Source organism: Ceratotherium simum, chromosome 2 (genome assembly GCF_057802395.1).
Source record: "Ceratotherium simum simum isolate JZ-2026a chromosome 2, ASM5780239v1, whole genome shotgun sequence".
Classification (NCBI taxonomy): Eukaryota; Metazoa; Chordata; class Mammalia; order Perissodactyla; family Rhinocerotidae; genus Ceratotherium; species Ceratotherium simum.
In genome coordinates this window covers 37,150,100-37,219,138 of record NC_141901.1, presented here as the reverse complement: position 1 = coordinate 37,219,138, position 69,039 = coordinate 37,150,100, and the positions used below count along the sequence as shown (strand labels likewise).

The following is a 69,039-nucleotide window of genomic DNA, read 5'->3' as shown; positions in this document are numbered from 1 at the left end:
TATAATTAGAAGTAACTGCAATAAAACTAAATTTGCACCAATAGAGATTAAATAAATAACATAAGGTACAACCATAATACAGAATATTATGCTGCAGTTCTTTTATATGGAAATAATAGATGTCTATGCTGTGACTTGGAAAGACATAAACAAACGTATTGTTAATTCAAAATTTTAGAACACCAATTACACATGTTCTTTTATTGTAAAAAATAAATATGTTTACATCTAAATTTATATTGAAATTTATTTTTTACGTATTTTCCTTTATTTTCTTTCCCATTACTTTTTTTCCATATACTATTTTATTTGACAGATATTTTCTGCTTATATGTATTCTTCTAAAACATGCATCTGTTTTTTGTATACACGTACTTTTATTTTACGTAAATTCTATTGAATTGATTTCCTTGTTTTGCTGATATTTTTCACTCAGCATTATTTTTTAGCAGTTATATGTTTTTTGTGTTCATTAGGTTCATAGTATCATTATCCTCTGAAATATTCACTCATCATAATTTAAGTACCTACTTTCCTCATAATAGGCCACAGATTGCTTCCAACTACCCAACACCCAAACAACATCTTCATGCATGACAATTTATAAATACACGTGAAAATGTCTTTCAGAAATATTCCTGGGATTACTAAGACAGAGGATACACTTGAATTCAATTTAATTTCTACCAGATTTTTCACTAGAATGGCTACACCAGTTTAGATTCCCATCTTGGGCATGCGTGTTTCTTTGTCTCTATATCCCCTCTAATGCTGAGCCTTAATAAAGAGTTTAAGCATCTCTTTATGTAATTGTTAGCTGCTTATCTCCTTTTAAATTGCTTATCTATGTCATTTGCAAATTTTCTTCTGTTTTCTTGATTTTCTTGTTTCTTTGAAGGAGTCCTTTTCTTTAAGTATAATGACTTTTCTGACCCAAAATAAATGAAACAAATATTCAATAAGAAGTGGTATTATGGGTTCAAAGATGTACTCACTAATTTACCTAACACAGCAATTTCTACTTAGAGAATATCACATAGAATTCCTGTGAATTTTGTGCTATGTTTGGACTAACCCAAAATATTTTGCTTATGTACATATGTCAAGCAACAAGGTCAAAAAAGGAGATTCTTCTACAATTCTTCAATCTGTTGTGGATATTTCTTATTTTCACATGGTTTGAAGAGCTTTTGTATTCAGCATTTGTTTTACCTTAAAATATTTTTAATACCATAACTTTATTTTCAAGCACAGATCAAGTTCAAGATGACTATAAGCCACAAAAATGATGAAGACAGTGGTGTAGAAAGGAGAACGTAACTTCCAAAGAATGACTTGCTTGCATTTCTTCCCCTCCCACTACCCAATTTCAGAGCTTCAGTACCTGCTCTATTTCTAAATGATCTCAGAACCCTTTAATGTGTAAAAGTTCCTTAAAACTCAAAACAGGCAGCATGGTTAAATAACAGACAATTGATAGGTAATCTTTCTGAAAATGATAGAATTATTTTAAAAAAAAAATTAACAATACAGTTATAAAACACAACCCAAAAGAATATCTTAAAATTCAATAATAAGTACTACTTATCAAATTTTTGCAATCTCAGGATGGTACAATGTTAGACAAAGTCCACACACAGTAGAGTACGGTAATTTATCAAGTGTTTCACACAAGGATATTAAAACAATAATCATTTAGCCTCATATTCATGAGTCTGTTAGCTGCAACAGAATGAGTTAGGCTGGACTTCAGACTCGGTTTTGGATTCCAGGCATCAGGCTTCAAGCAGGTTGGGTTCAGGTCAGCTCCACAAGTCTCTCATTCTCTGAACCAGTGACTCTCAGTGACATAGCCTCATATGGGTCCAATGCTGAAAGGGAAGCAGCTACCTGGGACAAACCCATCTACAAAGGTGCATGTTCAATTTCAATAACGTCCATCAATATCCCAATAGTGGAAGAAAGAAAAGGGCCCATCTAAGTTGTGGGGCAGGAAAGTATATACCATCCACTTGAATCCATTGATTGCAAGGTTGTGGATTTATAATTCTGTTACAGGGATGTGAAAAACCAGGGCTAACAACTCATTTTACCCCAGTTCCTTATACTAGTGTTGCAATTTCAACTTGCCAGTAATAGAACTGATATGCTCCACAGAATAATTAGACTTTTTATTTAATGTATATATCAGTTGTCACGCTATTGAAGTTGTATTGAAAGTGTTACATTAATGCATTATTTGTGCAACCATTTGCAAAAGCAATTATTTATACCAAGAGCTATGAACATATTTGCACATTTTCTTTTGTCTACTCCTTGAAATTTATCTTGAAACACAATTTTTTAAAAATGGAAAGAACTTTATGCAAGCAAATGATAATTGCCATAGCTATAAGAATGGTGGTAGTCAGAAAACAATATAAGGGTTCAAAATAAAGAAATAATTGGAATATACAATCCGTGAAATATTTTATCATAATTAAACTGATGGTTATAAATACCATGTGGAAACATGAATTCTGAGTTTTAAAATATTGATTATCAAATCACAAGTGTTATATTAAAACTACTATAAAAATTATGTATTTTAGCACTAATATGAAAGGAAAACGATAATTTTTTAGACATGGATTAAATCATTAATAGATTTAATGGACTATAGATGTAAACATATGTGTTTATTATGTCTTAACACGCTCTTACATTGATTCCACATGAGATAGTAAGTTCCCACAGGTAGGGATCTGATCTACTCAAGCGCTCTTTATAGTAGTTAACTCAGTACCAAATGCAGTCCATGAAGCCCTTGTTCATGACAGTGTCACATGCAGATCACACCAGTACATGTATCTTAAATTATTAGCAAGGCTGAATGGAAAGAAAAGAAAGATAGTGGGATAAAGTATATAGTCTGGGTACCAGGAATTCTTGCTTCCTCTTCACGTCCAGTAACTCACTGAAAGGCCTTAGACAAATCACCTAAGTATCGTGGAGAGTTAGCATATCCTCTCATTGCACTGCATGGGCTATGTAAGGAGACTAAGAGTATGGTAAAGACACATTAGATATCAAAAAAAGACATTGAGTAGTAAAAGTAATACCTATTAGTATTATTAATATTTATATAATTAACCATTTGAAGTAAAAGAGTAAATTGAAAACAAACAAAATCAGAGATACAGAAAAAAAAATATTCCACTGACCCCAGAAAGTAAGGAGTGGAATTATTTTTGTCATCTCTTAAATCCTCAGAGCACTTTCTTTAGTATTTATTCACCAGCTCATGGGAAAGGAAGTTGGACTAATTGTATAATTCTTTTAAATTCTAGCCTCTTTGGGGTCAATATTTTGTGAATAAGTTCCATTTGTATAGAGAACTACAGCCTAAATTAACTACCAGATACGTTAAACACTTTTTGAGGGCAAAGGAGCTTCTTAATGGCGTGTTTCATATCCTTATTTCTCAGGCTATATATAATGGGATTGAAAAAGGGAGCAAATACAGAGAATGTCAGAGCAATGGTGGTGTCCCAGAATGGTGTATAAGTAGCAGAGAATCTAAGATACATGAGGGCCACACTGCCGAAAAACAGCAGGAAGATGGCGATATGAGCAGTACAGGTGGAAAAGGCCTTTTTATGGCCCTCAACTGAAGGGATACCCAGGATAACAATGATAATTCTGATATAAGAAAAAGAAATAATCAGACCTGTTACTAGAATGGCGACTGCATGAATCACATCTTGCACCAGGATCACAGAGGCATCCGTACAGGCTAAATTTAATAAAGGGGTGAAATCACAGAAGATCTGAGGGATTTGGTTGGGGCCACAGAAAGGTAGGGTTGAAATCCATACAATCTCAGGTAGAAGGATGAGGAAACCAAAGATACAAGAACCTGCAGAGAGCTGAGTACATAGTTGCGGGGTTACTACGGTTGGGTAGTGGAGGGGGTTGCAGATGGCAACATACCTGTCAATAGCCATGACAGTCAGCAATACTCCTTCAGTGTTTCCAAGTGAATGGAAGAAGTACATCTGCAAGAGGCAGCCAGTGAAAGAGATGGTCTTTTGCTTGCTAATCAGATTTGAGAGCATCTTAGGAATGGTGGCTGTGGTGTACCACATCTCAAGAAATGAGAAGATACTGATGAAATTATACATGGGATTGTGAAGTTGGGCGTCCAACCTTACAGCAAAGAAGATCATTAGGTTCCCAATCACAATAAAGGTGTAGATGAAAAGTAAAGGAAAAAAGTACAAGAGGCCACCATCCTGGAGCTGGGGAAATCCAGTGAAGATAAATTCAGTCACTGCTGATAGATTTCTACGCTCCATAGCCCCAGAAGAGCTACCTGTGAATGAGGGAGAGGGTATACCCAATGACAGAGAAGGAAATCAATGCAATGTAAACATAAATATTATTTTGGTTACCTGGTATTTTTGTGTTTTAACATTTCTCAGATTCAAAATAACAACTTGCCTATGTCTCTAATCTTCTTTTTATTTGGGAGACAGTATAGCATAACGATTCATACCATGGGTTCAATTCAAACATACTGAACCTGAATTCTCATTCTGCCACTTATTAGTTGGGCGATAATGGACAAGTTACATAATCTCTCTGAGCCTCAGCATCTTCTTTTGTAGTTGAAAAATATTAGTGCAATCAGAGTTGTGAGTATTAAATAAGTTAATGTATCAAAGTGCCTAGTATCGATGCTCAATATCTTTTAGTTGTCATTTCCTTCCTTGAGCAGCTTTCTGAAAGAATAATATTAGCAATATCTCCTTTAGATCTTGTTCGTTCCTCAACCACTTTCTGTGTGACTTCTTTCTCTACTACTATACGGAAACTATTCTGTCCTATGTATCAAAGACATAATAATTGCAAAACAATGGAAAAGTTGCAGTGTTCATATTATGACTACACTTTTGCATCAGAAACTACTGATTTCTACTCCTTGAAGATTCTCTCCCTTGGCGCTCATGAAACCATTCTTTCCAGGTTTGCCTTCTTCCTATATGGAAGCTTCCTCTCAGGTGTTTCGTTATATCATTGTTTTGTTATTTTATGTGTCATGGACTCATCTCCTTTACCCACATATTCTATAAATGGCAGTGTACTCTGTGTTCCTGCTGTGGTCCCTAAAATCATGTCCTTCCACGTTGTTGATGAACACGTAGTCTCCAGAGTTTTCAGTTCTTTCAAATTTCTGTCTCCAGCACGGTTATGTTTCCTAAACTTTAGACCCACATGTCCAATATTGCCCACGTGCCACTCTCTCATGCTGCACTATGGCAGTTTTCAGAGTTCACTGTGATTTCTCCTAGATCATTGCTTTTGTGAAAGTTACCCCTCTTCTTGGAAGGCCTTCTTGCTCACTCCTCTTCATTTGAATAACTCCTTGGCTTTCTTCAAGTTTCAGCTCAGCCACTGCCTCCTATCAGAATCCTTATGACTGCTGCTGTGGTCTCATCCTCTCCCCTATATTCATATACACACAGACACACATACACACGTACACACACAAATCTGGGATTATTCTCATCTGTGTGTCTTCCAAAGGGCCTCTACCATAAATCTTAGTATGTTTTATCGTAACTCTTTTTATTTGTTTAACTTTACTAGACTGTAAGCTTCTATTGGGGCAACTTTCACAACCCCTAGCTTGTATTAAGCCCTTGAAAGAAACTTCTTTTTTAATGAGTAGGTTTGGATCAGACTTATAAAAATAATTAAAGCCAGAAGAATCCAGACTTAAGACAAACAGGAAGGAAACGTATAAGCATTCATGTCTTAGACCATCATAAGTTCTGAATAACTGGATGTTATTTCTGATTGTAAATATACAGAGCCTGGAACTCCGAAGATGGAACTATCTCATAAGACTTAGTCCAATGCCAAAATTCAAGCCTCTCCAAATCTTCACGAATTGAATCTTTAGCGTACATCTCATCCATCCTAAGCATAGGAAATGAATACTTTCTCCTCAGATCTCAGTGACCCTAAACTCACCTCTGCCAAATACAGTAGTGTTCTTCTCTTTCCTTGGGTCTCTGCATTCCTAAATGTTCTTTCAACAATATTTTATTATTGTTATAGCATCTTAAGGAAAACACTAAAAGGGAAATGAGCTCCACTGAGGCTTTTTCCCTTGGTAACGAGTAGAAAGCTATCTTTTCTCTCATGGGGTCAATTATCAGAGCACCTTTGCACTTTCTTCTCATTACATCTCCAAGTCAACAGGGAATCAGTGCTCCAAGGAAGACTTACAGATTCTGATGATAGTTGTTACCCCTTTTCTTGTCAATATTATGATTTAACCAGCTAGTCTCCATCTTGATGTGGAATTGGGTGGGTGCCAGACAAAGAATAGCTTTGATAGGACCCCATTCTTACAAAAATACAAGAGATAGGACAGGACTGAAGGTGATAACTGGCATGTTAAGTATTATAAATAAGTTAACAAATAGAAAATAGAACAATTTCCATCAAAATATGTCATTTTGGGGCCTAGCCCCGTGGCATAGCAGTTAAGTGCGCACGCTCTGCTGCTGGCGGCCTGGGTTCGGATCCCAGGCACGCACCAATGCACCGCTTGGCAAGCCATGCTGTGGTGGCCTCTCGTATAAAATGGAGGAGGATAGGCACAGGTGTTAGCCCAGGGCCAGTCTTCCTCAGCAAAAGGAGGAAGATTGGCATGGATGTTAGCTCAGGGCTGATCTTCCTCACAAATAAAAACAATTTTTAAAAAAGTGAAAAAAAAAAAAAAACAATGCCATTTGGAAAAGTGTGCCAGTACTGAAGAAGAAGATGGAAGAGTGCTGAATTTTTTCTTCCACCAACATACACAGTGTTCTCCTTCAAATTATTCCTATAGATTCTGCTGAACTTTCACCACAATATATATTGAAGATTGGTATGTGCTTCTTGTATACCACTTCCTTCCACTCATTCTTTCTTAACTTTCTATAATTTTCTTCTCACTTCTTGGCCATGAAGAAACAGCTCCAGAAACTTTATGACCATATAAATTTGTGTCAAAAATGGAATTCTTCTGTGTATGGGAAAACTTATTATCATAAAACAGTATTTGTTCCAACGTAATATAAATATTTTGCCATTGAAAAGCAAACTCAATGAAGTTTGTTTGTTTGTGGTAGGATGAGTAACTATGAAAAATAATTTAAAAGTTTACGTGACAGAGTAAATATCTGAATATAGCCATAAAAATGTGGAAAATGAAGACTACTGAGAGAAATTTTTAACTGCTAGATATTGAAACTTATCATAAAACTACAATCATCCATTCAATATAGTGTAAGGACATACATTGGTCAATAAATTAGAGGATCAGATAGCTAGTCCAGAGACAAATAGGGGAAAAAAATGAAAGATTTCTCATATGAAAAAGATGGTATTTTGTCACTGGGGAAGATCATTTAATTTGAGATCTGGGCATAAGCATATCCATCAAAAATGAAATAATGTTAAATCCTTACTTCAGACCATATCCAAAAATTCCTTCCAAAAGATTAAAGAACAAAGAGAAGAAACAAAAAATTTAAGGATATACATATGGGATATTATATATATATAATGGGGAAGAATATCTAAATCAATACAAAGATATAAAACTATAAAGAAAAAGATGGAGATAGCTGGCTAACTAAAATTTAGAAGATAGCATCCCTCTCCAATGGAAATATAATTGTGCTCTTTTGAAAAAAATATTTAATTATACATAATTCATGTACAAAATGTGTACAAATTATAAATATATATCTCAGGGACTTTTTACTCTGTGGACATACCTGTTTAAGAGCTAAACAAATCAGGTATCTTATTTTGTCACTTATATACAGTTTGTTAACTATCTTTCAAACCTTCACTATGAGGGAGGATTTCTTTGTTGCTCAATTTAATTCTACCAATTTTTATCTTACAAATCTTAAGCCTATATCGTTTGAAACATACAAAGTTAAAATTTGTTATGTCTTCTTTGTGAATTGATATTTTGTTTGTCTCCAATAATGTTTGCTTTAAGTATACTTTGTTTTGATATTAGTATAGTTATATCACATTATTTAATATTTACATGACATAACTTTTTTCATCTTTTACTTTCAACATTTTTGTATCTATATATTCAAAGTATGTATCTTATGAGTAGCACATAGATATTTTTTAATCAAGCCTAACAATCTATCTTTTAATTAGACTAGTTAGTTCAGTTACTTTAAATGAATATATATCTGTACATGTACATTATATTTAAATTAAATATTTATTTATTTTAAAGTATATATGTAATAATTTAAAAATATATAATACATATAAATGTTATATATAACACACACACATACTTATCTACTGTATGTACTTTTTGTGTCTTCTATTTTCCTAAACATAATAATCCCAAGTTAAAGTCCATGCCTGATAACTCAACATCTGAATCTCATAATTCTCTTTCTCCTGTTCACTTACAGTTTTTTGGTCTTGTCTCCAGGTTTTCCAGGTAATTTTTAAAAAGAACGCCATAAATTGTTTATGGAAAATTATAGAAATAACTGAGGCTATGGATCTTGTTATTTTGCTCAATGAGGATTGACTTTTGATTCTGGCAAGCAGTCACGCATGTTAACTTAACCACCATGGATTTAGCTGATTGAGAGATAAGCTTCAATATTTTTAAAGGCTAGTCCGTTTCTATGTAGTCTTTCAGCAAGAAAGGAGCCTTTACAGAGTCCCTACTGATAGTCTGGTGACTTATAAAGTCTTTGCCCTTTTTTATGGTTACTACTCCTCTACGCAGTACTCTATGCCTTGCTGCACTTGTTTAGACCCTCAGCCTCCTGAACCTCAACTTTAGTGGAGTTTCTCCACTGATCAACTGCCTTCATCTAAATTTTCACTTAATGTTTGGAAAACATCTGAATAAAAATGTATTTGCTGAATATCAAATTCTACTGTGTTTCTCTTCTTTCAAGGATCTTGGCCCTGAAGTACCTCAGTGTTGATATCTGTCCAATACCTCTAAGTAGTTTTTCTGTTTGTTTTATCCAGCTTCCTTGTTATTTCTAGTGAAAGGTTAGGTCTAATACAAGCTATTCCATTTTAGTTAGAAACAGAAATGATTTTTTGTCTGGCTGTGTTTTAAGATATTTCTTCTATTATAATCCGTAGAATTTTTAGAGTCTGCCCAGTCTATGATACTCTCTCTTTCTGGAATTTCAATTTCATTAACATTGCATTTCTAGGATTTCTCCGTGTCATCAATCTTGCAGGACACTTTATCTTTTTCTCCTTTGAATTTTATGATATTTTCTCAATTCAAAATTTTAAATCCCTAGTTTAGTTTTCTAGAGTGTTCAATTTTCTCTTTACTTCTTCCATTGCATTTTTATATTTTATAATTATTTTTTATTTATCACTAACCTTACTGCCACAAAATACATTTCATCCATTAAAAGTCCTCTATAACTTCATTATAGATTTAAATTTAGAATATTTAAAATTATTTTTTGTGATTCTTTCTTAGGTAAAATATTTGCTGTTATTAACAGAATATGCTCACTTTTCAACTGCATTAACCTCTATCCAACTGTTGCAACATATACCTGAAAATGCAGACATCAATGTAGAGTTGTCTTTTATACACACACGTGCACACACAAATCTCAAAATGGCACACGCTAAATATACACAGAAATACATACACAGTGTTGGGGGGTGGGATAAGGGACATGTGTACCTTCAAAACAAGCAAACAAAATATATAGTCATTAAAAACTGATAGGTGACATTTCGAAAATCATTTTTTTCCCAATTAGTCAAGAAACAGACTGAGTTGCACATTTCAGTCTCCTGCTGAAATGTTTATGTTATGTTTATGTTTATGTTTATGTTATGTAGAATGTATCATATTTTATGAATTTTCAATCTGAAGTTTTCTCATTAGAAGTATAGTATATTTTGGAGGCTGGTGCACCAAGACGGGGCATGGAAGATCCACAGCCCACCCCACCTCCATACCTTGCTCTATGCGTCTTTTCCATTGGGTTATTATTACTTTGTATTCTTTCTAATAAATTTGTAGATGAAGAAATGCAAAAGTGTCCCAAGGCTTGTGACCAGTGAAAAAATATTTGAAAAGGGCAGCCAAGTGCATATTTTCTCCTGATCAAGAAAATCATCCATCTAAATTATCAGTAAAATATAGTGAACTAACTGCCTTAGAATATAATGAGTCTCTCCCAAATGGTGATAAAGGAAGGAAGAAAAGTAGATTTGCTTTGTTTTAAAGATCTAAAACAAATGGGGCGAAGCCCAGCACTGTTCTCCTTTGGCTGCAAAGGCAATAAGCAACAAAGACTAGCATAACATAGCATATACCTTATCTAGGGCTCAGACAGTGGTAATTGAATATACTCGTGACAACAACACTGATATTTCCTCCGTCTAACTACAGAATTTGGTAAATTAGAATACTTTGTAAAACCAAATTCATATTAACTGCCATTATGTGAGACATGTTTATTTTTAACCATTGAAAATAATCAGGAAAGATTTTTTTCCTTAAAGTTTCTCTTGAGCGTAGTACTGTAACAGAAATTTAATGCTAAGAAACATTTCATATGTTCCTTTGAATATGCGATTTAATCTAGATTATCTATGTTTCTCCCATGATAACTAAACTATTTTTAGTATCAGCAGCATTTGGCAAGTTTATTTTTCAGATATAATCTGTGGTTCATCTGTTCACTGTTTCTAGAAATAAAATAATTTCTAGGAGAAAAAGCATAAATTAACAAGAAAGGAGAGTAAATTAATTTGCTTTTAGAAAAAGAAATGCTTAATTAATTTGTCTGTATTTGTCCTTATCCAGAGGTTAGGAAATCTAGAGACATAAAGTGTTGAATGGCAACAGTGCCCCCTTTTTGTAACCTAGTAGACTAGCCTTAATTGTGGGCTTGAATCCTAAAGAGAGTTGCCACAATGTAACTCAAGTACATGCTTGGTTGGCAGATGGGCACCAATGACAGTGGTGTGGGGGGACATATTTGCACAGTCTGTTTATTCTTTAATTCCAATAAATTCATTGCTTTCAGAAGGAAGAAAAAGTTTCTGCTCCCCATCCCATTACAGCATAGCTTGATGAGCAATGCGTAGGTCCTCACCCGGGATCTGAACTCCAGGCCACCGAAGCAGAGTGCCCAAACTTAACCACTACACCACTAGGCAAGCCCCTCAATCAGATGTTTTTTAAAACTGCCATTCAACAGATGCAAACACTTTTGACTATAAGTGCTAAAGAAAATGACGATGCTTAGTCCTTAAAAGGCAAGCAATAACTAAAATTCTTATCTGTGCATATCTATGTGTACCGAATTGTATTACTGTAAGTAGTTTTCTACATTGTAGTTTTCCTATGAACATGTCTGGCAATATTAATAACTTAGTCTTACTAAATATATATGCTTAATATTCTAATGAAGAGTTAATTATATAACTAAAAATAAAAGTATAATTTACTTAAGTATTATTTTGATTTTTTCTTAGATATCTGCTTCTGGACAAACCTAATCAAGTAATCTATGATCGGTAATTAAATAGAAAATTTTCCCAAGATCTATAACCTGAATGGAGACATAATACCTTGAAGCACATGGCCAGCTTCTGAAGTGCAATTCTAACCTTCTAAAGTGGTAAGCAATTTTTCTTTAATTACAACTTTTCAGAAGAGAGAAAGCAAAATGTTGAACCTTGTAATTAGAGTTCTTGATTATATACACCTCAAGTTTCATAACGATGACACAGAGTATAGATATGTTTTCCTAGATACAGGGAAAATAATCAGGGTAACAGACAGAAGGTTCAGTGTGACAAAGAACTAGGTATAGAGTGATTTCATGTTTTAATCTGTTAGAGAAACATTAAAGCAAGGGAAGGGAACCTGTGTCTCAGAATTAACCTCCAGACACGTTCAACTCTTTTTGAAGACAGAAGAGTTTCCTAATCGCATTCTTCATGTCCTTGTTTCTCAGACTATAAATGATGGGATTGAAGAACAGGGCAAGGACAGCAAACATCAGTGCAAAGGCTGAGTCCAAAACCGTGGGTAAGTGGCATTGAAACACAAGTACATGAGATACACACTGCCAAAGAATATCAGGAAGACTGTGAAATGGCCTGCACAGGTAGAAAAAGCCTTTTGCCAACCCTCTACAGAGGGAATCCTCAGGATTACAGTGACGATTTTTATATAGGACAAAGCAATGATTAGGACTGTAATGATGATGGCCACAGCATGGATCACATCCTCAATCAGGATCATGGATGTGTCCTTACAGGCCAGGCTCAGCACAGGGACCAAGTCACAGAAGATCTGATGGATTTGGTTGGGCCCACAGAAAGGCAGTGTGGAAATCATTACAATCTCAGGAAGCAGGATGAGGAAGCCAAAGATGCAAGAGCCTGCAGAAAGCTGAACGCACAGCCATGGGGTCATGATCATTTGACAGCGAAGAGAATTGCAGATGGCAACATATCTTCAATAGCCATGGTGATCAGCAAGATCCCCTCTGAATTCCCAAGTGGATGGAAGAAATACATCTGCCAGAGGCAGCCAGTCATGGAGATCATCTTCTTTTCACTGATGAGGTTGGAGAGCATCTTGGGAATGGTGGCTGTGGTGTATCAAATCTCCACAAAAGAAAAGATACTGATGAACTTATACATGGGATTGTGGAGATGGGAGTCCGGCCTTACAGCAAAGAAGATCAATAGATTCCCAATGACAATAAAAGTATAGATGAAAAGTAAAGGAAAGTACAGGAGACTACCATCCTGGATCTGGGGAAAGCCAGTGAAGATAAATTCAGTCACTGCTGATAGGTTTCCACTCTCCATATCCCCAGCAGAGCTACCTGTGAACGAAGGAAAGGACACACACTGGCTCACAAGGAGATGGAGAAGAAAAGAAGATGTGCAGCTAAATAACTTGAATGAATAACAAGGAATAACTTCAAAGTTTTATTTTTTTCCTAATTTCACACTATTGTCCATGTTGACCAATATTTGATATTTTTTTCTCTCCTACTCCTCCAGAGGCACAATCTCAGAAATAGGTGTCTCCAAATGCTTTTAATGGTACATAAATTAATTGAAATTATTTTTAGCTTAACCTCTAATGTATTTGCATTTATAAGTTATACACATTATATTGTGACATAATAATTCAAAATATATTATATAATAAATTTTAAAAGTAAGAAGCATGAATAAAAATAAATATAATAGAATTTATATTATTTTCCCTTCCCACCTAATTGGACCATCTTGCACATTCCTCTTTGGAGATCTCTGTTCTAGGGGATTAGAATGTAGACCTGGAGTCTACATTGAAATCCCAATTAAGCGTATTATTACCTGTGTGTATTTTGGCAAATTACTTAATCTTTCAGTTTCAGTACTCATTTGCAAAATGAGATTAAAAATAGTACCTATCTAATACGGATGCTGTAGGATTAAGTGAATACCTGCAAAGGATTTAAACATTGCCTAACTGGCAACTTCTTGAAAGGACAATCAAGTCTAATTCAGCACACCTTTCATTCTCCTGTAACATTTGCTGTGTGCTTCTTATCCTGCTGTTCCACGGAAGCTCTCCTGACCAAGTTAAGCAATGCCCTGCCTCCTGATTACTGATGGAAACTGTTCAGTCCTCTCTGGCACTAATCACAGTTATTACCCCTACTTGAGGCTTTCCTCCTCTGTTCTTTGATTCCATTCTCAATAGGTGTGACTCCCAGTGGCACTCAGAGGTAGTTCTGGCTTTGGCTTTTTATTTCACTTATTTTTATTCATACTCTGATCCTTACTCTTATTTTCCCTCTTCTGTCTTGTATTATCTTGACTGCTTTTCTTAAACTCTTCCCCAAGTGTTTATGACCCCCAGGTTCCCATCATCCACTCCAACCTCTATAATTCCATATGCTCCCTTGGTGACCTCATCCACTTACAAGATTTCAACTATCACTACTTCCAAATATTTTTCTCCAGCCAAATTCTCTTTCATAAGCTCCAAACCAACATATCTGACTCTGAACTCTCTCTAGCTTCACCTCCTGGCATTCCCCAACTCCACTTTGCTTGCAATCCCGATGTTCACGCTGCTTTGTGAAATCAGGATAGCCTTCTGTGTGTGTCACTTCCTCTGACTGGAAGGTACCATACCTCCCCCTCCTCTTCTCACACAAAAACAATATATAATACTGGTTAAAAGTCTGGATGCCAGAACCAAATTGACAGCATTTAAATGTTCTTCGTCACTTACAAACCCTGTAATTTACCTCAAGTTGCTTAGCATTTCTATGGCTTTAATTTCTCATTTGTAAGATGGGGAAAATATTAATACTAGCTCATAAAGTTCTGAGAATGGATAAATACTTTATTATAACAATAATAGCATATTATAGTATGGTACTGTATTGAATCAGTTACTGTGGCAAGCACTGTCCCACGCCCAGGCATATATTTCTCATCTAATGCTCACAATGTTCTAATGAGATAAAATTATTATCTCCAGTTTATATATGAGAAAACTTAGGCACAGACAGATTAAATACTTTGCCCAGGAATTCTCAGCTGACAAAGGACAAAATCAGAATTTAAATTCATGCACTGTATCTCTAATGATGTGCTTTAACCCACAGACACTTGACTGCCTCTACCAATATGTGTAAATATATTTTAAATGCTTAGAGTAGTGTCAGCAATAAAGTAAACACCATAAAATATTGGGCATTATTACTTTGGAGTTTCTGTATTGTATTTATCATGTTGCATAATAATCATCAACCTACTTGTTTTACCTTCTCCAGACTGAGTTCCTCTTTTAGGGTAGTAAATGTCTTTTATCTCCCAAAGCAACTAGAATGGGGTTGGCATATAAAACATGGTTGGTGTCAAGTAAATTAACTTGGAATCAAGCCACCAGGTGCAATTATAATTAAACCCACAAGATAGCCATGGATAAGCAAGGAAAGAAAACTGGGGACTGTTTGGAAAGGGAAGTATCACAATGCAGTTTTGATGAGAGTTCTAATCATGTCTGGACAAAATGATCTCTCGAAAGATGGCATCATAAATGGGGTATCTTGTTTCATATAAACCTATGCCCAGCACCCTAGTAGGTAGAATTTCTTCCTAAACTTGCCATTACTTCCCACCAACATTTGAAGCTTCTACACTCATTCATAAAGCAGTCTTCAAGTTATGAGATTATTACTCCTACGCATGGTGAATGAATTTCTTCTCTTCAAGCCTTAGTCCTCTGCACTCACCTCTACCAAAGACCACAGGGACTCCTCTGTCTGTCTGGGTCTCTGCATCCTTGATATCCCTTCAGCCCCTCCAAAAGGGTATTTATAGTTATCTTCACAGGCATCCCAGGGAATAGCAGGAAGGGGAAGTAGGCTCCATAGGGCATTCCTCCCCTGCACAATAGTGGACAGCATCACTTTTTGTTATGGCATTAATTAGCAGAAAGATCCCCACTGTACTCTCTTCTCATTAGATTTCCGGATCAAAGTTGTCAGTAAATATTTTTTCCTGGTTGTACTCATCTTCATAAACATTGTAAGCTACTTTCTCCAACACTATGATCATTGCCTCAGCTGTGCGTGAGTCTACCAGGGCACCATACAAAGAACAGTTTTGTCATGGTCCTGCTCTTCGTACGTGAATATACAGATGGGAAAAGTCTTGAAAGAAATATAGTGACACCAGAAAAGCATCTTGAAAAAATATTTAATAGAAAATAACACCATTTCATAATAAATATGTCATTGAGATTTTGTGCCAATATTGAAATTAGGTAACAATGCCATTTTTTTTTCCTCATGCAATAAATTCATGTGGATCTCTCCTACCCTAAACAATTCACATTGGTCCTGTTGACTTCTCTATTGACAGTCAATATCTCACCTTTTATCACAGGATTATTCTGTACTCCATGTGCTCAACCCACTGCTCTGTTGAAAATTCAAAGTTTTTATTTTTTCCCCAAACCTAGTTGATTTTATCATATAATCTGCTTGGAAATATGTATCAAATTTTGGGATGGAAAGACATACCATACTTTCCTTCTCTCTGAGTTTTGTCTAACATTTCTTCCTATGACTTGGGGCCTATTTTCCTTGTCTGACTTCTTATAATATTTTTTTCTTGAAATTCAAAAATTTCAAATGGCAAAATTGTATTTCTAATAATTTAACACAGCATCAAACAGTCTCTCTCTCTCTTCTTTTAACAGTTTTATTGAGGTATAATGTGTATACAAAGAACTGCACATATTTAACATGTACAATTTGATGTTTTTCAACATACGCAAACATCCATGATACCATCACCACAAACAAGGTAATAGACGTACGCAACACCTCCCAGAGTTTCCTTGCATCCTGTTTTTGTGTGTGTGTGTGGCTTGTTTGTTTTTTGTTTTTTGTGTATGTTAAGAACACTTAACATGAGATCTACACTCAACAAATTTTGAAACGACAATGCCATATTCTTAACTATAAGTGCTATGTTGTACAGCAGATCTCTAGAACTTATTTATCTATCATGACTGAAACTTTATACTCATTGAACAACAACTCCCCATTTCCCCCATCCCTCAGCCCCTGGCAACCATAATTGTGTTCTCTGTCTTTATTATTTTGACTATTTCAGATAGCTCATATAAGTGGAATCATGCAATATTTGTCCTTCTGTGACTGGCTTGTTTCACTTAGCATATTGTCTTCCAAGCTCATCTATGTTGTTGCAAATGGCAGAACTTCCTTCTTTTCAAAGGCTGAATAATATCCCACTGTATGAGTATACCACATTTTCTTTACAAACTCATCTCACAATGGACATTTGGGTTGTTTACATATGTTGGCTATTGTGAATAGTGCCACAGTGAACACAAGAATGCAGATATCTCTTTGAGATCCTGACTCCAATTCATTCAGATATATACTCCGAATTGGGATTGCTGGATCATATTGGTAGTTCTCTATTTTTTGAGGAATTTCCATACTGTTTCCATAACTGCTGCACCATTTTGCATTCCCACCAAAAGTGTACAAGGGTTGCAATTTCTCCACAACCTCACTAACACATCTTAACTTTTGTTTTTTGGTAATAGCCATCATAATAGGTGTGAGATGATATCTCATTGTAGTTTTGATTTGCATTTCCACGATGATTAGTGATTTTGAGCTTCTTTTTGTACATCTGTTGGCTCATTGCGTGCTTTCTTTGGAAAAATGTTCAAATCCTTTGTCCATTTTTTAATCGGGTTATTTTTTTTTTCTGCTATGGAATTGTAGGAGTTCCTTGCATGTTTTGGAAATGAACCCTTTATCAGATATAGAGTTTGCAAATATTTTCTCCCATTCTGTAGGTTACCCTTTCATTCTGTTGACTGTTTCCTTTGCTGTGCAGAAGCTTTTCGTTTGATGTAGTCCCATTTGTCTATTCCTGTTTTTATTGCCCGTGCTTTTTGTGTCACATTCAAGATGTCATTGCCAAGACCAAAGTTAAGAAGGAAGCTTTTCCTCTTTGTTTTCTTCTAGAAATTTTACAGTTTCAGATCTTAAGTTCTTCAATCTTTTTGATCTGATGATTCAAGTATTTTTAAACTCAGGAATATTTTCCTTCAATTTCAATTATTATTTTTCCTCTGTCTGCTTTGTTTCTTTCTTTCTGGAATTCCTATAATCACATATATGGTCTGTAGAACATATGAATATATTCCCTATATACTTCTTTCTTTCTTTATATTTAATCTTGAGCTCTTCCTGTGGTTCCCTTAAGTTTTGGTATATTTTCTCCAGGCAGTCTTCTAAGTCATTATTTTCATTTTCTGCAATATTCAATTATTCTTCAATGTTTCCTTTATATTTTTGCCAGTACTTTTTACTAATAGATACTATCTTCACAATCTCATTGAAAGTTTAAATAAGAAATATTTTAACTCTTTTTTGTGTGTGTGAGGAAGATCAGCCTTGTGCTAACATCTGCCAATCCTGCTCATTGTTTGCTGAGGAAGACTGGCCCTCGGCTAACATCTGTGCCTATCCTCCTCCACTCCATGAGAGAGGCCACCACAGCATGGCCTGACAAAGCGGCGTGTCAGTGTGCACCCAGGAACCGAACTAGCGAACCCCGGGCCGCCGCAGCGGAGCACGTGCACTTAACCGCTTGCACCACCAGGCAGTCCCCTTAATTCTTTTTTTAAGTTAGATTTAGTTTGCTTCATGAAAGAGCATTTGCTTTCAATCCCCAAATCTCTCTATCTCTATCTCTGTCTATAGTAATCCTTCGAGTAATTATTGGGCTATGCATGTAACACAGTTAATGGTCTTAAAATATACAGTGTAGGGGAAGACTAAAGTGATTTTTTTGAAAAGGCAATCTGCCCGCGTGTGTGTGTGTATATGTGTGTGTGTGTGTGTGACTACATATAGGGACGTAAAAACTTACTAGAGAAGAATGAGTCAAAGATCTAATTGCACATAGCAAATATGGAAGCACCTGCCATGAAGTCTAATATCAGCTATGGATGATTGCTGTTGTGCCAAGAAGTGACACTTTTCTGTTTTTGTTTTAGCATCTTCAGTTTAACTGGGTATTTCATCACTTCTCTAGCTCGCGTATTTCAGATTTACTTTTCACGCATTTCTCTGAACACAGCTCGAGGGACAGTTCAGCTGTGATTCTAGTTGATTCCATTCCCTCTACCCTGAGTTCCCAAGTGGACTATGGTTCTTCTCAGCATCTGCTTTTCAAGCTTGGATCATTTTTTCCATAGGTTATGTATAGAATCCCATCCATTTAATTCCCAGGTTCTTTCCTACTATTTCCTTGTCCAATAGCTAGCAGATAAGCGTTGTCTTCAATTGGATATCATACGCACTCATACTTGAAGAAACAATTTGAGTTTGGCAATCAACTGAGGGCACTCTTTTTTCTTCCCAGTACTTATAATATTTTGGTTTTATTTTATTTTGTTTTTTCTTTGTTCTGATGTTACTGCTAGGTTTTAAATATACATCTTGGATTGTTGCTGGACTACCCATTGGACAGACTTAACCGGTGTTTTAGATATTTTAGCTGATCAGATGCATTATTATTTATTTTTTCTTGAAAGGAATGTGATATATGGTATTTCAGGGTGTTAAAATAGCCATCATGAATGTCCTTGGGTAACCTTATGTATATTTTAACCTTTATTATTATATCCTAACACTTTTCAGTGCCTAGGACATGTAACAGTTTATCTAGTCCGGACTTTACTTCTACAGAATTTTTGGTGGAAGAAAATCTAAAAATGTAGGTTTAAACTGTTATCTTAGTAGAGAAATCTAAACTTGCATTTTAGAAAATTAATTTCTGGTGGCAATGCAGAGAACATATTTCAAAAAGAACAAAAACGAAAGCAAGAGTAATAGCTCAGAAATGTATATATCTACATCTATCTCTATCAGCTACCTATCATCTATCCACCCATCTAAATATCACTTCAGAATGTGTTTGAAATGACTTTCAACCAAATAGTTTAATTCAATCAAATTGAACAAATTCCACCAAAACAGTCCAAGTGAAATGAAGGTTGAACTATACTTGGCCCCAGAAATAACAGTAACAAAAACATTACAAATAGTAATCATAACTAAGTATTCCTAAGTATGAGTTTTTATTTTTAATATATCACTCTTTATTGTAGCCTTCTTTAAACCATCTGTAACAAATGCTAGCAATTAGTGACAAAGAAATTTAACAGCTAACACTTATTTTTGCACTACCTTTACGTTAGACACTAATTTAAGTACTTATATAGAGTAACTCACTTAATTTTCATAAAAACCATATGAAGTTCTGCTTTTAAAATATATAACTCTTACACCCCTTTCATGGATGATAAAACTAAGATGCAGAGAGATTAATTAATAACTCCTTCAAGGTCACAAAGCTAGTGTACCAGTGAAATATAAACCTTAACCTGTTCAACAGATGTTATGCTCCTAACCACTATATTTTACAATCCATTGTTGTTACTAATGCTGATAGAAAAATAATAATAATTATATAATGACAATAAAACTAATGTTCATAAAGTATATTTTAACGGCTTAAACATTATATTTCCTTTCCATTACTTATCTATCTGTGCAAGTCTAAACAGGTAGTCCATGATATCTTAAATGAGCTTGTATAAATAGAATAAACATGTGCATGGGAAGAAGAACTGAAAAACTAAACAGAAAATATCAGTGTGGCAATGAAAGAGTTATATGTTAATTTTATGGTTGAGCATGTTAGATTAACATCCAAAGTGAGAGGTGCCTATGAGTTAGCATTAACTTGCAAATGCATTAAACACCTTCTGAAGGCAGAGAAGCTTCTTAATTGCGATCCTCATATCTTTATTTCTCAAGCTATAGATGATAGGATTGAAAAAGGGAGCAAGAACTGCAAACACCAGTGCAATGACTGTATCCAAAATCAGCGGGAAAGTGGCAGAGAAACGCAGGTACATGAGGGATACGCTGCCATAGAACATCAGAAAGACACCAAGATGAGATGCACAGGTGGAAAAGGCCTTCTGGCGGCCTTCAACAGAGGGAATCCTCAGGATCACAGTGATGATTCTGATATAAGAGATGGCAATAATCAGGACAGAGAAGATGATGGCAATTGCATGGATCACATCCTCAATCAGAATCATGGATGTGTCTGTACAGGCCAAGCGCAGCACAGGTTCAAAGTCACAGAAGATCTGATGGATTTGGTTGGGGCCACAGAAGGGCAGTGTGGAAATCCATGCAATCTCTGGGAGCAACACAAGAAAGCCAAAGATGCAGGAGCCTGCAGAGAGCTGAGCACACAGCTGGGGGGTCATAATAGTTGGATAGCGAAGAGGGTTACAGATGGCAACATACCTGTCAACGGCCATGGTGGTCAACAAAATCCCCTCCGAATTTCCCAGTGAATGAAAGAAGTACATCTGCAAGAGGCAGCCGATTACGGAGATGGTCCTTTTTTTACTGATGAGATTGGAGAGCATCTTGGGAATTGTGGCTGTGGTGTACCAGACCTCCAAAAATGAGAAAATGCTAATGAAATTATACATGGGATTGTGGAGATGAGTATTCATCCTGACGGCAAAAAATACAATGAGATTCCCAATAACAATGAATATGTAGATGATGAACAAGGGAATGAAGAAAAGGAAGCTACCATCTTCAAACTGGGGGAATCCAGAGAAGAGAAACTCTGTCACCGTAGAAGTTTGATTACTTTTCGCCGTGATCTCAGCGGCCTTAATTGTCATGGGTAAAAAGACACAGCTCAATCCCTAGATGAAAGGTAAAGAGTCAGATCGATTGGTTCATATAAGAGTCAAAGGAAGAAATGCTTTAGGTAGATGATTTACCTCTATCATTCTTGAATTCATTAAACAGTCATTTACTACCTACTAAGTGCCAAGGACAACTGTAGGTTTGTTGAATTCAGTAGTGAGGAAAACATCTCTACTTTCATGAAGCTTATATGCTAATGAAGGAGACAAACAATAAGCAAATAAGATATTAATAATGTCATGTTTATAAGCTATATTAGCTAAAATAAACTAGGATATTAGAGGTCTAATAATAATCACCTTTTATAAGAATTCACAAAATCATTTTGAATTACACAACAGATAAATTTTCAAACGGTTCTTGGCTATAGATTAGACAATCAAAACTTTTAGTTTTTTTCCTCTCTATATAGTTATTGTAAAGTTGTATTCTGCATTTTCTGGAACATCCCCAGTTTCAAGTACTCTGTGGTTAGAGAAGAGGGTAAAGTTTTCAGGCACAAATATCAAGATGAAGTCTTGATAGGAAACTCCATCCCCAGCAGCAGAAAAAATAAAGCTAGCAGAAATTGGCCAGCACAGAAAGAAGGAACCTGTAAGAAACTGAGCAGTAGAAGATTTTAGAAGTAGGTGAGCCCAGAGTGTGAGCTATGAGTTCTCTAATTAGAATCTGGCTCTTGAAATCTTTTTAACCAGGATCCTAAAGTGTCAGTCCATCAGAGATATTGAAAATAAGAAGAGATTATTAACAAATACCTAAGTCTCTCTTACACATTGTTTATATTTTGGCAAAGACCATCCAGGAATGAGAAGGTAAGAGACAAAATGTGCAATTCCAGCACAATTTAGGGCTCTTGCTACTACATCCCTTGAAAATAGCACGAAGTATGAAGATGTCTCTAGAAGTAGTGCAAGGAATCTCATCAGGTGTACTCAGGGATTATCCTTAGGCAATTCAGAAACCTTGCCTAACAGAGAGATAGAAAATCAGTCAAGGAGAAATATTTAGAACACAAAGGAAGTTTGAAAGATAAGTTCTCTTTTGGGATAATGTGGAGCCACTTAAAAATGAACTCCTTATACAATTAAATTGGAACATTTTATTATGATGTGTGTCAGTATTCCCAAATTAAGACAGCAAAATATTTCCCCTGAGCTAATACTATTTTAAAAATTACTTATAAGCAAAATTAATGTAAAACTTCTTATAGTTTTATTGAAGAATGGCATTTGAAATTCCAAATTAAAACGAGACATTTGAAACATAGGTGGAGCAAATGAAAAATATTTGGCTCACTTGGATATTTTTCAGAGATCTCATTACAGAACAAAATCTATATATTGAAAAAATTCTATTAAGAACTGATTTATATAGACTAAATTTGACAAATATCACGTTGGCAAGTTCTAGAAAATCAATTTCCCCAGAGAATTAGGACATGTTGATTGTTCTTGTACATGCAAATTCTTCAGATTTTCATAGAATAAGATTACTGTAAATGTTATTGTGCTACAGATATCAACTATTATTGATTTTTCTGCTCCTTATAGAACATTTTATACATGAATATGCATATATATGAACATATATATTATATAGTATGTATAATTATATAGTATATAATCTATAGATTCATTCAATGCAATGTCAACCAAAATTTCAGTAAGGTTATTGTTTTTTTTGAGATATCAACAAGCTAATTCTAAAATATATATGAAAAGGCAAACGAAACAGATCAGGCAAAACATTTTGAAAAAGGAGAACAAAGCTGGAAGATATGCAATTGCTGAAATGCATTTCCAGACTCATTATAAAGCTAAAGAAATCGAGACAGTGTAGTATCGTCAAAAGAATAGACACATAGATCAACGGAACCAAATAAAGAGTATAGAAATAGACACATATATGTGGTCAAGCAATTCAATAGAGAAAGAAAAGTCTTTTTAGCATGTGATACTAGAAGAATTGGACTTAAATATGCTAAAATAAAATCTTGCATCATATACAAGAATTAACACAAAATGGATCATAGACCTAAATGTAAAACCAAAACCTATAAAATATATACAAGAAAACAAGAGAATATCTTTACAACCTTTGGTTTGACAAAAATGTATATGCTATAACACCAAAAGCACGATACATAAAAGAAAAGAAAATTAATAAATTGAACTTCATCAAAATTGAAAACTTTTGTTCTGCAAACTAAAATGTTAAGAGAATAAAAAAAAGCCATACTGAGAAAAAACATTTGCAAAACACATATCTGACAAAAGACATATCCAGAATATATGAAAACGCAAAACTCACTACTAACAACACTTCTAAAAAAAATTAACAAAGGATCTGAACAGATATTTTACCAAAGAAGATATCTATATGGCAAATTAGACCATGAAAAATATGTTTAGCATCAACATCATTGGTCATTAAGGAAGCTCAAGTTAAAACCACAAGCGATACATTACCATTACACATCTATAAGAATGATTGCAGTTTTTTAAAAAAAGAAACAAAACTCCTGAGAATACCAAGTGCTGGGAAGAATGCAGGGCAACTGGATCTGTCATATACTGTTAGTGAGAATACAAAATATTACAGCCAGTGTGGAAAAATTTCTCAATTAAATTTCAGTTGAGGTAATTTTCTGAGAATAAGAATTTTAAGGATTGAAGATTTGGGGAAAATGGCTGAAATGATTCAAGGAAAAAAAATAAGCAAATTAATATATTCAGTGCTTTCCGTGATATATTCATGGCCTACCTGAGGTTGGAGATCATGCTCTTGTTTTTCCCTTCAGTACCTTTCAGGAACCTAGATGTAGTGTCTAAAATGTCAAATGGTGACATCGACTCAAGGCATTTGATAGAGTAAGTTAGACTTTTGTCCAAGAGAGAAAAAATCCAAAGGTAATGGCAGAAAGTGTTTGGATTTATGGATCCTGATGTTTAAGATGAATGGATAAGAATGGAAAGACAATAAGGCACTGATAATTGTGCAAAAATAGAGGTCTAGAGACTAAATATTTCAATGAAATTAAGGAGTAATTATAATAGAAATAATCTAATTAATGAGATAAAAGGAAAAGACTATATTCTTAGAGAACAATATGTTAGAGTTTAAAATATTTAAAGTGGGGGCTGGCCCCGTGGCGCAAGCAGTTAAGTGCGTGTGCTCCGCTGCGGCAGCCTGGGGTTCGCCGGTTCAGATCCCGGGCGCGCACCGATGCACTGCTTGTTGAACTATGCTGTGGCGGCGTCCCATATAAAGTAGAGGAAGATGGGCATGGATGTTAGCTCAGGGCCAGTCTTCCTCAGAAAAAAGAGGAGGATTGGAATCAGATGTTAGTTCAGGGCTGATCTTCCTCACACACACACAAAAATACTTAAAGTGGAATACTTACTATATGTCTAAAGTCTAGACATGGGAGAAAATTGATGATATGAATTTAATATCATTTAGTAAAAGATTTAACAAAAGTTGTTAAATGAGTCATTCCTGTGGACTTGAATGCCTCCTGATGACCCAACTAGGGCTGACAGGGGAATTCATCAAGCTAGATACCAAAGGAACAGTTTTTAGGTAACAGCAATGTAAAGAAAAAGAGAAGACTAATACAACATTTCCCCTGGAATTTTTCTCAGTCTAGAGGTACACAAGAAGTGGAAGAACAGGTAACTTTCATCAGGACAAGGTAGTGTCCTCAGAAGAGAGATCAATTTCAGTTAAGGAAGGGTGTAAATATACATCATAGGCATAGAGAAAGTTGTTTGCTTGGGGAAAAAGTGCTGCTGGGGATTCACAGGAAAGGATAGGAAGGAATAATATTAGTTGGGAGTAGTAAGAACAGAGCTATATTGGACTGAGACGCCTGGACAAACGATAAAAGGCTATTATATTAGATAATGGCCAAATACATCAGGATTGAGAAAGATGTCCAAGCATGATCTGGAACACTTGTTTAAACGTAGTTCCATATTGGTTCAGAGACTAGCTTCCCAGGCTAAATGGTGTTTTTATTAGTAGCTTAATTAATAAGTCTTTGCTCAAACTTCCAAGTACAACATCTAAGTGAAAGTATTTTGTGCCTAAGAACAACTCAGCTCTAGGTAAATGAAATGTTGTAGTGATCCACATCCTTAGGGAAATTATCACTAGTAACTTTGACTCATCACTCTTTCAAAACCCCATACCAAGTGCAGAAAGAGAGTAGTGCAGGCCTGGGGAAGTCACTGGAATAGACTTGCCCTTCCTGGTCTTCTGAACTCTGCAATGCTTAGAAGAGGTGAATGGAGGGACTTGGAGAAACTCAAGAAAGACTGTTAGAACCAGGGCTGCCTTGAAATTCACAGAAAGATTTAGACTGGCCCAAGACCCAAAGAGAAAGAATCAGATTGTGGTTGACATTTGACTGAAAGAGAAAGAGAAGTGATTTAAGATACATCAAAGTTTTGAATAAAGGAAATGGAACGTAAGTTCAGTACATAGGAATAGAAGAATAAGGGAATACAAGATCCCTCCTACTCTACCTTCCACCTCAAAAACACATACACACTGAGGAGTCTGGCTCCTGGCTGAAAACCTGTCTGATTTTTCAGGCCTGATCATAGGCAGTTACAAAGTCTTTCCCAGGAAGGCCTCCCAGGGGAAAGCTAGCCTCCCCACACCAGACATGGTATACAGCCAGTGCATTGCAGTCAAGGACTCAGGCTCCCCTGGCCAGTCATGCTCTTTGCATGCTTACATTCACTCCAGAGTCTTCATCCTAGCTGTCTTTATGTGAAGCCGGGGTCAGGCATCTCTGCTGAGGCTCCTTTTGGGGAGAAGAAGGGAAAACCTTGAAGACAATTGTCCCCACTCCAACTTAGTCTACTCCATGTCTTCCCCTCAATATCAGGGTCCATAAAACTGCTGGACCCTTTGGTTCAGGGCTTCTTCAACAGTGAAATGACCCCCATGTCTGCACTGGTCCACCTGTCCCTTGATCGGTGCTCAGTTTCATGGGGGACGTGTAACGAGGATGGGGAGAGTCAACACTTTCTCTAGCTTTAGACTTTTGCTTATATTATCACAGTAAGTGATTAAAAGCTTCATCGTTACTTTCATTTGGGCTCACTATTGTTTTAATCTGCTACTGACACCTGACAGTTCAATTCTTTCTTAACAATAAAAATGAACCCCTAACACACACACATGAAGACATTAAAGGAGGGGCAAAGAAGATTTATACTATCTCCATTTGCAAATCAGTATAGAGATGACTACTACTAATTCCTTGGAACTGAGACATTTTGGACCTCTAATGCAGTCACAGTTATTGTCTTAATTTGTTTCTGACATCTCTATTTATATCTCCTAAGTGACTGAGGTTAATCCTTTTAATAGATTCTGGGTGATTACATTTTAGCAAAATCAATGTTCTACTTACAGAAATAAAAGCATATCTGTTGGAGACTGGAAGATGAGAAATGAGCTGACCCAACCCCACTTGGAGAAAGGAAGATGAGCATAAACAATTGATCTGAGAGTAGAGATTCTGTTCAATTTGAGTCAATATCCTGGAGTAAGATTTTCAGTAATAGGCTCCTCTGATATATCTGACCTCTCTTTATTCATGATCTTATTTGGTTTATATTCATTTGACTGAGAACAGAGACCAGTATGTAAAATGGTGTCCTCCTGAATCAGAATTAATTTAGAAAATCTTTGAAGGTGTGAAAGCAGAGGTTCAATATTTTACTAGGGGAAAAGTCTTAATTATTCAGTCCATCACATCCCAGACAAAACATCACAGTATCACAGATTTTTAACCCTATAAATGTATCTCCTCCCTCTGAGCCTAATTCCATTCAGCCATTCATGCAATTTCAAATATGACCCCAAATATTGTTATTTAAGTCAACAGAAGGAGCACTAGCTAACTGTCCTTTCCTTCTACCCAGTAGGCCATTTACTTTCCCTTTGACACAGGACAAACCTGCATCTTGGACCCATGTGCATTCTCCTCTTACCTCTGGCAGAGACAATAAGGTCCCTTCCCTTTCTTGGATTTATTCAGTTTAAGTCCCTTTGATTCATCACGAAAGACGGTTACATCTGTTTCTAAAGCCTTCTTGGGGAGATTTCTCTACCAGAGTATTTCCTTTGATGACTAGAGATAAACAGCAATTCTATTTCCCCATGGATTAATTAGTGGAAACCTCCTCCTTTGATCTTTTCTCATTAGTTCTCCTTAGTGTTAGGAACTCCAAAAGTCTTCATAAATTATGGGCCTCCTTTGATAGATTTACTCAAAATCAATACACACGAATACAGATTCATACGAAATATTGCTTTCAACAGGATTAGGGATTCCTTTTTTTTTTTTTTACTCCCCTACCTCTGAAAGGATGATGGCATTTTTTAAGACCTGTTGAGTTTCCCTGAGGAAGACACAGTAACATTGTTGACTATGTTAGAAGCAGTGCTATGAGAAGTTAATTTTGCTGAAGATACTCCTTTACCACAAATTCTAAGTGTAGACCACTACCTCACTCGTTGAGCCCACACAAACATGAATAGTTCCAGTGGTTCCAATGAAGACTTTAGCATGATGTGAGAATACCAATAATCTCTATATTGCAAAGAAAATGGCAGAATCTTAACTCTCCCCTGTATCCATGTCCCCTTGCAAGGTGATTTGGCAGCAATTCCCATCAAGAGGTGGAATCTCTTTTCATCCCCTGAGTCCCCCCTGGTACTTGATTTGGCCATAGAATGCAACAGAAAAAATTGTGTGCCAGTTCTGAGTCTAGTCCTCAAGAAGCTCTGTGCACTTGGGCTCTGTCTCAACACCCTAACCAGCCATCATGTGAACAACACAGACCAGCATGCTGGAAGGTGAAAGATCACGTGGAAGAGAGTATAATTGTCTTAGCTAATGTTGTCCTAGTTCATCCAGCTGTAGCCAGCCGGCTGCTTACCCTAGATACATGAGTGAACCAAGACTAGAAGAACCACCTATTTGATTCCAGCCTAAATTGCCAACCCATAAATTATGAGATAAACAAAATTTCTGTTTTAAGCCACTAGTTTTTGGGGTCGTTTGTTTTGTAGCAAAAGATCAATGATATGGTCACTTAAATCATCTTTTCCACCTCCACTTTTGCTCCATTCCAATCTGCTATTCATACAACAATAGGAATGTTATTCTAATATAATTCCTTACTTTAAATCTCTTCATTGTTTTTACTTGGCAGTTGGAATAAATTCCAACATCTCATAACATGACCTATAAGGTTCTGCATATTGGCTGAATCCAACTGATTCCTTCTCAGTCTTCAAGTGTCAGCTTAAATGCTGCTTCATCAAAGAAGCATTCTCTGCTCCTACTTCTAAATGGGTATACATGTCTATTAATTCTTTTGACTTTTATTGATAAATTGCTCAAGAAAGGATTATACCATTTTGACATCCCATCTGTACTGTCAGAGTGCATATTTTTTATCATTTAAATTGTCATTATTTTTAAAAATAAAACTTGTTTTTTAATAAAGTGCAATAATTTGTTATAAGTAAATTAGAAACTATAGATAAATGCAAAATTAAAAATAAAACCCATCTGTTAAATGTATATTCAAAGGTAATCAGAATTGAAGATCTAAGTTCATTTTGTTTTCAAATTGAGGGTCACAACTCATAAATGAGTGGGAAAATTAGTTCCAAAAATGTTTTTAATGAAATAGAACATGAAAAAAAGAAAAGAAAAATTGAAAAGACAAGAAGCACCACACGGATTAAGTGTAATATTATTTTGTAAAAATGTTTTTTGTTATAAATGTGGATATGAAGATGTAAATGTATACATGTGTGTCCAATATTATGATTTAAAATACACTCCTCATTATAAATCACAGTTAACAAAGTACTTTAGTGATCCCACTTGCTCCTTATTACCCTATCTCTCTGCTTTCATTGTTAGTAAAACTCCTTGAAAGAGTTGTCTGTACTCGAAATTTCCAATTTTTCTTTGATTCTTTTCTATTAAACCACTCAAGTCAGGCTAATATTGTCCTAGTCCAGCCCTCACCACAGTGTAAGATACATAAGGGCAGGGAATTCTTTTTCAATTGTATCATAAACACCTAAAACTGTGCTCAGTATAGTAGCCTCAGTAAATACTTGTTGCGTGAATAAAGAAATGGGTCACATCATTATTTCCTTAGTGGGTTAGCATCTTTCAAACTCAGCAAGATTTTAGAGCTAACTATAGAAATATTTAATAGAATTGAAACTTATTATTCATACTTTGCACTAAGGAAATTGTACATATTTAGTATTTCATGTATTTGCATTATTAAAGGTTATTTGACCTATTAGAATACAAGATCTACCTTGTAATTCTGATTTTAAATTTGTAATTGGGCAATTAATTTATACTTGTTATTTTAACCAACTTTATTGAGCTAAAATTTACAGTTAATAAAATTCACACATTTAATCAAGATAGTCTTATTCAAAATAGAAATCTTACCATGTTTGTCACAGTATTGAAACATTTAAAAGGATTTAGGTTTAGTCATATTAAAAAGTTTTTTGTTTTTGTGGTTTTTTTTTAAAGGTTTTTAAAGGTTATTTTTAAAACCTGTGGAGGCTTTGTTTATTGACTCGTAAAATTGAGGTACTTCAAAACAAAACAGTGCATATTATATTTAATTATAGTTTAAAAGGATTTAATTGCCAAGTTTATAAATCAGACCAAAAATTTGTCAAACACATTTAAAACTGAATGGTAAAATCTATTGGATTTATAAATGGAATACCAAGATTTTTAAGCAGAAATTCAAAGATCAAAGAACTAGGTTTCTGAATGTTTACCTCAAATAATTTTAATTTTAATTTTATAACCAAAGAATCTTCTATATAATTTTCTTTATGAAAAAATTTTCCTCTTGGGTGTCAAAAAGTTCAATTAATGTAGGAGAGGATTTGAATTTACAAGAGTGAGAGAGAATAAAGGATAGAACTGCATCCCTGAGGCATGGGAGGGAATGGGGTCTAGAGCTGACCCAAAGTTGAAAGCTAGCTCTTTCTTCCACTTTAGCACTCCCAAATGGGTACACAGATTGATCTAGCTGCCTGAACGAAGTCTATTGAGGCTTTTTTCTTGTGTCCTATGCTACTGATATTTCCATTCTTGACACCTCTCTCTTCTTTTCTCATCTTTTGGCTGACTTCCTGCTCTTTATGATGCCACAGGCAATTGTCCTGTGTCCTTGGTGTTCCTTCTGCAGGAATTGGGCAAAAACTTCTTTTTCTAGAGACAATTTACTCAGCCCCTGGAACTATTAGTGTAGTTTTGTGGGAGGAAGATGGAGACATTTGTCCCAGAGGATAAAATGTGTCTGAACTTTTTAATGGTGAGTATAAGTTACAAGGCAGAGCAGAAGGAAGGGAGGAACATTCCAGAGCACAAAAGCAATAAGAACAAAGACAGTGAGGTATGAGACTGGCATGGCGTTTTAACGTAACATAACATAGAACATTTTTAATAGTAGTGATAGTAATTAAAAAAAATTAACACATCAAGGTATAACTATACATCTTTACATAATTTATGTATTTATTTTTTTGGTCCCAAGCCTATATATTTTATCTATTTAATCTTTAAATTTCCAAAAGTGTTTGTTCTGGAATTTTCAAAACAATATGAAATAAACCCCACAAAGCAGTTGATAATAAGAGCATGACACAAACATTACAAAATCAGTGACTATATGTGCCATACAATCATTGTAATATATCAGAAGAAAATTTATGGCAGGATAAAGGTCTCTGAGCTGAATGTTAGGACGCCAGGCTTCTCGTTCAGGCTAAAACCACCTCACTGCTACATACCAAGTTAATCTCTTTGAAATAAAAAATATATATATATAATACCTGATTTAATGGTATTGTGCATATAGAGTGAAAGGGTAGGTAAGGGAAATCTTTAGATGTGCAAGAAATAAATATGATTATATTTTAGCCGAGTATCCTTTATTGATTCAGAGAAGATAATACCACACTATATGGGGTTACAAAGTGGAGAAAATATTCCATTATATTCTGCAAATGAAATAAAGATAGATAAATCACAGAAGATGTCCTCTATCAGATCAAATAATAGTTCTTAGTTTAGAAAATTGGAAAGAATACCCAATCAGCAGTATGAAAACAAAACATGCACAATAATTTTAGAAACTGATTTTTTTAGCACTTTAAACTTATGGACATGGTATTTCTTTGGACAGATGTATGTGAATTCTCAGTGGCTTCCAAAGGCGTTGAATATCTTTGGAGAACACAGAACTTTCTTGATGGCATCTTTCATGTCTTTGTTCCTCAGACTGTAGATTATTGGATTGAAAAGTGGGGCAAGGACAGCAAACATCAGTGCAATGGTCTCATCCAGTAGTGGTGGGAATGTGACAGAGAAGCGCAGGTACATAAGTGTCACACTGCCAAAAAATAGCAAGAAAATAGTAATGTGGGCTGCACAAGTGGAGAATGCCTTCTGACGGCTTTCACCTGAGGGAATCCTCCGTATCACGGGGATGATTCGTATGTAGGAAAGGGTGATGACAGAGACAGAAGTCAGAATGGAAACAGCATGAATCACATCTTCAACCAGAATCATGGATGTGTCTGTGCAGGCCAAGCACAGCACAGGTTCAAAGTCACAGAAGAGTTGGTGGATTTGGTTGGGACCACAGAAGGGAAGAGTAGAAATCCAAACAATCTCTGGCAGCAGCACAAGGAAGCCAAAGATGCAAGAGCCAGTGGAAAGCTGGATGCATAGTTGGGGGGTCATAATGATTGCATAGCGGAGGGGGTTGCAGATGGCAACATACCTGTCGACGGCCATAATTGTGAGGACCAGGCCTTCTGTGACCCCAAGTGAGTGGAAAAAGTACATCTGCAGAAGGCAGCCAATGAAAGAAATGGTCTTCTGTTCACTGACCAGGTTAGAGAGCATCTTGGGGATGGTCACTGTAGTGTACCAAATCTCCAGGAAGGAGAAGAGGCTGATGAAATTGTACATGGGATTATGGAGACGTGTATCCAGCTGGACAGCAAAGAAAATCATGAAATTTCCAACAATAATGAACACATAAATAAAGAGCAAAGGAATGAAGAATAAAAGGCTGCCATTCTCAAACCGAGGGAAATCGGAGAAATAAAACTCAGTCACCATCGTCAGATTCTCGTGACCCATGTTTTCAGCTGTTTCCCTTGTTGGCTGATGGAATCAAATACAACAGTTAGAATTCTCTGTGTGTTCAAATAACAAATAGAAACTTTCTTTTCAAGTGGCTTAACAGCTTTAACATGAGGTTGATTAAATAAAATACACTATGTGAGTTGCTTTGCAAATTGTAAAGTGAACCTGCCTAATTTGCAAATACTTTTTAGTAATTATTATACCTATGTTATCGACTGTTCTGTGAGGCAAGCAATTTTGCTATTTGGACATATAAATTGGCACAAATTCTCCTGAATGTATGGCAATTTTATTAAGATCTATGACACTATTCAAACTCTGCCTTTCACCATATAACCTAATAAAAATAGTTTAAATATTAAAAATTGTGTACAAAAGTATTCACTGAAGTATTTGTTATAATAGCAAATTAGAAACAATTTACATAGGTAGGCTTTTTTTAAGATGAAATCTTGGAGAAACAAAGTGAATTATGACAAAATGATCTCATCTGTGGATAAGAATAGGATCATTTTAAAGTGGGCATCTTAAAAACTAAAGTGCAGATACCAGCTTTGTTTGGTCGGCCTCATTATTAACAATCGAGTAAAAAGAAATTGCCAAATATCATGTTGAATTTAATTTACTTTAAAATACAACAGCTTAGACCCATGTGATACATCTGTGTGTGTAAATTAATCTTAATCTGTACTCTGACGAGGGTTAGTTAATAGTTGAAGTCCACTAATCTAGAAATCACACTTTGGAAGTGATTTGGTAACATTTGAAAGACTTTGATCAGCAGTCAACATTCAGAGGCAGGTTTGGCAAGAGCTTCAAATATCCATATCTGTATCCACACCACAGAGCTTATTAATTAGCCTAGAGCAAGTTTTATCAGCTTTAGTGCTATTGACATTGATAATTCTGTGCACTATGGACCAGATCATTCTTTGCTTGGGGTGGGGAATAGGTAGCTTTCGTGTGTTTTGTACGATGTTTAGCAGCTAACTCGGCCTCTACCTACTAGATGTCAGTAACACAGACCCTTCCCCAGTCATGATAACCAAAATGTCTCTAGAAATTGCCAAATGCCCCTGCAAGGGAGGGGTGGGAGCAAAATCGCCCCAGTTGACAACCAGTGGCATACAGAACCTTAGAATTTTTTTCAGGTGGTGGGCGTGAAAAACCAGATGACCAAAATTTGTGGATTGGTCTAGAAATATACCTAAACCCTTGCTTGAAGGGACATAAGAATATGATGAGCCAAGCAGCCTATAAAGCTTGGAAGGGCCCATGGTTTGTTCATTTCTACGTTCCTCCCTTCACAGAGGATCCATTACTTGATCCTACAAGAAGGTTGGCTTTTCTATCAGTGAGAATTTTCTTATATTTTTCTTTGACAGAATCTTTCATTCATTCTACTAATCAGAGATCCTAGAGGGGGATTTCCATGAGCTTCTAAGAACAGGTTTGATAATGGCTTTTGTGCCTGCTTGCTAATAAATGTTTGCATGCATGGCAGAATTCTGAGACTTGCCTTCATTGTATTCATCTACCTAGTAGTGATATTATTGGAGATGGACCTCTATAATTATGGGACATGCTAAAGGTGTTAACTAATGCTACAATGGTAATCATAATACAATACACAAATGCATCAGATCAACATATTGTACACCTTAAACTTACTCAATGTTATATGTGAATTATATCTCAATTTTAAAAATTAAAATAAATGAATAAACAGAGAAAGCTACTGATACTTACCAGAAAGGGTCAATTGTGAACTGGCCATAGATACAATAAATAGATAAAATTATTTTGAAACCAGAATACCAGAGGCTGTGAACAAACAGAAAATCAGTTTGGATTATGGCAACTAAATATGTTTATGGTATTTTTTTTTTTGCTCTTGCTTTTTATAGACACAACAGAATATTAAATCAGTATTGAAACAAGAGAAATATGATGGGCAAAATTTCCCTTTGTTTTTATTTAAGAAAACTTTTACCTAAGAAAACAGAGGTTCACAATAAAAAAAAATTTATGCTCTGATCATTTCTTGTCTTATTTATTCTTATCTAGACTCACTGTCTTCAGACTTTTCTTGGTCTAAATCACCCTTCAGTCAGCTAATGGAATAATTTTTCTCAAATGCAGAGCTGTCAATCCTCTCTGAAAATAGACCTTTTAGTGGATCCTAGAGGCTTTCAAATAAAATCTGAACTTCTAAGCATGACAAATGATATGAATGTATGTTAGGTTTTAAATCACTGTGACATCCCAATGTCATTTGGTTTTATTATCCCCAATATACTTCCTTCATGTGACAGAAAATAACACCCTCGTGATGCTCTGGATTCCTCTTTCAGAGGCAGCAGGGAGATAAAAAGGGAAATTGGCATTATGTTCTATGGCCAATACATTTTGGAATTAGAAAATTAAAACTGAAAAGGGAAAAACTGGCAGGTAATTAGGAATTTGAGTCCTTAAGAAAGAAAGAAGATACATATGTGAAGGCAATTTGAAGCAGATACTTGGGCCCAAAATTATATCTGACATATTTTCTAGAAGAAAGGATAGACCAGAATCTCAACTAGTAAGCTCCACTGGTTGTCGTGGTATTGCTTTATTCTCAAGGGCATTTTACTACTCCACTAAATAAAATGCAAGCATCCTAGATTACGATTTAACCCAGAAATCAGCGAAAGTGAAAAAAGAGTCACAGAACTAGTAGCCCAGACAAAATTTAATAGATGATATCTCCAGGTGTTTGTTATCTTCTGACCATCTCTAGTTCTAGGACACAAATTCACCAAAACCCCTCATCCTCGAGCTATGGTCTTTTCCCCTACCTCACAAGACTGCAAAACCTCAACAAATTTTCCGCAAGTCTTTCCTCATTTAAAACCAACAGAAAAAATTCTGGTTCTGTGAGAATCTTCCTCAATATATAACAAACTAAGCCACACACCCACATGCCAAAGTACAGAGCCCACCCCTCATCCCATACACACCTCTTCCAGAAACCTACAGGGCCCCTCCTGTTTCCCAAATCTCTTCCTCTTCGTTGTTCTGCAGTCTAACAAGTAGGGAGGTTATAACCACAACCACAACTTGAGACTTCTCAGGGAATAGCCAAATGGGAGGAAGGCTTTCTTCTGAAGCGTTCTCCCCCAGCACCAAAGGGAAAGCAACTCCATGTCCCAAGTGATTAATTAGGGAAACACTTGCTGCTTTGCTCTGTTTCATGAGGTTGCCACACCTATGGGAAGCTAGCTCTTTGAGTCAGGCTAGAAATCAGATGGGAAGAGATACATGATTTTCCTTTCTAAGGCGTGAAAGAACTGCTTATATACAAAATGTCTGCTGAGACAGAGGAAAGATAAGGAACAGGAGGACTCAATCTAACAAAATATGGTTCAAAGGCAAAAGGATATTCTCCACTCTTCATTGAACCAGCTTCAGAGCCTTTCGGTGATAGCACAGCTCAATTCTGAAGTACATTCTGGAAGGTTCTGCCAGCAGTTGCCCAGCACGGCTCAGCAGAACTTCTTCAGAAGGACACAGAGAATCACAGGGCCGTTAGCAATAGTGGCAGGAATGAGGGACTCCCCTGAGATTTCACTGGTTTCGGTAGTCCCAGCAGCAGATGACGCCAAGGGGCTAGAGTCAGGAAAGGATTTGAGGACAGCCTCTCCTGCTACATGAAAGCCGTGTTGATGAGCACTCATGAGCTAGCCCTTGGAGAGACCTGGGATTCAAAAAGTTCGCCACACAATGCGTGGGGAATATAACCAGAAAGATACTTTTCTTTCTTTCTTTTTTTCTCCTGTTTTAAACTGAAATTTGAGCCTAATATTTACCTCCAGGTGGGTGAAGCCAGAGGAAAAAGAAATATACAACACAAGATTATTTTTCTATTCTCACAAAAGGAGATATAAAACTGGCATGAAGTGTTAAATGTCTGATGGAATGGTAACAGTGCATATGGAAAGGAAACAGAATTTGAAAACAGATTTGACTTAAAAATATACTGATAGGATGTGGATACGTAGGACGCAAAAAAGAGGCAGAACAGAGGTGACTCTGTTGACTCTGAATGACTAGATTTAAAATAAGTGATATTTAAAAACCAATCCTTAATAAGCATTTGATGAATGAACATATGATTGAATAAATGAGTGAACAAACTGATTTTAAGAATCAGACAGTGACCCAGGGGTAGACTAATCCGTAGGCATACTCATGTTTACCTCCTTTGCTTCGGTTTCACTGGAAGAGTCTTACCATCTAAGATAAATTTCTCCCCATGTGCACTGAAGCTCTGTGTCTCATATCATCTCAGGCAAAGATATTGCTTCTTCAGTTGTCCTCTTTATCTATGTACCCCTAAATTCTTTCTCTCTATGTAGTCTGTTCATTCAGTTTTTAAATATATTCATCTTAAAATATATACTTTTCCTCTATTTATTGTTGCTTTAAGGCTACTACATTGCCTTAATTCTCTCCTTTATTTTCTTTAAAGAACAGCTTACTCTTTCATCTCTATTTATGCTTCCACTTTTTTACCTCTCGTTCACGTGAACCTATGACCCCACTTAATAAATAGAACATTATCAATAACTTTGAAGTTCACTAAATGTTCCTCCTCAATCCAATTATTTTTCCTGTCATGTTGCACATCACCATAAACCTGATTTTTGTGTTTATTATTCTATTAAGCGCATGGATATACAGTCAAAAACAGTGTATTGTTTAGTTTGGCCTGTTTAACTCTACATAAATTGAGTCATATTTTAGGTATTATTTTACAACTTGCTTAGTCACTCAACATTATATTTTTGAGAATCATTCACATCAACGTATCTAGCGCAGCTTTAAAGGAAAATCACTGATGTCTTGTATAAATGTGACACAATTTATTCATCTGTTAGGCATGAAACTTTTGTACTATAGAGCATTTGCATCTTCAACTTTACTAGATATGGCCAAATTGTTTTCTGAAGTCTGTATCCCATCAACGATGCATTAATTTCTATTGTTGCACATCTTTTCTAACATTTTGTGTGGTCATATTTGTTTCTGTTTGTTGTATGTAAAAATAATGAACTATTGTTTTGATTTGCATTTCTCTACTTATGAATGAGGTTGAGCACACACACACATATATATATATAAAATATATATATCTTCACTTGATTTATATATATATAAAATATATTATATATATATATCCTCACTATTTTTTTATAGTTTTCTTATTAATTTGTAGGAGCTCTTTATATATTTTGAATAATAATCACTGTCAGTTATGTGTGCTACAAATACAGACTCCTACTATGTATCTCATCTTTTTATTTTCTTTACTGTACCATTTGGTAATTGGGAATATTAATATAGTTGAATTTATTGGTCTTTTCCTTTATAGGTCATATTTCTATTGAATTGTTTATTTTTTTCCTACTCGAAGTGATAAAATATTCTCTCAAATTTTATTCAAAAGTATTAAGGTTGACTTTTCATATTAAATCTTCATTCTATCTGTAAATTTATGGGAATGTAAAGAGGTCAGGATGAATTTTATTTTATGTTTCTCATATGGTTAAACAGAGGTTCCAGCGCCATTTATTAAATAACACACCCTTTCTCCGCAGGCCTGTTGTGCCCACCCTGTCCATCCTTCCCCCAGTGATCTGCTGTCTCTGCTCCACCATATGTCAAAATTCCATATCACACCAGTCTATTTCTTGACTTCCATTGGCTTGTTCACCTCCATTAGTATTTTATTATATTGCTTTATAATAACCTTTGATATATAGTAGACAACCCTCGCCATTTTAATCTTCTCCTTCAAAATGTCTTATTCTTTTTCTTCACCTGGACATGTTCCACTCCCACCCACAATGGGATTTCGATTGAATTTACATTCAAGTAATAGGTTGATTTGTACAGGGTTGGTATATTTATGTTCGTGAGACATTCTATTCATTAATACAGCATATCGATCAATTTATTTAGGTGTTTGATATGTTTCAACACAGTTTTATAGAGTGCTACATTTATGTGTAACACATCCTTTACAGTTCCTTATTTTTGTTGATATTTCAAATATCTTTTTATTATGTTTTCCATGACCAATTTCATTGGTATATAATAATGCAATTGTTAAATATATTGGTTTATCACCAGTCTACCATTGTTATATCTTTTTTCTTTTAATGAATCAAGTATCACATTAGTCATGTTGACTGTTTTAAATCTAGCTTTAAATATTTTGTGTAATTTTTATATAAAAGTAGTATTTTAAAAATGACTGTAAGAGATCTGCAGGAACAAAACAGAAAAATCATAAAATTAGCTAATATGGAAAAAAAAATAGATGTTGGTAGAATTGAAACAATTATTTTAGATATATATGACAAATTTGGTTATTATCAAATAAATTATTTTAAACAAAAATGATACATTTGTTTTTGCTCATCCACTTGCTAAAGCCTCTCATAATTTGTTTTTACATTCTTTTGGAAGTTTCTATATAGAATTTCATATCATCTTTTTTTTTTTTTATAATTTTATTTATTTATTTATTTTTCCCCCAAAGCCCCAGTAGATAGTTGTATGTCATAGTTGCACATCCTTCTAGTTGCTGTATGTGGGACACGGCCTCAGCATGGCCAGAGAAGCGGTGCGTTGGTGCGCCCCCGGGATCCGAACCCGGGCTGCCAGCATCGGAGTGCGAGCACTTAACCGCTAAGCCACGGGGCCAGCCCCCATATCATCGTTAAATAAGCATTTCCTTTTCTTTTCTTATTTCCAAGTAAAGTTTTATTCTTTTTTTTATTAATGGGCACCCATGTCTTATTTTTTATTTTAAAGAGAACACTTTTAATATTTCATCATTAAGTATCATCTTATGATGTTTTTTAAATATGTGATTTATTAGTATTAGAAAGAATCTCTTTCTGTTCCTAGTGTGATAGACATTTCTCCTTTAAATCAAAAATAGAGGCTGGATTTTAAGAAATCTTTTCTCTGCATTTATTGATATGACTGTACAGTTTTTCCTCTTTTAATCAAATGACATGATGAATAATAGTAATAGATCTCTAATGTTAACTGAACATATATTTTGGAGTAAACTTTATCTTGGACTTGCACTTCAAAAGATTTTTTAAATATATCACTGAATTTGTTTAGAATTTTTTTATTCATGTGTATGAGTATGATTTGTATACAACTTTCCTTTTTTGTACTGTTCTTGTTTAGTTTTGAGATAAAAATGTAGTCTTATAAAATGCATGAGGAAGTATTTCCTTTCTTCCTAGGCTCTGCAAGAGTTCTTGTATGATTATAGTTTTCCATTTCTTGACTGTTTGATAAAGCTCACAGGTAAACTATCTTGGCCTGATGCTTTCTTTTTAGGAAGTTGTTTAATAATGCATTTATTTAATGAAATAGTACTATTCAGATTTTTTAATTTCACATTGATTTGGGCTATCCATTTGTGGTGATTTTCCAACACACATCTCAAAGAAAGTTTTTTTGGTACTTTTCCTAATTGTTTCCCTATGTCAAAATATCTAGACACAGCTACCCACTCTTTTATCCTCCCTCCTTCCCAAGACCATTCCCTCTATTTGTACATTCATCATACCCTCATATCGTCTGCTTGTTCAATTCATTATCTCTTTGATCTTGACTATCTTTCTTTTTTTTTTTGCTAGTGACTCCTTCTCCTCTCTTTCAAACATGCACATATTTACTACTGCATCTTAGTAGCTAAGATACTATATATCTACTGTATCTTAGAAAAAGTTAACCTTGATTACATTACCAACTCTACTTCTCTCATCCTTTTATTATCCAACTTCTCAGAAGTGATCCACATTGGCTAATTCATTTTGTATTAATATTTTTATTATTTTATCCTCTGCAAACTATGCAGAAGCCTCATGACTAAAATTATATTGACTCCACGTTTGCCAATGATCCTCTAATCACAAAATTTAACTGCCATTTTTTCAGTTCTCATTGTCCCTGGCAGCTAATTATTCATTCAACAAGTATATCTAAGATGGTTTCCAGACACTAAGTATTGGGGATAACAATAATGAAAAGAAAAGCTAGATAATTTCCAAATTTCACCTACTGATCATTTCTTCATTGTTGCAGTTCTCTTCCTTGACTTCTGTAATACAAAATTGTCCTCATTCTCTATTAGTTCCCTGAACACTTCGGAATAAAGTAGTAAAACACATCTAGGTGCAAATTCTGACTCTGCCGCCTACTTAGCTACATGACTATGGGGAAGATACATAAGTCATTTAAACTTTAATTTCCTCATCTTTAAAATGGGGGTTAATAATGACTAATTTACGAGAATGTTGAAAAGATGAAATGAGATGAAATATATAAATGCCTTAGCATATTTTTGGCACATACTTAATAAATAATAGTTATTATGTATTATCAATCCCGTTTTCCTTTCACTCACCAATTGTAATCCTCCAGTCTCTTTTCTTATTCCTTACACTTTAAAAAAAATTATCTAGTGCATCCTCATAGTTTAATTATAATCTCTACTTAAATAACACTAATATCTGTGTCCACAGGCTTGGCAACTCTTCTGAATTCCAGTTCTTCATCTTTAATGGCAACTGGACATTTATACTTAAAATTTATCTCACATAGTCAAAATAACGTATCTATAACTGTCTTATAATTTTCCCCCTTACTAGCTTTTGCTTTAGCTGGTCCTATATCTGTCAATAGTGGCATCTGACAAAGTAACTCAAGCTTCAAATCTATCATCTTTAATTCTCTTCTTTCCAACATGCCCCACGTATAGTCAGGTGCCAAGTCCTATTGATTATTCATATTTATCCTCATCTCTTTTATTCTTTAGCTCCATTATTAGTGTACTATTTTAGGCCTTTACCTCCGACCTTTGAAGAAGAGGATCTGATGCCTGATAGGTGCTCAATAAATCTAGTGCATAATACTTCTTACTTCATTCTACAAGCCTTCTGATTCAAACCAAATATATTTAATATCCTGTAAACATAGCCTTTGTATTTTTACTTCTAGACCTCAGTTATCCTCTTCCATTTAGCATACATTTTTTGTACTGTAAGTACATGTAAGTCTCTGGGCTATGTACCAGAGGCTCAAATATGAATAAATAATTATAGATAATCATCAAATAACTTAGAATCTGGATACACGACTAGATAATGTCAATACCACACACATGCACTAGAAGCTTTGGGAGTGCAAAAGAGAGACTCCTCCAAAACAACCTGGGGATTTGGAAAGACTTCCTGGAAGAGGTGACAATGTGCTGAATCTTTAAAAATCAGTAAGAATTACAGAGGTGAAGTGTGTGTATGTAGTTTGGATGGAGAGAAGAAAGGCAGGGCTGAGATTCTAGGAAGAGGGAATAGCAGGATAAAACAAAGCACAATTGATCAAAACAACATTTTGAGATTATAGCTACAGCAGTTTGTCTGCTGGGACTTGCAGTATAAGGCAGATAGAATGGAACTAGAGACGTAAGCAAAAGCCCAGGAATGGCTTTTATCTTCTCTGTCTTCCTTCTTAGAGAAACGAAGTCCTGTTAAATGATACTGCAAGTTAAGTGAAAGATCGAGGTAGGGAATATATATTTGGGAATAATCAGTAGAGTTATAGTTGAAGGGCAAAGTTAGTGTCTAGCTAGATTTGAACTCAGAGGATTAAGGTTCAATATCTTCCCTGCTTTGTATTGCCTATGTAAACTGGAGCAAGCCTTCAGCTTCTCTCAATTTTTCCACCTGTAAAACAGGAATAACTCTTGTCTTGCCTACCTCATACAAATTGCTTCTTTTTAATTGTGGTAAAAAGCAAGTAACAGAAAATTTACCATTTTAACCATATAATTTTTTTAAAAGAATCAAATGAGATAACGTATTTTAAAACTTTGAAAAATATATTTATTAATATTATTATTGTATCAGCAGAAAGAATGGAAACCATTGTGAGAAATGAGTGAAAGGCTGAGAAGACAGTAGTGTTTACTGATTGTGCGTTCCAGAGAAGCATGAACCTGACTGAAGTCTATTCTGACCCCAACTGCTATTCTGGGCCCCAGTGCCCAGCTCTATACTCCCCTATGAGAAACAAGGTTGTATAACTGCAGGACCCTGGGGAATGTCTAATTGTTATGTGACACCTTTCCCCTAATTTGTCCCTTAGAGGGGAGAGTGAGATGTACTCTTTTCTGTGTATCCCGTATCATCATCCCAAGAAAGACAATCTTCCCATTCTAGATATTCCCTGAAGAGCCTATGGAGACATCTTTATCCTCATCAACAAACTAACAGAGAAGGCAAGTGGCTGGAGAGATTCTGAAGGGCGTTCTTATGGTCTCAGCCAGTGTAAGTGCTAAAGACTGCTATTGAAAGGGCATCATGTAATCGAGACTGCTAACCTGCCTTTTGCTCTAGTGTGCCTACCCAATACTTTCCATATAACCTAAGTCTTCAGGACTTGGATTGGCCTTAATCTTTCACGATAAAATTCTTCAATATATGGGGTAAAATCTCATATTTTTAGAACTTTATTACATAAGTGAAGAAATTATAATAATGAGACATGAAATCTAGAAAAGACATTAGACAGAATATAGTTCAGCTAACAGATGAAGATACTGATAAGGTCTTTCCAACACTAAAATTTTGTTGAAATCCAAAGAATTGTGGATCCCTGGGGAGTCACAGAAAAACTTACTGCTTTTTATCCAGGACTAAAATCTAATTTAAGTCTGTTTTTACTGCACAAGGAATATTTGTAGGCTGAGCTCCTCGGGCATTGCTGATTATCTGTCATTCTAGGAATTTTTTAAATGTACTTTATGTGTTTCAGGAGCAAGAATAATGTTTTATTTAACTTTGTGTAGCCCTTGAACCCATGGCAGTGAGTGGCATATTGCAGAGGATCAATCAATATATGAGTGTTAATTGAATAAATGTATGAACGTTAAAGCCATCATTATGCAGCCTTACTAGTGAGAAGGGCCTCAAGCTCAGAGCAACAAAGTAGTGACTCTATTTGCCTTTTATGAGCCACTTAAACTGAATTTCTTGCCTTTTCTCATAGTCTCCTGCTTTATCCTTCTATGTTCTCCATAATGTCTTCTTAACATGGCTATTCTCTGGTACTTTGGGATGAGAAAAAACAAATAGAATGTACGGAGAAGTGTCCGCTTTTGTCAGAGAACACCTCAGGTCTCTCACATATTTCCCCATGCAGGCTCTGCCCTTCAGCTAAGCACTGTTGCCTGTTCTCTTCCAAAGCTTGTCTCTCCTTTCTTCCTTAAGGCTTGAGGCACAAGGCAGAAAGCATCCTTTATAAATTCATTTTCCTAGTCTGCAATACATTTATTTTAATCTGCTTTTGACCTTCAAAAAAAAAAAAACACACACACATCATCTCATACGCTCACACTCAAGACAGTCCTACATATATAGAGATGCAGACAGAATGACTGATGAATCCTGACCTAAATTTCCTACTGCGGTATAAGAAATAATAGGGGACTTCTAAGACATACAGACAGGCTTCCAGTTATTGTTTTGATCATAGTTATGTGAATTTGGATAAATTATTTCTCCCCTTTGGTCCTCAATTTCTCTACCTATAAAATAATAATAATAATATTTTTAGCAGGGGTAAAAGTAAATGAGACAAAATATGTAAATGCCTAGGTTCATGACCATTACATGGAAACTCTTCAATAACACTATTTCATTTCTACTTTCTGATTCCTTCTGAGGAGCTTTCAGTCTGCTTGAAGGAGAAAATACTGATATGCAAATATTTAAAGGATGTGTTAGAAGTCATGATGAAGGAAAATATAAAGCACTCTTAGGGGTCAGAGGAGAGACCGATTACTTCTGGCATTGAAGATCAATGATAATGGGAACACTCAGCGGACTTTGGAAACTTGGATTTTAATAGGAAGATATCAGGAAAATAGAAGGAGGAAATGAATAAACAAAATAGAAATTCAAGAAATTGTTCCTATGTGGCTGAGCTGATGAGTATGTAGAAAAATATTTGGCTCTAAAATGTGATTGCAACCAGATCAGAGAAAGTAATGAGTATCAGATTGAGACCTTTGGGCTTCATCCTTGAATGTTTTTGAAAACAAGGACAGAAAAAACCATGCTTAGAAATGTTTATCTACAGAATGACTCGTTAGAGGTAAGAAGACCAGTGAAAAATATGTTAAAATAGTCAAGGTGAGAGGTAATACATAGTGTTATCACTAACTTTAATTATCTTTGCTGAAAGTTCAGTTGCCCTTTCTTCCCAGCAAGGAAATCTTGGTCTGATTTCTATTGCAGCTGATATGTGTGACACTTCCTTCCCAAGATAGCCTCAGTTATTAAAGAAGTGATTTTTATTCAGAATGATTTCCTTCCTTTGGCTGTTAGATGTGGCCTTCCTAGGATGGATGGGATGGGTGGGGTAGAGTTATATGCTTGCCCAAAATTCAATGGCCGTGAATCAGGTGCAAGGTGGTTCTGGATAGACTTTTGGTCTGAGCAACTATCAACATCAACCATTGAGAGAGGAGAAGGAGAAGGTGGAGTTACAGAGAAAGCAGAGAATGAGATGAGGAATATTTCCTGATGTCCAGGTACTTGGCATCTAATTAAAAACAGACACGTTACTATGAAACCAACAGAAAAAAGGCAGAGAGATAAAGATGAATACATCAGCCAGCCTTGAGCTAGATATCAGGGCTGGAAAAGATGGGGAGAAATACATGAAGAATTATTGGGAGAAGGGCTCTTGATAATGTCTTTCCATTTTTTAAAAAAAATTACTTTTCTACAGAACAGGAGTGGAGAATAGTTAGAAAGAAAGTTACAAGTTTCAAAGCTAAACACAGAGGGGCAGAGACAAGGAGGAGAAAGACTCAAAAATTAAAGAAGTAAATGAAACTCCAGGAAATATTTCCAGAGAACTAAATTTGTGTGTCGCTTTGTGTTTTCTTTGAATCAACTGAAAATGTTGACAAAAAGGTCAGTTTGGGGTCAAAACCCAATATTTCGATGTTGGAGTTACAGCTGAGAGATGTTTCTAACTGGCCTGTTTAGGATCCCAGAGTCAGCTCAAGTAACTGATTACAGAAAGGAGTGAAGCAATTTTCAGTAGGTAATCACCATCCCGATTCCAGGAGTTTCTTTGTCTCCTTTCTTCTCTTTACAGATGACACAGTTAATGACCAGTGAAAATCAGACAACGGTGACTGAGTTCCTCTTCTCTATATTCCCACATCTGCATGAAGGTGGCCTCTTATTCTTTATTCCCTTGCTTCTCATCTATGGGCTTATCATAACTGGGAACCTAACGATATTCATTGTCATCCAGCTGAACGTGGCCCTGCACATCCCTATGTATTTCTTCATCAGTGTTCTCTCTTTCCTAGAGATCTGGTATACCACGACCACCATCCCCAAGATGCTCACCAGCCTAGTCAGTGAGCAAAAGACCATCTCTCTGGCTGGCTGCCTCATGCAGATGTACTTCTTCCATTCTCTTGGTATCACAGAAGGCTGTGTCCTGACAGCAATGGCCGTTGACAGGTACATAGCTATCTGCAATCCTCTCCGTTACCCAACTATCATGACTCCCAAACTTTGTATCCAGCTGACAGCTGGATCCTGTCTCTCTGGCTTCTTCCTTGTGCTCCCCGAGATCACATGGATTGCCACCCTGCCTTTCTGTGGCTCCAATGAGATCCATCAGATCTTCTGTGACTTCACACCTGTGCTGAGCTTGGCCTGCACAGATACATCCCTGGTGGTCATCATGGATGCCATCCATGCAGTGGAAATCTTAGTCTCCTTCCTGGTCATCGCCCTATCCTACATTCGGATCATCGTGGTGATTCTGGGGATGCCCTCGGCTGAGAGCCGTCATAAAGCTTTTTCTACCTGTGCTGCCCACCTTGCTGTGTTCTTGCTGTTTTTTGGCAGTGTGGCTGTCATGTATTTGCGATTCTCAGCTACCTACTCAGTGTTTTGGGACACAGCAATTGCTGTCACTTTTGTTATCCTTGCTCCCTTCCTCAACCCCATTATCTATAGCCTGAGAAACAAGGACATGAAAGATGCTATTGGGAGGCTTTTCTGCTATCAAAAGAGGGCCAGTGGGGTTGGGAGATAGATCTAGATCTAGAGACTCTGAAAAACCTCCTGGAAGATCAGCATTTCACCGTTCCTTGTCTTGTTCATGATTATGCTCTTTCTCTATTGCTGCAGCTATTTGTTCTATTATTATAGACAAGAATGAAAAACTGCTGTGTCCGGGTCATTGGTGGCAATCGTATAGCCCGTCTACGTCAATGCCCCTGCCATGTTTGTGGTAGCTTAAGCAGGACATGTGGATTCCCCTGCTCTACAGCTCAGGTTGGCTCCTTCTGCACACCCTACCACCTGGGATCCTGCCCTTCTCTTCTGTGGTCCCACATGGCAGTGAGGCCAGAGAGCAGGATAGAAGAGACCTGAAAGACATCATGGTTCTGAAAATTGCTACTGTTAACGTCCCAATCCTCTTTCCTGTAATGAATCCCCCTGTTGTTCAGCATCCCACATTAATAAACCATTTCCTGAAACTAGAGAGAAGACTTCTCTACTTTTAGCTTATCTAATCTACAGACTCAATTCAATAGTCACGGACTGATCATGTACACCATGTGTTATAGAATTTTAGGCCCTATAGAGTAATATAAAAGTTAACAACAATAGTCCACTATATTTCTCTAGCAGTTTAATATTTGAAATGTTTTCATATATGTGAACCCTCTTGAAATTTAAAATATCCTGAAGTAGTTAGGTCAGGCATCATCATTATTTAAATATTGGAACTCAAAGCTCAAAGAAGTTTAATGACTTGTGTAAGGTCATATAGGTAGTTAGTGACAGAGCTAGGACTTAATCTCAGGACTCTTTTTTATTCTCTGTCCCCAATAAATACATACTTTTGTTGAATCTGTTTGGTATTCAAGAAACAAAATTATATAAACTTCTTTCCCCAAAAGTTTCATGAAACCTTACCAGTTTTCAATGAGTCATAAGAGTCATCAGTTCTTTCCTCTGTCAATTTCCCAGTCTCCAGGTGATTGTGGCATCATGGAAAGAGTATTGACTGCGGGGTTCAAGGACCAGATTTTATACCTTTTTCTGCCACTAAGTTGTGCCATTTCCTTGTCTGTAAAATTACATCGTTGGATTAGATCAGTGGTTCCCCAAACTGATCATCAGAATTTATGAATCAGACAATCTAAAAGTGAAACCCATGCATTTGCATTTCTGAAAAGCTCCCAAGAAAAATAGCTAGATTAGATGATGACTAAGATCATTTCTAGCCCTAAGGCTCTTTAGTATTCATAAAAGCTAAGATTTTTGAATAATGTTTGAGCTTATGGTAAGGACCTTACATGTATTGTTTCATTTATCCTCACAACAATCCTGTGAAATAAATATTAACCCTTTTTTTTTTCCCAGATGAGAAAGACGAAACAGAGTTGCAATAACTAGTCCAAGTATACAGAACTGGTTATTAGGAACCCAAGGCAGAAACTCAATTCTATCTGATCCCAGAGCCAGGTCCTTATTCACCACGATCTTATGCCTACTTCACATAGCTTTCACCCTAGACCAATTACTAAACCTCAGAAGAGTTGCAAAGGAAAAATGGTATTCAGTGAGTAATGTGATTACTAATTATTATATAGAAAGTAGTGAAAAGGTTTACTCCTCCTGCTTTCAAGATCTGTTTATTAAAGATAAAAAAGTTGAGTAGCAGTTCTATGTTAGGTACTCTGTTAGGTGCAGAGGATTCACTTTGCAACTATTATGCCAGTGCTTGTGGCCTCTGAAGGCCTCAGAGTCTAATGAGATATTATTGCTGCTATTAATAAGAATGTCATCATCCATCAAATTCACTGTTTTTCTTGGCATGAGATTCAATGGTCCCTAAAGACTCATTGCTCCCAGCCATTAAGCTATTTTATTTCCTCTAAATCTTCCAAAGTTTAATATTTGTGTTTCAAACCTCTTTCAATATGCACCCTTAGTAGACATCGAGTTATCTCTACAACTGATATAAGCACTGCTCCTCAGCATATCTGAAAACTCTGCTTGAACACTTAACCAACGCGGTCTCCTACAATGTTAGATAGTTCTAATTATTAGATGGCTTCTTTTTATTAGAGTAAACTTAAGTTAGTCACTAAGACCGAAGACTTTGAGATCATACTGTCTAAACACGAATCTTGACTTTTCCACTTTCCAGTTGTACAAGCTTAGAGAACTAACATAGGCATCCTGAGCCTCAGTGTACCTATCTATAACATGGAATCCTCAAGAATTTTGAAGATTAAATGCTATAATATGTATAGAATACTGAGCACAGTGTCTATAATGCTTATCAAAGATCAGTTATTATTAGTCAATACTCTTGTTACTTTTGTTATATTCTGAGCTGAAAATTACTTCCAGGGGCCTTATGTTGTACAACTCCAGGAGATGCCATTCAATCTTTAGTTTTTGCTTTCTGGAATCCCAGTAGCAAATGCTGAGGTACCCAAATTTCACACAATAGGTCATACAAGCCCAAGAACTAAAACTGTTGTATAAACTTTTGGCACAAACAAAAGAACACCCTGCCATTGCACACATAAATAACAGAGTCGCATTTAGGATGAGATAATGGTTCCCCATGTTGGAAATTTACTCTTTCATAAGGCACAGTTCTTTCTATTTTGGAACTGGAAAATGAACAGTCTTATAGCTAAACCCTTTAGCAAAAAGACTTAGATACTCTCAGAGTCTGAGATTAAACACTCCTCTAAAGAGACTGGGATAGAACATCCTTATTCTCGCAGTTAAATTTCATTTCCCTCAAAAAGAAATTGAAACCCCAGGGAACAAATCACCAAATCTGCATAAGGCACATACGTTGGCCATACAAAACCCTGGTTTGGGTCAATTTAATGAGTGATATCCTTAAATTGAATATATATTTTTCCTTTGAAAAATAAATGTTTTATTGTTTACTTTGCTGTGCTAGATCACCCTCCATGTATCTTATATCTTTGTACTAATCAACTCCTATGCTGGGTAAAGTAAAATAATCAAGGAAATAAATTTTATTTTTGGTGCATATCTCTCCTTTTAATAATCTTTCCCCAACCCATCCCCTTCATCCACCTAAAATTCCTATTTTAAGAAAAATTAGTCAGTAAGATACCTATATTATAGAATAGAATTTCCTTAAAAATTATATCGAGTTTATAAATGCTACATGTGTAATAGAAAAGTATATATTTTCTCTACATGTTTAGTGTGTAGAACATATATATATATAAAAAATAAAATATTATAAAAATATAACATATATGTTATATATACAACTTAAGCTTAATTATATATACAATATGATATACAAATAAATATATATATATAAAATTGGGCTTATGTTTGATTTTTCCATAACCTTACTCATTTATTTGCTTGACATATTTATTTCCATTTCTTTCAGAGATATGTTAAAATGTGTTGAGTTCTTCCAATATTTTTGTCATTTTTTTCTTTTATATGCTTTGAAGCATGTTCATATGTTTCAGATATAACCAAGGCGAGAATGTTGTTTTTGGTGAAATTTTTCTTATACGTAGAGTTTCTCTCTATATTGCTACTAATGCTTCTTTGTCATAAATTCTATTTTGTTTATTATTAATTTTGCTACACAAACTTTTTCTCTATCTCACTTTCCGTACTTTGTCTCTGTGCATCTGTATGTTTACATACATATCTTATAAGCAGAATATAGCTGGATTTAAAAGATCTAATATGATAGTCTTTGTATTATAATAGGTGCACTTAATCTATTTACATATTTTGTGATTTAAATATGTTTGGAAGTATTTCTACCAAAATACCTGTATTTTCTGTTTTCTTCATTCTTTTCTCTTTAATTTTTTTTTCTTTCTTTCTGTCTCTAACTAAATTGATGCAATTTTCTATATTTTTCCCTACAAATTTTTTTTTCTACTAGTTTGGAAATACGGATAATAATTCTCTTTTTAGTGATTACTTTTTTTCTTTACTTTTTAAAAAATGTTTTATTATGCAATATTTTAAATTATTCATGGAAGTAGAGAAAATATTAAACCCATGTATCTCAAATTTTAATATCTAATATTTCGTCATTTTTACTTCATCTCTTTTTAAAAAATAGTTTTAAGTAAATCCCAAAGATCTTGACATTTCACCCTAAATACATTTTTTTCACTATCCACGATACCATTACCACACTCTAAAAAAATAAAAAATAATTCCTTCATATCACCTATACGTAGTCCACAGTAAAATGTCCTCAATTTCCCCAAAACTGAATGTCTTTTCATAGTTGGCTTGCCTCAAGATTAATGTTACTTTTGGCTGATATGTCTTTTAAGTCTCCTTTTAATTTAGAATAGTCCTCCCTATTTGCTTGCTCACCCTCCCTTTCCCCTTCCCTGCCTCCATCTCTCTCTCTCTCTCTCTCTTTCAATCTCTCTCCGTATCTACCTAGTCCCCTTTGTTCCCCAGGTCAGAGGTAAATCTAAAAACAGTATTTAAAGGCTTCTGCCCTGTGGAGACATCTAGAATAAAGTAGATCCAGTCAGCAAGCCAGTGGACAACTTGGCTGGGTTCTGGTGAGACTGTGTCCATCCACCTCTTAAGCTCACAGTTTCCTAAAAGATTCCAGGCAGTTTACTGCAGTAGTTCTTAAAGCAAATATTCATAAGGAGATTCAACCCCACCTTTTAAAACATCTTTATTGAGATATAATTTACATACTATACAATTCACCCACTTAAAATATACAATTGAATGTTTTTTAATATATTCACAGATATTGTACAGCCATCCCCACAGTCAGTTTTAGAGCATTTTAGTCACCTTAGAAAGAAACATTGTATTCTGCTATCACCCCTTATTCAGTTGTTCCCTCCTCTTCCTACCCCTCTGCCACTAAACTACCTTTCGTTTTCATAGATTTCTCTATTCTAGATATTTCCTATGAGTCATAGAATATGGTATGTGGCCTTTTGTGTCTGGCTTCCTTCACTTAGCATAATACTGTAACCAGACGGAAGAGTCGGATCGCCCAGGTTCTTGGTCAGTGTAAGAGAGGAATTCGGACACCGACACAACGGCAATAGCAAGCAAACAAAAATTTATTAGAGGAAAGGTCAGATACACTCCAAGTGAGGAGTGGGCAGTGCCAGAGAACGCATCTGCCTCTTGTCTTGGGTTAGTTTTATTTTTATTTGGGTTGTTTAGAAGGGAATTAGCATTATCTGGTTATCTGCCAATAATGGTCTTTCCTCCACCCACACGTCGGCAGGGGGAGTTCTTGACCTTCTAGGGGAATCTCTGGAACTGTCATGGCGGTCATCCCCCGTGGAAGGGGGGCTAATGCATATGGAATTTGTATGTAAATTAAAGAAAGGTCAATGTCTGTTAGAGGTGTATAGCAGAAGGCTTTGTACGTGCTATTTGTGCACCCATTATTTTTATCATTGCAGTTGATGGCCTCATACTCCAGTGGTGGCACCGGGTGGGTCTCAGTTCCCCTTCGTCTGCATCTCGTAGGATGCCAGCAAGATGCTCCACTGATGCAGCAAGGTCTCCAACTATGATCCCCACTCACATCTACCTAGCTACCTATCTCAATACTGACAAGGTTCATATATGCTGTAACATGTATCAGTACTTCATTGCTTTCTATGTACAAATAATATTCCATTGTTTGGATATACATGTTTTGTTTACCCAGTCCTCCATTGATAGGCATTTGGATGGTTTCTACCTTTTGGCTGCTATGAATAATGCTACCACAAATATTCATGTACAAATTTCTGTGTGGACATATATTTCCATTTCTCTTGCATATATACCTAGAAGTGGAATTGCTGGGTCATATGATAACTCTATGTTTAATCTTTTAAGGAACTGCCAGACTGTTTTCCAAAGTAGCTGCATCATTTTACACTTCCATGAGTGGTGTATGAGGGTTCTGACTCCTCCACATCCTCACAACGTATGTGGTTATCTGACTTTTTTATGCTAGACATTGTAGTGGGTATACAGCAGTATCTCATAGTGGTTTTGATTTGCATTTCCTTGGTAACTAATGGTATTGAACATCTTTTTATGTGCTTATTGGCCACTAGTATATCTTCTTTGAATTAATGTCTATTCAGATCCCTTGCCTATTTTTTTAATTGGGTTATTTGTCTTTTTATTAGTGAGTTGTAAAAGTGCTTTATAATGCGAGATACAAGTCCCTTACTAGACATATGATTTGCGAATATTTCTCCCTATTCTGTGGATTGTCCTTTCACTTTCTTGAAGGTTTGACCCACTTTTCACATCGGCCTCTGCAAGTCCTAAGGATCCAACCGCCTAGCTGCCATTTGCCTGTTTGTTTCCAGATCCATAACCTAGTTATCATCTTTTTAACCGTTACTTTCATCTCTTTCTTTTTTTTCCTTACTTCCCTGGACCTTTTAAAGACTAGCGGGAGCTACCCTTGGAGGCTGAAGACTTTGTTTGTTTTTCAGAGTCCCTGACTTTGACTTGCTTTATAGTTTTGGCAAGGTGTTCCATCTATCTTGGTCTAAATTTCCAAATTTATAAAATAGATACAATTATTGCTATTATTACTTTCATAAAAAAGGCTAACTCTCATTTATCCTTTAGTTTTCACCTTAAAGATGTAACTTGCTCGAGAAGAGAATGCATGTGTATTTTATTACTAATTATCACAATATTAATTAATTAATTGTAACTAATCAAAAATTAATTGTACTTTTAATATCTACACCCTCAACTCTTTTAAAACATCTTAAGGGCAGGGACTGGACAATGTCTATTGTGTTCATTGTTTTATGTAGGACTTAGCATGTCATCTGGTATCTAATAAGAGCTAAATAAACATGTGCTGAATTGACTGGATGGATGGATGAATGGATGAATGGATGGATGGATATCATTAAGATAGTAGGAATACAAATGCTTTGAGACCTTATTAGAAAGTTCTATAAAGAATTGAAAGTTTTCCTGAATTAAAAGTTTTCTTATGATTGATAGTTGATCCTCTTCTCACGGTAGATATTCAGATGCATAAATAATCCGTAACACCAGTTAATAATTAAATCCACATATTTCTCATATTCTAAATTATAGGATTATTTTTCACATATTTTTCATATATTTAAGAAAATAATTAGCTTAAAAAGAAATAAAGAAGTAATCTAATGTAAAAAGTAATCCTATTTCCTGCCGCTGACTCAACTCCTACACTTCCATACTTTATACTGGGAATAGATATTAAGACCAAGACTGACACATAGAACCAGGCAGAACAGAAGTACGACAAACTATACTCTTCTCACAAGTACTCCCTCTGGCCAGTTTACTCCCTTACTTTGGGGAAGAGTATCTGGGAAGTATTTTTTGTTTGTTTGTTTGTTTTTACTATCAGCTATGTGCTAGATACTTTGTATTGTGGTTTACAGACCTTATCACTAATTCTAAAAACAGTCTTCAAGAAAACATTTTAACAAATGGTGAAATTAAGACTCAAAAAGTTTGAGTTATTTTATGAAGATCATGTAATTAATATGACTAAATGAACTAGGATTTAAACCCAGATACATGTCAAAAAACATGCTTTTCTCTACTATGCCAGTATTTTCCCTTTTTTTTTTTTTTTTCTGTGAGGAAGATCAGCCCTGAGCTAACATCCATGCTAATCCTCCTCTTTCTGCTGAGGAAGACCGGCTCTGAGCTAACATCTATTGCCAATCCTCCTCCTTTTTTTTCCCTTTTTCTCCCCAAAGCCCCAGTAGATAGTTGTATGTCATAGTTGCACATCTTTCTAGTTGCTGTATGTGGGACGCCGCCTCAGCATGGTCAGAGAAGCGGTGCGTCAGTGTACGCCCGGGATCCGAACCCCGGGCCACCAGTAGCGGAGCACTAAGCCACGGGACCGGCCCCGTATTTTCCATTTTAATACATAAAGAATCAGTATGCATGAAACGATTGTAAATGGTACATGAAAAACCATTTACTTTTTGTTCTAAATTTTATTTAACAAATATTCTTGTTTAGAACATGACTAAGTGTATTCATCTTAAATCAAGTAAATTTAAAATAGATATGTATTATGTTATAGTTATATATAAGTAAGGCACAGATTTGACAAAAATCCTAAGTATGGCATACAAATGTCTGAGATTTGAAAATCACTGCACAGCACCATATTACTGGAGAGAAAGTGTACCTTTTCCAGTCTCTGGTGTCAAGCTTCATGTGCCTCCTGCATATAGTATAATGGCTGTATTAACGCTAAAAGCCAGGCAGCACTTGGCCCGGTTCAATATCCCATGTAGAAAAGCACTGAACGCTTGATTTCTCATCTATGGCAGCCGACAATCCCCAGGGTCACCATATCCTCAGCCTCACACTTGACCTGCCTTCTTCACCTTCACTTCAGGATCCCTGCCCTCTTTAACTGCCTCCTCACGGCCTCCTTGATCTCCTTGTTGCGCAAGCTGTAGATAAAGGGGTTGAGGAAGGGCGTGAGCACAGAGTAGACCACTGCCAGTGCCCTGTCATAGTCCAGTGAGTAGGTCTTCTTCAGCCGCACATACATGAAGAGGATGCTCCCATAGAAGATGAGAACCACAGTGAGGTGGGAGGAACATGTGGAGAAGGCCTTCCTCTTGCCTGCAGCTGAAGGAACCCTGAGCACTGTGCGGATGATAGGCACATAGGAGCTGAGGATCAACAGGAAGGTGGCCAGGATCTTGCAGGAGTTGATAACAAAGTCCACTAGGACATTGATGGATGTGTCAGTACAAGCCAAGCTCAAAACAGGAGGAAAATCACAAAAGATGTGCTGAATGCTATTGGGACCACAGAAAGGGAGGTGGGAGACCAAGGAAATTTCAGCCACTGGCCCAGCCAAGCCTCCCAACCAACAGCCAGCAGCAATCTTGGCGCAGAGTGCTGGGGTCATGAGGGTGGGGTAGTGGAGGGGCTGGCAGATGGCTAAGCACCTGTCATAAGCCATAGCTGTGAGGAGATAGCACTCAGTAGCCCCAAGAGAGTGAAAGAAATAGATCTGCAGGAGACATCCAGAGAAAGAAATGGTCTTCTTCTCACTGAGCAAGTTCAACAGCATCTTAGGGATGGTGGTAGTTGTGTAGCCAAGTTCCAATAAGGAGAGAGTGCTGACAAAGTGGTACATAGGTATGTGGAGCCGGGAGTCCAGGCAGACCACCAGGAATATCAGCAGGTTTCCCAGTATAGTAGTGAGGTAAATTAGAAGTAGCAAGAGAAAGAGATAAACCTGGACACCTTGAAGATGGGGAAAGCCCAGGATGATAAACTCTGTTATCTGGCTCCAATTCCCCACGTCCATTGCTCACCATTCACGTTCCTGGAATGTGAAGTATGGAAGGATGAGGAAGAAAGTTGAGCTATAGAAGTTCTAACCAGAAGGCAAACCTCAAAATACTTTTGTCTCTCCCCTTCCAGAGTAAAGTGCTCCCAGTGATGCTTTAGGAAGCCAGGGTTTGAATCCTTCCCTCTCACTATCAACAGCCTCCTTCAGAGTATCCACTCTTATAATTAGACTTAAAATGCCTTCTGATTACATAGCCCATTTTTGGCCCCCATAATCTATTCTGTAACCCAATCACCTTGCTTGATGGTGATTTTAGAAATTTAAATATTTTTAGAAATTTAAATATTCCTCATCAAAGGTTTATATTATCAATTATACCTATTCCTTGTCTAAGGTATAAATTACTATTTATACTGATAAAATATTGCTAGTGTACTGGACCAAGATTACATAATTTGAATTATTTTTTTAATTTTGAATTTCAATTCATTTTCTTCTTCAACTATCTGTCTACCAAGGAATCAGTCCTTTCACTTCTGGCTCCCTCCCATTTCCTCATGGGGACCCAGATCTAACAGCATCTTTCAGGAGCACATAGGTCAGAGTTTTGACCTCTTTTGGACTCTGGTGAGAACCCCAGTCAACGCTAAGGGGATTTGAGTAAATAAAGGAGCCATAGAAAACCAGGAGGCAAATCTCTCTCTCTCTCTGCACTTCTACTCCAAACTGTGGCTAAGTCATCAATCTTTCCTACCACTTTTCCCCTCCACCAGCCTCAAGTGAACTTTTCTGATTTATTGCTTCACAGATGGTAAATATTTATATCCCACTGTGTTGAGGTCAAAGTAACAAAAATTACTGAACATTGTCTGTATTATAGGCATTATACTTAGAACAGGAGCTAACCAGATAAATAAAATATGGCACCTGAAGAGAAGAATCTAATATTTTAATAGAGAAAAGAGAGAAGCTACTAATTGCTATACCGCTCCTTATTGGGACATTTCATCAGTGTAGAAACATGCTATTATTCTCAGTTATTAAACAAACAAAAAACAAGCCTCTCAAATTCTTTTTCTTGGCTCACTTATCTCACAGCGACCGCTGCATTTCCTCCTCCGTTCTCACAACAAAACTCCTCCAAAGAGTTACCTCTACTCATTGTCTCTAATTCCTCTCTTTCATTTCCCTCTTAAATCCATTCTAATTAGTCCTTCACCACCACCGCTCCATCAAAACTTCTGTCCTCGTAGACACCAGTTATCTAAGATTTGCTAAATTCATCGCCATTTATCATTCCTTAGCTTGGACTACCAGCAGTTCTTGACAGAACTGATCTATCCTGCCTCTTGATAGACTTTCTTCCCTTGGTTCTCAGGGTGCTATACTTTTGGTTTCTCCCTATCTTCCTGGTCACCCTTTCCCAGTCTCCTTTGTTAGTTCTCTCTCTTTGCCTTACCTTTTTAATGTCACAGTTCACGGAGGTCAATGTATTCTTTTCTCTTTTCTACGTAAACTCACTTCTTTGTTAATATCATTCCCTGTCATGGCTTAAAACACCATATATGTGTAGAAGACTTCTAAATCAATTTCTCAGCCAACATTTCTATCCCTTCCTCCAGAGTTATATATGCAACTGCCTGCTCACATCTCCTATTGGGTCTCTAATAGCCATCTCAAACAGAACTCCTGTGAGCACTACCCATAGTCTTCCCCATCTCCAATGATGGCAATTGCAATCTTTCAGCTGATGGGCCAAAATCCTCACAGTCATTATTGTTTGTATCTCTCTCACACATATTCAGGATCTATTGTTTACCACTTGGTCCAAGCCACTGTCATCTCTTACCTCCATTACTGTAATTCATTCATAGCAGATCTTCTTACCTGTATTTGTCCATTTATATCTTAATCTCGACACAACAACCAGAATGATCCTTTTAAATGTTAAATCAGGTCCTAGTTTTCCACTGCTCAAATCTGTTCAGTGACTTTACATTTTACAGCCTTTTTTGTAGTTGTTTCCTATTCCTGGAACTTTTTTTCATCAAATATCCACTTGAATAGCTTTTTCATTTCTAAGGCTTTGCTCAAATCTCACTGTCTCAATCAACTTTGCCCAGACCACTCTATACAAAACTGCAGTCTACCTCCATTCCCATGTCCATATCCTATACTGACATCACGTTTCCCTACTCTACTTTTAATTTTTTAAACAATACTTATCATCTTCTAACTTATTATAAAATGTACTTATTTATTATCCCAATTATTTATTGTTTCTCTCTTCTGTGAGAATGTAAGCTCCATCAGGTCAGGGAATTTTTTCTGTTTTGTTTACTGGTGTATCTCAAGTGCCTAGGACAATGTCTGGATTATGGTAAAAAGTCAATAAATATTTGTTAAATAAGTAAGGAAATTCATATGATAAATGCTAATTTTCATATGCAATAGAGGTTAGAAGAGAAGTAAATGAGCCAGGGGCTGGAAGTGGAAATCAGGAAGACCTCAAAGAAGACATAATTTTCATTTGAAATGAAGAAAGAATCAGAATTTGCCAGACAGAAAAAAATTAAAGAAAAGCATTCTAGTCACAAAGTAGTGCTTGTGTAAAAGCGAAGTGTTATAATGGGCATCCAGTCTCATCTTTCTGCCCTCAAGACTCCTTATCGCTTCTTCCCTCTCCTGGATCCTCCAATATTCAAACCAGCTTTACTTACTCTTCTTTTTCCTAGATTTGAAAAAGTACCCCCACTTTGTTCTAAACCCAGGCAACATGCCCATCTCTGATACCAAAACATTTCTTATTCTGAGAATTAATATAAGATATTTCTCTACGAAGATGTCAGAGGACTACTTCTGGGAAGAACCCTTATATGGGTAACATGCTTCAGCAGAACCATTTCAAATCAGATGTTTCCTCCTCGCCTCAGTTTTCCTCATTTTAAATCCAGGTCTTTCCATATCTGCCTTCTATCTCCTTCTAACCTTGGGTGCAGATCTGCTTCCTATAAAAGATTATTGCTAAACTTTCTATCCAACTCAGATCCTTTTTTTCTGGAAGTTTTACTTTCCTTCTCCTTTAAATATTAACATAAAGTGCCATTCCTGAAGCTGCCCCCCCGCGTCTCTGGCCTCCCAACCCAACTCACAAATGAGTTGTCTAGAGAGTTTAACTAAACTTTCAGATATACATGGGAGGCTGGCCTCGAGGTAGAATATTGGAAGCCAATATCTTGCCCCTTCCTTTCTAGGAAAGTAAGATTTCATGTGACTCTGAAGACTTATTCTCAAGCTATAAATTGCTTCATTGCTCACTGATAACCTGCTGTTATTGACTTCCTGGATACTCTGCCTGGGAAATCAAAGTCACCATGACCAGGTCAAGAATTATTTCTCACTAAAAACTAGCACCTCCATGCTCTCTCAACTCCCCAGTTCACAATTCTCAGAGATTTTGACCACTCCCCTCACACCCCACTTACTATGGCAAAAAATACTGAGGGGTTTCTCCTTATTTTTTTTTGTCACTTTCTTTTATCATTTCTAATTATTATTGTAATTCAGTTTCTAGCACCAAGAGACATTGAATCAGTGTTGGAAGAAGCTTTAGGAACTATCTCCCCACCTAGTGGCCTCCATAACTTTGAATTTCATTGGATCATTATTTTAAATATGTCAGATATTCCCATCAGTTCATAAAGATAAAAGATCTTTTAATACCAACCCCCCCAAAAAGAAGTAAGGTTGAAATATCACAATAAAAGGAAACAGACTGCATCAAAATGTATATAGTCCTTATGTTTCTTGTTTGGTTCAGAGCAGTGAAAACTTGGATCTTCTCACCAATAAAAAAATCCATGCCTTGGGCACCCCCTGCAAATGGGCATCAAGCCTCCACCTGACTGACAGTGCCAGAAGTTCCTTCCCCCTAAAGACAGTTCTTTCCATTGTTGAAATGTTTCAGTTTGATAAACCATTGACCTGAAATCTGAGTTTTCCCACTATTCTTAGTTTTGCTCTGTGAAAAATCCCTACTGCTCTAGTCCAGATTCATACTTTTAAATATTATTTTCATCATCATCATAGAAATTTCACTGTTTGCCAAATGAGTCCCTATATTTAGTCTTGACTCCTTTGTCTGCATTGTACACTCACTGGAATACACTTTATCCTAAGACAGTCTACAAATATCTAAACCATTTTCTAGCTCAAGTCCCCTCACTCTCTTTCCTTGACCATGTAAGGCGAGCACTGAACTGTCCCACCTCTAAATTCCCAGTAGTACTTCCTCACTTTTCCTCCAATTATATCCTGTCATGTACTGCAATTATTTTCCATGAATATGTCTCATTAGCTCTCTGTGAAATTTTTGAAATTAAAGAAATATCCTATTATACCCTACTTCCCAGAGTGCTTAGCACAATGCCTGATACATTGCAGTTCTCACAGCTAATGAAAAGCGTGATGATAGTTAAAATGACTTATATAGCTCTTTAGCTCACCAGTTACTCATCTCCTCCCAATGGTCTCCTGATATTACAGTCAGGGATCTTATAAAACTTACTGCATGTATAAATTAGCATTTGTTTTACTTCAGTCCTTTCCAATCATATTTTATTCCCTTTACTTCAAAAAGCCTCTTGAACAAATCCCTTGCATTCTATTTTCTAATTCCCACAATTGCACTATCCATAGCCCCCAATTATTTAGGCATAGAGCCAAATAGCTGGGGTTTAGGAGGGGGATGCAATTTTTGAGATCATTTTGTTCTATGTCGTCATTTTGCAAAAGAGAAAACTGGAATCCAGAAAGGGGAGATGACTTGTTCAAGGTCACACTAGTTAAAACATAGCCATTTTGCTAATTCTGAGCCCAGAATCTTTACTATAGCATTTGAAATATAGAATATCTGTGTCTGTTTGTTTTAATAGTTTTTGTGTTCTCAATGATGTGTCCTGTGGACCCTAATTGTTCTATAGTACTCCCTATTTCTGAATGCTCTAAGTTTCTTCCCAGTACTCAGACTAGAAAAGAACACAAGGATAAAAATGCCTGAATAACAGTCCTTACCCAGAGTTTGATGTTGGGGAGGGCTCTGGCGGGCTTGACTTTGGCAGCCCAACCTCTGCTCAGAGTCTGGGTTTGGAAGAGATCTCTCTGCTCACTTCCTACCTCATTTACAGTGTTACATCCAGACCCTCTTGGGGCCTGGAAGAGTCAGAGTTTAGCACTTTGATGGAACCTGTGGGAGTAAGTCAAACCATGAAAGATTCCTCTCCCATGACCTCTGTTCTTGATAGGATCCTTATAGAGGCAGAAGTCCCTGGCCTTCAGAGCAGACCTCTGGAGGTTGCTAAAGTGCTCTCTCAGGAAGAGAACTGACATAGAAGAAGTTCATTAGCCAGTAGTCCTTCATCACCCACTATTTCACTACAATAATAACTACCAGCCCAAGTTGAGAGAGAACATCTCTCAGGGCAATGATTTTCTTCAGTAAAAATCAATAATTGGTGTGGGACCTCTAGATTCAAATAGGTTCCTGTGTTGTGTGACCTGAGGGAAATCATATACCCTCCAATTATGATAGGATCTTTCTAAAATGTGATTGGCCTTCTTGGACCCTAAAAGAGTGAGGACAGGGAGAGGCTGAGGACATAGATACTGTCAAGGCAGATCCCTAAATCTGCCTGCTGGCCATATCTACAGAAGTTTTATCTTCTCTTACACATGGGAGCTTCCTCTTTATTCTCCTGTTATGTTGCTCTGAAGAGAGCCCTGCCTCAGAATTTTGGATTTAAATCTCAGTTCTTCTTCCAGGCATTTATGTGACATTGGCCACCTGATTGAGTGTTTAATTTCCCATATTTCATATGAAGACACTGCTTTCCTCATATGAAATTAATAATGACCAAATGTGATAATGAAAGTGAAAAAATATACTTGCAAATTATCCTGTGAAAGGATTTAAATATTTCTTTCACTTTCCCAGTCCCACCCACACCTTCAAGATTTTTCATCCAAATTTTTCCTTCTCTACTTCTTAATCTCTTCCTTGAGGATTTTTTTTTTAAACTGATTTGCAAGGGATATTTGATTTTTTGTTTGTTGTGGATAGAATTTTCACTAATAATTTTATTTACTTAATGACTATAGATTTATTCAGGTTTTCTAAATCTCCACAAGCCAATTATGGGCTCAATAACCATGACCTTTTTAATTAAATTTTCCACCCTTCTTTTTTCATTTTCAATCACTGCTTCTCTGTGAACTAGAATATGCTCTGTCCTTAAAAGATCTCTACTAATTCTGCTACCTCACCTCCAACTGGTGTGTGGGTAGATGCATAACAACTAACTTAACAGGCTTTCCCCTGACAAAGATTCTCTCCTTGACTAAACTCTAGCCAGGTTCCTCTGAGCCCACTTCCTGACTAAGCCTCAGTCTTGGCCTATAAAAACTACAGACCCTCAGCCCAACTGGTTTCACCATCCCCACCCATCACCCACACACATTAAAAGATTTGAACAAACACTAGTATAGTTTCTAACAGCTCAAGGCTGCATCCCAAGGATAATCCTAGCCCTGTCCCTTAATAAAGTGGCTTCTGAGAAAGCTAAAGGCTCCCAAAAGAATTCGCTGTTTGTTCTAACCAACATTAATAGGACCCTGATCACATTTTCATAGATCATTTACTAAAAAGGGTTTACAATTGTAGATTATTCCTTTATCGCTTTAAGATGTATATGTATATCCTACAACTCAGTAGTGGCTTTCTCAAAGGACCTGAAAGCTATTTCTTTAAAATGTAATCATCAGGAAGGGTAGGGCCTCTGTTTTCCATTCTCTGTAGGAGAATAGAATCTTAACTTAGATCATTTCCAGCTAGCACACACAGCTGGCCTAATTGCATTTACACTGACCAATCCTTTGTAATTTTTCACTCCCCTGACTCTACTGAGCCCCCTCTCGACCCACTCTCTGCTCCCTTATTGTTCCTTAAAACCCCGGTCACCCCTGTACAAACTGAAGTTGAGTTCAGCACATTCTGGACACTCTTCCTATTGCAATAAGTATATTACTGATTAAAATCTGTCCTTACTACTATAACTAGTGTCTGGCTTTGTCTTTGACACTCCCCTCCCTTTGAAAAAATTTGTAGCCAATGTCAATATGTAGCAGTTGCTGATTTGCATAGTGTAAGTACTTCCTCCATCTCCGATTTCAAGCTATCTGCTGACACAATTCCTGACAGTTTAACAATCAGCTCTCCAGAGCTGGTGTGAGTAGGTTCTGGCACGTGGCTGCCTATCTCTTTTACACCATCAGATGTCTTGAACCTGCAGCTCCGTTTGCTTCCTCAAAACTCACTAACCTCTCAACTCCTTACAATGTCTTTTACCTCTACCTATTTATAGTGAGAGTTTACTAGGTAAATTCAATGGTCTCTTCTCATTGCTCAATTTTCCTGTATTTCTCTGAAGCTTATCGCATTTCCTTCTTTGTTTCTTCTGCTGAAGAACCTTCTACTACTGACCCTTCTACTGAACCTTCCTGCTTCTGCTCCTTCTTGGCTTTTTCTTTGACTATCTCCCTTAGGGGATCTCTACTGCTAATGTTCTATCTCAATCTTTTAAGAGTTTGTTAAGTTTCTCTACAACCTAGTCACAATCTACCTTTCCAGACTAATAATCAACTACTCCCATGCAAATACTCCAAATTTGACTTAAAACATGTTACTTAAACTCCTACCTTCCACTGAAGTAAAAAGCTAGAAGAAGGGACACCCCTATCCTTACAACAAACAAACAAACAAACAAAAACACATAATCTAAAAGATTGGAACTTTTCTCAAACCAATCAGAGGGCTGAGGTTATAAGTTAACCCAACTAACTCAAAGAAAAGACAAGAGTGTCCAAGGAAAGATTGGATGTGAGAACTTGCTTATCTGGTACAGTTGCCAGACACTGGGAGCCATACAAGCAATAAGAATTAAGTTAAACTTTGTTACTGAATTGCTAAAGGCTCAGCCTGATTTAGCATGAACATGCACCCTCTGTAGCCACTGACTGAAAGAGGAATCACAGGACTATTCTCCACCGACCTCATTGGTGCTGGATTAGGGGCAGGGTAAAAGTACTGAAACAGTTTATGTAATGGTGTAGGACTGGGGAAAGGGAACTGCAGTTATTGTAGGAAAGACAACGCCCTACAGAGATTTTTCTTCTCTATCTCCTGGAACAAACGCACATATGTCTTAGGGTCAGGACTTTAGAAGTCTGTAGTTTGGGAAAGGGCAGAATAACTGAAAAGTCTCCATCCCTGAGACCCAGGACCCTAAAACTGAGACTGAATCAGAATAAAAGAAAACATCCTTCACTCAACTCCCACAGCCCAGCTAACAAGTGTTGGGTTACAAGCAAGAGCAGTCTACTGACAGGAGAGAATCAAGTACATGGAGAGAGACCTTCTCAGAAAATTACAAACACAGAAAGAAGAGGTGAAGCTGAGAATGGAGAAGACATTGACAAAAACCCTCTGGCAAACCAGTTACATCCACAAATACAAAGTAATAGAGGAATTTGCATTCTGTGGTGTACCTGGGGTAACCACAGAGCAATAAATAACGTACCCATCTCAACTCCTGACTAGCTTGACTCAAATCTACAAGTGTCATAGCAAAAGAAAAGGCATGCCCATTCCAAGGCATAAATATTATTTACCTCAGTGTCTACTGTCCTACAAAATATGTCTGACTTTCAACAAAGTTATAAGGTATACACATAAACAAGAAAAACACAAAATACTATCAAGAAACAAAGCAATCCACAGGACCAGATCCAGATATGACACACATGTTGGAATTATCAGACAGGGAACTTAAAATAACTATAATTAATAGGTTAAAGTTGTAGTGGAAAAGTTGAATGGTATGCATGATCAAATGCATACCATTTGGTAATATCAGAAGATATATAGAAACTATAAGAAAGCATCAATTGGGAATGCTAAAAATAAAAAAAAACTAGGTAACAGAGATGAAGAATATCTTCAATAACCTCATCAGTAGACTGTCACAGACAAAAATTAGTGAACATGAAGATAAATCAATAGAAATAATTATCCAAACTTAAACACAAGAATAAAAAGAATAAATAAAAGAGAATAGAACATCCAAGAGAAGTGGAATGATATAAAATGGAATAACATAAATGTAAGTGAAATCCAGATGGAGAAGAGAGTGAAAGAGCAGGAGAGAAGAAATATTTAGAGAGACTATATTGAGAATTTTCCAAAATCAATGACAGACTTCAACAAAAGATCCATGGAACTCAGAGAACATCAATTGGTGGCAAGACAGAGGGTGAAGCCTATTCATATCATATTCAAACTTCTGAAAAACAAAGACAAAGATAAAATATTGAAATCAGTCAGAAAAAAAAGGACTCATTAGTATAGTGCAAAAAAAGAAAGAATTACAATAAATTTCTCATCAGCAACCATGCAAGCCAGAATATAGTGAAGTTACATTCTAAAGTAATAAAAGAAATAAAACTATCAAGCCAGAACACAAAAATCCAGTGAAAATATTTTTCAAAAATAAAGGATAAGGAAAGTAGTAGTCTTTTTGACAAGTGGTGCTGGGACAACTGGATATCCAAATGCAAAAGAATGAAGTTGGACCTCCTACCTCACGCCATAAAAAATATTTAACTCAACATGGATGGAAGACTTAAATGTAAGAGCTAAAAATATAAAACTCTTAGAAGAAAGCATATAAGTAAATCTTTATGACCTTGTGCTAGGCAAAGCCTTCTTAGATATGACACCAGAAGCATAAGCAACAAAAGAAAAAAAATAAATCAGACTTCATCAAAATTAGAATTATTTATGTTTCAAATGACACCAGGAAGAAAGTGAAATGACACCCACAGAATGGGAGGAAATATGTGAAAAACATATATCTGCTAAAGATCATGCATCTTGATTATATAAAGAACATTTACAACTAAATAATAAACAGATAAATAATCCAATTAAAAGTGGATTGGTGGTTACCAGAGGGGAAGGAGGGAGGGAGGAGGGCGAAAGGGATAATTCGGTACATGTGTGTGGTGATGGGTTGTAATTAGTATTTGGGTGGTGAACATGATGTAATCTACGCAGAAATAGAAGTATAATGATGTACACCTGAAATTTATACAATGTTATAAACCAATGTTACTGCAATAAACAAAAAATTTTAAAAAAAAGTGGGAAAAGGATCTGAATAGACATTTGTTATGGGTTGAATTGTGTCTACCCAAATTCATATGTTGAAGCTCTAACTCCCATAAACTGAGAATGTGACTGTATTCTGAGGTAGTTGCTTGTAAAGAGGAGATTAAGTTAAAATTCCCCTTGAGGCTTTTGGGGGGCCCTAATCCAATCTCACTGCTGTCTTTATGAGAAAAAGAAATTTGGACCCCGTGAAAGACACCAGAGATGCACAGCCGCAGAGAAGAGACCATGTGAAGCGACCATCTGCAAGTCAGAGAGAGAGGCCTCAGAAGAAACCGAGTCTGTGACCTCCTTGATCTTGTGTCAGAACTGAGAAAATAAATTTATTTTGAGACACTCAGTCTCTGCTATTTTTTTATGGCAGCCCTAGCAAACTAATACAACATTTCTCCAAAGAAGATATTTGTAAATGACCAATAAGCACATGAAAAGTTACTCAACACAATTAGCTATCAGGGAAGTGAAAATCAAAACCACAATGAGATACCACCTCATATTCACTAAGATGACTGTGATCAAAAGACAGGTAATAAGTGCAGATAAGGATGCAACAAAATAAGAACCTTTGTACTGTTGATGAGAATGTAAAATGGTGCAGTCACTTTGCAAAGCAGTTTAGCAGTTTCTCAAAAGTTTAAACATATAGTCACCATATGATCCAGCAATTTTACTATAGCTATATCTACCCAAGAGAATGAAAACATATGTCCATACAAAAACAATGTACACCAAAGCATTGTTCATAATAATCAAAAAGTAGAAACAATCCAAATGTCCATTGAATAATGGATGGGTAAATAAAATATGGTATATCCATACAACTGAATATTATTTAGCATTGAATGTAAACATTTAACATAAGTATTGATGTACCTAGATTAAAATCCATGCTACAACATGGATGAGGTTTGAAAACACTATGCTAAATGAAAAAGCTAGTCAAAAGAACACATATTGTATGATTCCACTTACATGAAATGTCCAGAATAGGCAAATGCTTATGGGTAAGGGATTGAGAAAGGCTAGGCTGATGAAATATTCTAAAATTAGATTGTGATAATAGTTGCACAATGCTGTAAATATACTAAAAATCATTGAATTGCACAATTTAGTAGGTGAATTATATGCTATGTGAAGTATCTCATAATAAAGGAATTAAAAATTTTTAAAGAAGAGGAATAAATTTATTTTTAGGAAAAGATTGAAAGAAATTATTGTCAGTAGACATGTATTACAAATGTTAAAGAAAATTTTTCAGGCAGAAGAAAATGATACGAGATAGAAATTTCAAACTACACAAAGAAATGAAAAGTGCAAGAAATGGCATGAATGAAGGGAAATATAAAACATATTTAATGTGTATTTATTTGCTCTAAAAATACCTGTCCATAACAAAAATAATAGCAATGACCGAGTAAAAAACAGTAAAAAATCTTTCCAACAACCGACAATTCCATGCTCAGGTACCTTCACTGGGAAATTCTACCAACATTTCCAGGATGAAATAATAACAATTAATAAACTTTAATCGTGTATGGAGGAGAAGGGAACACTTCCCAGCTCATTACATGAAGCCCGCATTCCCCAGATACTAAAATCTAATAAAGACATTACGAGGGGAAAAAAACACTATAGTCCAATATTCCTCATAAGCAGAGACATAAAATTCCTCAACAAAATATTAGCAAATCAAATTCAATAATAATAAAATAGATAATATATCAACCAATTGAGATTTATTTCAGGAATGTAAAGTTCATTCAATCTTTGAAAATCAGTCAATAAAATTCACCATATCAAAAGATTAAAGAAGAAAAATGTATGATCCTTTCAATAGATGTAGAAAAAGCCTTTGACAAAATCAACTTTCATTAATTAAAAACAAAAAAGTCCCAAACTAGTAATAGAAAGGAACTTCCTCATCTTGATAAAAGGCATCTACAAGAAGCCTACACTAACCCCCACTTAACAGTGAGAGACTGAATGCTTTCCCCTCAAGTTTTGGAACAAAGAAAAAAGTTCATTTTCACCACTTCTATTCAACATCATACCAGAGGACATCACTAGTGCAATAAGGGAGGAAATGAAATCAAAAATAGATTAATTGGAAGGAAAAAATAAAATAAAACCATCTCTCTTCACAGATGACATGATGGTCTGTGTAGAAAGTCCCAAATAATCTCTTTTAAAAAGCTACTAGAATAATAAGTGAGTTAAACAAGTTGCAGATTGTATGACCAACATACAAAAATCAATTATATTTCTATATATTTTCACAAAACAATTGGAAACCGATTTTTTTTAAAGTAGCGTTTTCAACAGTAAAAAAAATATGTGCTTTACAAAACATGTACCTAATTTGTATTCCAAAAACCCTGATGAAACAAAAAGTGAATTAAATATGTGGAGATATACACTATGTTCATAAATTGGAAGACTCAATATTGTTGAGATATCAGTTCTCTCAAACTAATCTATAAAATCAAATCCCTTCATGATTTTTTTTTAGTAATTGAAATGCTGTTTCTAAAATTTACATGGAAAAACAAAGGAATGACAATAGTCAAAACAATTTTGAAAAAGAAGCAACT

At 36.0% G+C, this 69,039-nt stretch overlaps 5 protein-coding genes and 1 pseudogene across 5 annotated transcripts; 1 reads left to right on the top strand and 5 right to left on the bottom strand.

The window, feature by feature from the left end:
- Positions 1 to 3,389: 3,389 nt before the first annotated feature.
- Positions 3,390 to 4,382, bottom strand: LOC147917897 (olfactory receptor 6K3-like). Its single transcript, XM_087418942.1, has one exon. The coding sequence runs from the start codon at positions 4,335 to 4,337 to the stop codon at positions 3,390 to 3,392; it is 948 nt and encodes a 315-aa protein (XP_087275068.1). The 5' UTR covers positions 4,338 to 4,382.
- A 7,590-nt stretch (positions 4,383 to 11,972) lies between these two features.
- LOC101398739 (olfactory receptor 6K3-like) lies at positions 11,973 to 12,939 on the bottom strand (annotated as a pseudogene).
- Positions 12,940 to 20,416: 7,477 nt separating this feature from the next.
- On the bottom strand, positions 20,417 to 21,406 carry LOC106803940 (olfactory receptor 6K3-like). Its single transcript, XM_087418928.1, has one exon. The coding sequence runs from the start codon at positions 21,389 to 21,391 to the stop codon at positions 20,417 to 20,419; it is 975 nt and encodes a 324-aa protein (XP_087275054.1). The 5' UTR covers positions 21,392 to 21,406.
- Positions 21,407 to 31,457: 10,051 nt separating this feature from the next.
- LOC101399008 (olfactory receptor 6K3-like) lies at positions 31,458 to 34,478 on the bottom strand. Its single transcript, XM_014797021.2, has 2 exons — positions 34,411 to 34,478; positions 31,458 to 32,679 (listed from the first exon to the last, which is right to left on the bottom strand). Exon 2 carries the CDS (start codon positions 32,653 to 32,655, stop codon positions 31,705 to 31,707), a length of 951 nt encoding a protein of 316 aa, XP_014652507.1. The 5' UTR covers positions 32,656 to 32,679; positions 34,411 to 34,478; the 3' UTR covers positions 31,458 to 31,704.
- An 11,358-nt stretch (positions 34,479 to 45,836) lies between these two features.
- On the top strand, positions 45,837 to 46,863 carry OR6K6 (olfactory receptor family 6 subfamily K member 6). The gene has a single exon (XM_004442813.3). The coding sequence runs from the start codon at positions 45,904 to 45,906 to the stop codon at positions 46,861 to 46,863; it is 960 nt and encodes a 319-aa protein (XP_004442870.1). The 5' UTR covers positions 45,837 to 45,903.
- Positions 46,864 to 55,242: 8,379 nt separating this feature from the next.
- LOC101405920 (olfactory receptor 6N1) lies at positions 55,243 to 56,181 on the bottom strand. The gene has a single exon (XM_004442757.3). It carries the CDS (start codon positions 56,179 to 56,181, stop codon positions 55,243 to 55,245), a length of 939 nt encoding a protein of 312 aa, XP_004442814.2.
- Between the last annotated feature and the right edge of the window lie 12,858 nt (positions 56,182 to 69,039).

What these genes read in the sequence shown, in the direction of transcription:
- LOC106803940 (XM_087418928.1), bottom strand. Translation starts at nt 21,391, where the DNA reads ATGACAATTAAGGCCGCTGAGATCACGGCGAAAAGTAATCAAACTTCT.
- LOC101405920 (XM_004442757.3), bottom strand. Translation starts at nt 56,181, where the DNA reads ATGGACGTGGGGAATTGGAGCCAGATAACAGAGTTTATCATCCTGGGC.
- LOC147917897 (XM_087418942.1), bottom strand. Translation starts at nt 4,337, where the DNA reads ATGGAGCGTAGAAATCTATCAGCAGTGACTGAATTTATCTTCACTGGA.
- LOC101399008 (XM_014797021.2), bottom strand. Translation starts at nt 32,655, where the DNA reads ATGGGTCACGAGAATCTGACGATGGTGACTGAGTTTTATTTCTCCGAT.
- OR6K6 (XM_004442813.3), top strand. Translation starts at nt 45,904, where the DNA reads ATGACACAGTTAATGACCAGTGAAAATCAGACAACGGTGACTGAGTTC.